At 36.5% G+C, this 71,276-nt stretch overlaps 7 protein-coding genes across 7 annotated transcripts; 2 read left to right on the top strand and 5 right to left on the bottom strand.

Annotated features, from left to right (window-relative positions):
• Positions 1-3,674: 3,674 nt before the first annotated feature.
• Positions 3,675-4,724, bottom strand: LOC122306475 (protein FAR1-RELATED SEQUENCE 4-like). Its single transcript, XM_043118904.1, has one exon. It carries the CDS (start codon positions 4,722-4,724, stop codon positions 3,675-3,677), a length of 1,050 nt encoding a protein of 349 aa, XP_042974838.1.
• Positions 4,725-5,668: 944 nt separating this feature from the next.
• On the bottom strand, positions 5,669-6,654 carry LOC122306476 (G-box-binding factor 1-like). Its single transcript, XM_043118905.1, has 5 exons — positions 6,595-6,654; positions 6,448-6,501; positions 6,004-6,198; positions 5,872-5,920; positions 5,669-5,787 (listed from the first exon to the last, which is right to left on the bottom strand). The coding sequence occupies exons 1-5, from the start codon at positions 6,652-6,654 to the stop codon at positions 5,669-5,671; spliced, it is 477 nt and encodes a 158-aa protein (XP_042974839.1).
• A 1,776-nt stretch (positions 6,655-8,430) lies between these two features.
• Positions 8,431-8,838, top strand: LOC122306477. The gene has a single exon (XM_043118906.1). It carries the CDS (start codon positions 8,431-8,433, stop codon positions 8,836-8,838), a length of 408 nt encoding a protein of 135 aa, XP_042974840.1.
• A 6,230-nt stretch (positions 8,839-15,068) lies between these two features.
• LOC122306478 lies at positions 15,069-15,935 on the bottom strand. Its single transcript, XM_043118908.1, has 2 exons — positions 15,352-15,935; positions 15,069-15,285 (listed from the first exon to the last, which is right to left on the bottom strand). Exons 1-2 carry the CDS (start codon positions 15,933-15,935, stop codon positions 15,069-15,071), a joined length of 801 nt encoding a protein of 266 aa, XP_042974842.1.
• Positions 15,936-19,920: 3,985 nt separating this feature from the next.
• LOC122306749 (anthocyanidin 3-O-glucosyltransferase 7-like) lies at positions 19,921-21,597 on the bottom strand. The gene has a single exon (XM_043119261.1). The coding sequence runs from the start codon at positions 21,512-21,514 to the stop codon at positions 20,081-20,083; it is 1,434 nt and encodes a 477-aa protein (XP_042975195.1). The 5' UTR covers positions 21,515-21,597; the 3' UTR covers positions 19,921-20,080.
• Positions 21,598-32,760: 11,163 nt separating this feature from the next.
• LOC122306479 (protein FAR1-RELATED SEQUENCE 5-like) lies at positions 32,761-33,474 on the top strand. The gene has a single exon (XM_043118909.1). It carries the CDS (start codon positions 32,761-32,763, stop codon positions 33,472-33,474), a length of 714 nt encoding a protein of 237 aa, XP_042974843.1.
• Positions 33,475-56,900: 23,426 nt separating this feature from the next.
• On the bottom strand, positions 56,901-58,340 carry LOC122306480 (anthocyanidin 3-O-glucosyltransferase 7-like). Its single transcript, XM_043118910.1, has one exon. It carries the CDS (start codon positions 58,338-58,340, stop codon positions 56,901-56,903), a length of 1,440 nt encoding a protein of 479 aa, XP_042974844.1.
• Between the last annotated feature and the right edge of the window lie 12,936 nt (positions 58,341-71,276).

Consider the following 71,276-nt stretch of genomic DNA (forward strand, 5'->3'; position numbering starts at 1 on the left):
TCTTGAGTTTGAATCATGTTTTGACTATGTTTAACCCTTTATTTATATGTGTTAAACTAGTGGAGATGAGAATGTATTTTTTTTAACACTTTTCTTCAAAATTAATAGCCTAAGTAAGCAACTAAGGATTTTATTCAAACTAGTAGGTTCAATTAGAATTTTCTGATTTGCCAAGAGCTACTCTTTCTGTTTATGCTATGCTTTCACAAAAAAATGAATTTTCTTCTCAAGTTTTCTTCAACTCTAGTATGCTTGGTTTATGTAGTTGAGATTGTGGTTAAATGAGGGATGTTTAAGAGCACAAATGTACTAAAGCTGCTAGCTGTCCATGGTAGTGCAGAAAATTCTGTTATGCACTATGTTTTGGGGCTTGAGAGATTTAAACCAATCTTGTTCCCAAATAATTAGGTTAATGTGATAGAGCTTGTGCTTGTTTGCTTGTTTCCTTGTTTCATTGGTCTGTGTATAACTTTGTTTCTTTCTTTTCTTTGCATTTTTTTATTATCTGCCTCCAAAATAAAAGATTATTTTCTTTTCTTCTTTCTATTTTGATTCATCTTTCTTTCTACCACACTGCAAATATGTTCAACACAGCTTTACATTATTTAAACTTGAACTTTTGCCATTTTCTTTTGGCTGTTTTGATATTTGTTTTGAATTATTTAGAAGGAAAATATGGGGGAGTCGAAGCGTGTTAGCAATATGTTTAAAACCCCCACACAAATAACAATCATTTGTTTAGCATGCTTAAAACCATTTGTTATTTTAATTGCAACTTAAAATGGCTTTGTCATCAAACTAAGCACATATCACATCTGCACATGGGTTCTAAGTATAGTTAAAACCCAAACTAAGCTGGGAAAAATATGCAGTTTTTTTCTTTAATATAGAAGGTTCATAACCATGCATTTTTCTCCACCATTATATGATTGTTATTCTATTGTCAAATCCAATTAGTTGACTCTTGATTGGTTTTTATTTTTATATTTTAATCATCTCAAGTATATATTATTCACCTATGTCTCGATATTTGTAGAGATTTGGCTTGATATACTTGAATCTTGTACTCCTTTGTAATCCATCATGAAACTCATCTCACTATATATATTAAGTACCTAGCTATATATATATATATATATATATCTTGGTGGTTTCTATCTGTTTCAGATAGCTAGATATAACTTTTGGTTTCAACCCATCCCCCTTAATTAATTCCTAGTTCTATTTCAAGCTTTTCAACAAAAGCATAATGCTTCTCATCTTGAAATGGTAGAATGTATGTCTCCACGTCTAATAAGACTTCAAAATGCTTTTTTGCAGCTACCCAGATCAGCTTATACATGTAACTTTCGGTAAAAGGAAGAAAATGGATTGGAATCAGTTATAGCAGTTAACGGTTAGATAAAGCACGCAGAAATTGTATTGAAATGCAGGTATGTGAATTGAACCCAATTTAATGTACGCACTTTTCCAAATCTCTAATTCATATTTTCTTTTGGCTTATTTCATGCGTGCCAAGCCAAAAGGCACTGTTTCTTTGGTGTGAATTAAACCCAATTTATTAGCTGCCATAAGGAACAGATTTAGTTAGACAAAGATAACTGCCTTACTTGATGCATTTACATGTTTGATGTCTTGACCGATGTCTTGACCCTTTTATGATAACCATAATATATAATAAAATGATTTTTTCCCATCATGAGGGCTATTTTTCACGCATTAAGTTTGATTGGGTGCTAAATTGCATTCAAGGGGAATGGTTGGTCTCTTTTGAATTTTCTTGCTTTTGATATTCTGAAGTTGGTCATCCAAATTTCTTTTTACCTCATTCCTCACCTCTCTGATGTGGTTCTCAATTCCTATAAGAAATGTATTAAACCCACTATATATATATATATATTATATATATATATATATATATTAAAATAGGAAAAGAAATTATGTACATGAACCATGATTCTTTCTAGCTAGCTAATAGTAATAAGAACATTTTGTTGGGAAATAAGCTAACTTTAATGGGGAATACTTAGTTACTTCTAGAAAACAGGATAGGTGATCTATTCCATGCTAATATATTACATAAAACTTCTCTTTGTTTGAGGAAACATTATTTCCTTTTTACTTCTTTTACTAAATAATGGTATTTTTGTTCAATCTCTATTATTATCATGTTTTGTGAAAATAGAAGGATAACTCTAGTCTTAATAAACCAATTAAGCAACTCACCAATAGTACTTATCACTGAAATCTGCTGTAAGGTTTCAAGACTTAAGTGAGCTTTAGGAAGGGTTGTTAGAAAAGACTTAGACCCATCAATCTCTTTGAGTTTGGCTCTTGCCTGTGTCAATCTTGTACACCCCTAACTCAAATGTGAATTCAAGATATCAGAGGTTGAAGTACTAGTGCCACTATATGGTAGCTAGCTAGCTAGCTTGTGTCGTGCTATATGACTCTTGATTAGCACCTGGTTTTAACTAGTGGAGATGACAGCCCGTTAGCTAGCTAGATATATAGGTTAATGTAGATAGCTATAATTAAAAAAAGAAAAAGAAAAGAGATTATTAATTAAAAGGTGATTAGCATGGGTTTGATGCACATTAATTAGGTTAACAATAAGGGTATTAAAAAGTAGATTTTGCCGGGATTCTGATCATTTAAAAAGAAGACTAAAAGGTTGTGATCTTGACTAATCAATTAATCAGTGGCCTTTATACAGGGAAAGAGTGCAAAAAAAAAAAAAAAATAGCATGCAGTAACACAAGAAGAACTATATATATATGGTCTTGAACCACCTGGAATGAATATAGATTTTAATGAATTTATAAGATATAATAGGTTGATTTAATTGTATGATAAGGATGTTGTGTGTTTTAGGCTATGACAGCCATATAGGTTCACCTGTATTATAAATTTTTTTATTTTATTTTTTAAAATACTATTTTCGGCGATTAAAAGTCGCAGGAAAAGGCTATTTTCTTGCGGGGAATAGGCTGATAAAACTGAAAAGGGTATTTAATGGCGGCGCTCATTTAATCGCTGGGAAATTCTTTGCCAACGATTTTTTGATCGCTGCCAAAGGAATTTAATAACCGAAAGTTCTTTGCGAGCGATTCAAAAATCGCTGCCATTTCCTTTGGCAGCGATTAGAAAATCGCTGGGAAATCCTTTGCCAGCAATTTTTGAATTGCTGCCAAAGGAAGTTAATAACCGAAAGTCCTTTGACAGCGATTTTCTAATTGCTGGCAAATGACTTTCTGTTTTTAAATTCTTTTGGCAGCGATTCAAAAATCGCTGCAAAATCCTTTAGTTTTAGTGGCGATTTTTAGTTTCCACCGCAGTATATCGGAAATGGCTAAATAGTACCGGCGAATATGCAGCGAGTTTGTAATCGCCAGTATATGTATTTGGCGGGGATTTTTTCACTTTTCCTGATAATTTATAATCCTATGTCTCGATAGGATTCTGACATAGGATTCTGCAATGAAAGGGCTATGGCAGATAAGATTGATGGAACTCTGACATTACCTTTTGAGTCAGAGTTCCACCAGCACTATTCTACCAATTTTTCCACTAACACTATTTGTGGCAGCATCCTAATTTATCTCGTAGACTCCTTCTCTTGGTATCGACTCTGCATTAATAGCAACAAGTTATTAATGACCATTTAGCATGCTTTATGAACAATTGCAAGATATCATCCCCACAAACTCTTGTTGGACTTCTTTGAACTTTGCAATGGTGTACATCTCTTGAAATTTTTTCTTAATAAGAGAAGGAGATATACATGAAATCATGCTATTAAAAGAATTGAAATCAGCTTTATCCTCATTATCAATCTTTCTTCTCAAAATGCTGTCAAATTGGTCAAAAAAATCCTTCACTGTGGTCTTTGAGTGCAGAAAACCATCAAAATATGTATTCACATTCTCACTCTTTCGTGTAATACTCATTCTAGCCCAAAATATATCCTTCAAATATGCCGGTACCCAATAAGTCCATTCACTATATAAACCACGTAACCATGCATTGTCATGAAGATTATAAATATCAAGTAGCATTTGCCAACTCTTCTCAAATTCATCACAAGTTTGAGAATCATATAGACAGTTTTGTATGACACTTTTTAAGCCACAAGTGTATTGTGCATGCGATCCAAGCTTTTCTGGGAGTTTTCTCATAATGCGCCATAGACAAAATCTATATCGGATTCTTGGAAAAACTATTGCAACTGCACTTTTTATAGCCTTATCTTGATCTGTCACAATTGCACTCAGAGTTTGGCCATTCATGCATTCCAAAAATATTTGAAATAACCATACAAATGTGTATGCATCCTGACTTGATATTAAGCCTGCTCCAAAAAATATTGATTGACCATGATGATTCACACCCATAAAAACAACAATTGGTATTTTGTGTCTATTAGTCAAGTATGTTATGTCAAATGTAACGACATCCCAAAAACTTTTATATGCTGCCCTACTTATCCCCAAAAAGAACAATTGGTATTTTCTCAACCTATTATCAGGATTAAAATTTATCACAGAATAAAATCCATTACTCATTCCTTGCATTCTTTGTAAAAACTTACAAAGTGCTGCACCACCTCCTTTGCCAAGCTGAAGATATCTTTCCTCATCAATAAAATTGGGGTGATCTTTCTCTGCAGATGAAAGATTCTCGACCCCCTCTCCTTCAACAAGTGGGTTAAAGCTCTTGCTCATATGTCTTTCAACTTAAGCTCAATCTTTCTTTTCATGATAGTATCTAGCTTCCTTTGGCATCTAAAAACGATTGATTCATTTTGGGTTAATGCATGATTGTGGGCAAGCTCAACAGCAGTTACAAGCCAGTAGCCAAAAACAAACATTGCATTAATCTTAGCCTTACACTCTATTTTTGTTGTTGGACATGGCTTTGAAACATTATGTGTGCTAGGTCTTGCCTTGCCAAAACGAGCACATGCAAGGGTGAGGTATTTAACTTTTCCACCTGGTTTCTTTTTAGATCTTTGATGTATCAACCCAAAACCTGTTTTCTTGGCATATTGCCTGTAATATATGCAAAGTTCTTGTTCGGAACTAAACTTCATACTGTACCTGAGTTCTTCTGTAAGAGTTTTATTTAAACTCTATGTCCCACACACCCATATCTAATGGGTTTAGATTAACTCAATCTTATCACTTAATTTATTGAGTTATAGTGGGACTAGAATACCTCTATTATATCCAATCATAGTGGGACACAAAGTCTCTAGATTTCATGATGGCCGAAAATCTATAAATAGCACTGAGGGGTTAAAGGGTTCTCACCTACAATATTATTGTGCCTCTAGCTATCGGGAGACACTTGGAGGTAAAGTTGTTAGGATGATTCTTCTCTCATAGTCAGGTCAGATTCTCTATCAAATAGATAGAGAAAGGTACGTATTTATTTATTATTGTTTTATTATTGTGGATCATAGAAAATCGAAGATCTAATTATTAATGTTCATGTTAAAATATCTAACATCTTCAACACTTTCATGTTCCTCCATGTCATTGTCTCCTTTCTCACCCAACTCTAAATCACATACAGTTTCATTTCCGTTTATATAAAAAAAGAATAAAGCAAAGTTTAATGAAAGTCATTAATCTAATGTTAAGTAAATGAAGTCTGCAAAACCTAACTAACCAACTTGAGGGACAAATGTGGGAAGAGGGCAATTAGTTTTAGGCATAGAGATGGGCTTCTCGTAAACTGAAGCTTTAGCAGTGCCACCAATAGTGGTACTCTGAGCATTGGCTCCTGCAAAAGTTGTAATGAGTACAAAATTATCAATAGTCAAAGTAACATATGAAAGAACAATTAGGTTGAGGATGAAAAATATACCATCCACAACCATCACCTGGAAATCATCCTCTCTACTTCCAGAAAAGTCCTACAGCGTTTGGCATCAATTTTATAAAATATCCAATATGGTCATGTGATACTGCAAAAAATATTAACATAGATATGGTGTACCTTTTGGTCATTATTTTCATTCCTTTCATCTGATGTACCCTCAGTACCACTTTTAGCACTGATAAGAAAATGAGACGGGGAAAAAGGGGAGGAAGCAGATTTTTTATTAGCAATTTGTTTAGTGTTGCTTGAACTTCCATGATTATATAATGTAGGGTATGGAGCTGATGTCCCATATGGTGGGATCAACGGATGCTGCAAATTTGCCACTAAAACAGATAATAAAAACCTTTACCATGTAGAAAATGTATCGCGCTACATAACCTAAAATAGGAATATATTCACCTGGCTTCCCCTTAGATAGGGGTGGGGAGTTGAAGAAGCAACAAATGGTGAAAAAAATGAAGGTGGCATAGCTTCATAATATGCCTAAATGAGAGTTCATCAATTAGCTTCTAACATTAATATCCACAATCGAAAAAAATAAGCATTGCCATCACAAACCTGCATTGAGCTTGACCAGCCTGACCAATGGGGATAAGATGTTGTTGGTATTTCCTGAGAACACATATAAGAATGTTTAAAAACAAAAAATGAAATGAATAAATAGAATAAAAATCATTAGGTGGGTAAGTAGGAAGATGAGGATACCTGAATGCAAGAAGATGGTTTAGAAGACTTAGGAGTTCTGCTTTCTTTCCCTTTCCCCATCTTATTGTTTCATGAAATCCCTTCAGGTCCTTATAGGGTCTCAACCATAAACAAAAATATCACTTCCGAACAAGTGGAGAAAACATCTTAATAGACAATGGAGACAGCAAGTCACTGGTGATAAAAATATTGAATACTTTGAGACATGGTGAAAATCTTTAACAGATATCCCAGTGAACATCGAATTAAGCAAAAGTTTAAGAAAATTTAACTATAAACTAGAGGTTCATCCAAAGGGTTCAAGCAAAATAGATCATTATCATTTTTAAACTGTATAAATCGACTCCTAACGACAACTCACTAATAATTTACTTGGATATGTAAACAATCTTTATAATGTTCACAGATATACTAGTTTCCTACAAATTTGTTGTTGCTTTGCACTTGCACCTTTGTGCCCTAAATCTTCGTAAACTTAATGAACACCAACTAACTTTGGAAGCTAAAGAGCAAAAATTGCAATTAAAAATTGAAATGAAGGAGAATGGCTCATATGGCTGAACCGACATAGTTTCGTATGGTTTACCTTTAGAGCATTTGTAACCATTCTATGCAACTTTAATGCTGAGCTAGATAACAATAGCGTTGCTCTCAAATTTTCTCAAAAATTGAAAAAATGGGAACCAAAAGGAGTTGGTGCCTTGATTCTCTATACATTTGTTGCAATATTTTTTGGCCATATAATATGGATAGCAATTTAAGTTTCAAGATTCTCACCTAGATCGCCAAAGAAATGAGTAATAGAGGCTTATATGGGGGCATTGATTGCTAAGCATCTCAAGGTAATATCTTATTAGAAAGCAAGTAGGTTTCTTTACTGTAACTGCAGATGTAATCAGTTGCTTTAAAAATATATCAAGGTGTCAATACGCAAAGTTATCATTATCATTTTGTTAGTAGAAAAAAAAGAAAAGCATCCACTAATTCATCTCAAGCTAGATGAATATTTGAATTGTAAGTCTGCATTTGCCTTCTTAAGAGTTTTCACATTATAGTTATCACAACAAATATATGGATATATGACTCCGAGAACCCGAATGATTTGTAAGTCTACATTTACTGGGTATTTTGCTTACTCCTACACAAAGATGGCTTGGAAGTCTCAAGCTTGTTTCCAGGCCAACCTACCAACAAGATTCGCAAACAAAGATCATAAAGAGAGAGAGGGGCCTTACCAAGATAGCGGAAGAACTTCGAACGACATCCGCCGTTATTGCACCTACCACCAGTCCATCACCCATAACACCGAAGATTGTCATTCCTTGAGAGGAGGAAGAGACCGGCTGGATTGGCTAGCGTAGAGATATCTCCCTACTCGACGGCCATAATAGGTGTAGAGGAGGCAGGTCCTGAGAGAGAAGCACTGAGAGGGACAATAGGCCAAGGAGAGCCGAGAGCCTGAGGCAAACGGTATCTGAGCAAAGACCCCCACGCAACCGCCCCCATCCTCTGCGACAAGAGGGACCCCCGCAGGGGGAGATCAGGACCATTGTGGAAGGGCCTCGTCGGTGGAGGTGTGACCTCGTCCAGGGGAAAGGCTCACACCCGAGAGGCTCGATACAGAGAAGTGTACTCAGCCAAGTACTGCCAGGCCAAGTATAAAAGAAGCGAGCCAACCCCCACAATCTCCTTTAGAGAAAGCGGCGAGAAAGGGGTCCTTTATCCTCATGATGACGCCCTTGTACTAACCATGTTAGTCACCAACTTTACTAGAGAAGGATCATCATCAACAACGGCAGCTTAGCGAACATCCTCTTCCAGGAAGCGTTCACCAGGATGGGGATAGACGCCGCCCGACTCCAACTGGCTCCAATGCCACTCAAGAGTTTCTCTAGAGAGACAGTTCAACTGATTGAGACCATCATGCTATCTGTCTTAACGGGCACTGCTCCCTACACAACCTCTACCATGGTATACTTCTTGGTGGTGAAGGCCCAATTGTCCTACAAAGCCATAATCGGTCTGCTAACCCTCAACAGCCTGAAGGCAATCACCTCCACCTACCACCTAAAAATGGAGTTCCCAACCTCTCAGGGGGTAAGGGAGAGCAAGGGAGAACAGGTCCTAGCACGAGAGTGCTACATGCAGGAGCTGAAGCCTAGAGCTAGCGGGGTAAACCCAGCATGCCCCCCAGCCCTTCGAGAAGGTAAAGCCTTGTACGAAGAGGGCGGCGAAGGAAGTTAGATATACACCTCACGTGAGGCCGCGGTCGATCTTAGTTGAAAACTCCCCCTGCCAGGCTGGAGGAGGAGTGGAGGGGCGCATATCACAAAGAGCAAGGAGAGCAAACCACCACGATCCCAAAAGCCTTGCAAATTTACACTTTTGTCTTGTATAAACTTTATTGATGAAAGTACGATTTTTTTTAGGAATAGAATGTGTCAAACTGATATCACCCTCAACGTATATCTCCATCAATGCAAATCTCTGTCAACAAAATCTACAATGACAAGTTACCTCCCGTAGAGCACCAAGGGGATAAATAATGCCTAAGTGCTGCTCTATCCTTCTTGTGGAGGAGTGCGAGCTAGCCCAAAGGTGGGAGTGGATCCAATCCCAAACTTCTGGTACTTACCTCCTTGTGGGGCTCCAAAGGGCTAGTTCACCCTCCCAAAGGGGCGAGCGGGTCAGGCCCTTCGGCCACATGACAACTTACTCCAACCTCCGCCACGACGAAGAGTGGGATCAGCACCAACCTATCCCTCAATTACCTTCTATGTGATGCCAACGGACAAGAGTGGGTACAGTTACAAACTGCCCCAACCGATCCCTGTGATGACCTGACCTTCTCCACGAAGGAGAGTCAGTCCAACCCCTCAGCTACACAAACTACTTACCTTGTCCCTGTCATGGCGAAATGCGAACCGGCTTCTTGGCTATCCGACATTTACCTTCCTCGTGGGATACCAAAATGATGAGTGTAATAACTAAAGCTGCTTGATCCCTCCTGCGGTGAAGTGCAGGCCTGTCCTCAACTGCCTGACAACTTACATTTCTTGTGACCATCAACAGGCGGGAGTGGGTCCAATTCCAAACTGTCCTAATAGATTACCTCCCCTCTATGGCCAGGGTCCCATCAAAGGACCTTGGCCCTGGGACATAAGTCGGCCTACGACATCGAACGCACGGGAAACCTGTCATAACGTAAAGGAAGGGGGAACATACCACCTCAGCATCCCTCTATGGAGCTTAATCCCCTGTAGCTTTGAGCAGGCCAATGGGTGCAAATCACGGGAAGCCCTTGATCCTCTGACGGATGGGGAAATTAGAGTCTGATGCTGTTCACCCACAAGATAAACGGTGCAGAGAGCCACACCGCATTAATTGCGCCACCCTAGAAGCCACGCCTTATTAAAAGAACCTGATTGAAGGAACTGTTGATGGGACACATCCCCCTAACACAGAGCATGGGCAGCCGACCCCTAAAATCAAGTATTAAAGGCAACCACCATGAACTAGGAAGTCTCTTTGAACTCTCTCTCTATTCTCTTGCATTCAACTCTAAAACGATATTGACTTTGACATTGGAGACTCCACGGTCCCCACCACAACCACCATTTCAGGGTGTTCTCTTTGTGTTTGTAGGTCCCAGACCGAATACCCGAGTCACTGAGAGCCTGGCCCAAAGGCGTGCAAAATAGAACGTTAACACCACTAATTATGCATTTAAACTTTTCATAAGTTGCAATTATGAGACAAGGTTGAAATATGGAAACGATTTATTTATGAATCATAAGAAAAAGGTAATATATGTAAATTATAAACTAAGTTTTGTATTTTTCTGTATGGCAATAACATCATATATTTAAAAGTTTTTAAATTTCGCAATTGAATACTGCATAGCTGGAGAGTTAACTCTTAGAATATCTTCTTTCTGATACCTTGAGACATAGAATGCAAAACTCTTGTATCAAAGAGTTGGGCCTCGTTGGATTTTGAGATGAAATAGAATGAGATGGGATGAGAAATCTGTAAATAATAGTGAAATGATTTAAGTTAAAATGTTTTATGAAATTTTAGGAAAAGAGAGAAAATTTTGAATTTATAAAGTTAAAATATTATTATAATATTATTTTTATTTTGTAATTTTAAAAAGTTAAAGTGTATTTTGTATTCTATTTAGAAATTTAGGAATGTTATAATAATTAGGTAATGATTAAATGAAAAAATTGAAGACTTAAAATTAAAAAATGATTATATTTTAATGATATTTAGATGTTAAGATAAGATGATGCACGTTAATTGCTCTGTGGTTACATGGAGAAGCCTCTTGGAAAGATGGAAATTGAGTAGAGCACACCAACATAAAGGAAACTAGATTCAAGGATTTTGCTTACGTCCAAATGAAGCTCTGTATTTATCTCAAATAAAAATTACTCCAACAATACCAAATCATATTGAACCGATGAATTACAAGCTCTGATTCTTGCAAAGATGTATCATCTCACCTCCAAATGCTTCAAGCTGGAAGTAAGGAACACATGCTTCATTCTCTCTCTCTCTCTCTTCTCTCTCCCTCTTCACTATGCACCCATCGGCCATCAATCACCAAACCCCTTTTAGTTTTTGCTTCCTTAATGTTTTTTTATTCCAATTTACTTTTGCTTTGAACTTTGAGTTGTTCGTGCTTCATTCCATGCGTTCGTCTCACTTTTATCATATTATATGACATGTGACCTTTTTATTATTATTTAATTATCACGTGTTTTTTTTATAAAAAAAAAATCAAAAATTGATTTACAATATCATCTCATCAACGTTAGATCAAAGTCAGATGAGAATATGCTATATAGTGACTTTTTTAACATATTATCTGCTATGGGCCTATCATATTTCCGTAATATTATGATTATCCCTATTAATAGGGAATGATACAAACATTCACATTTTTAACATAACTGTATAATAAAATATTATTATTTTTTAGTTTAAATCTATTAAACTCAATGGAAGTTTAAATAAATTTAAAAATATTAATATTTGATTAAATAGTTGAGCAAAAGTTTCATAATAATTGTAGTTATTTAAGTAATAGTTGATACCTCGTTCTTTGTCCCCCTAATAAAGGAAAGAATCCAAGGATCTTAAACTAATAAGCACAAGGTCATCGAAATTAATAGAAGGTGACACATCACATTTTAACCTAATAAAAATTTATAATTTTCATCATGTCCTAAAATTAGACTTGTAAGATTGTGTTACATCATCTATTTTTTATAATTATAATAATTAAAAAATCTATTAATCTTTACCTTTGCCTTCCGTCATTCCCCTTTCTCTCTAGTAAAATAGTAACTGTTTATTCTCACGTGTGCTCACTCATCTTACCGTTCTTAATAAAAACATACTTCTCATGTGTATCTATGGACAATGCTACTTAGCCGCTCCGCATGCACTGTTGGGTGTGTCTCTATTGTACTTTTTTTATTTCAAACATTTTTTAAATATTTAAAAAAATACATTAATTTACTAATAGTCACTTCTTAACAATTAAGAAAAACATTTATCTATTATAATAAGAGGTTATCCTGAAGCTACAGTAATGAACAATATTTTTCACATCCTTGATAAACAATACCGCTACAATAATGAACTCCTTTTTTTTTTTTTTTATTGGTTTTTGGTCCTTCACATCCTTGATTAAAAGCATCAATATTGTTTTTTCTCCTAAGGAAATGATTATAAGCACTATTTTGTCTTTGAATTATTGGCATTAATTGTTTTGCTTTTCGTGTATTAAACCAATAAATATTAATGAGTAAAACTACAAGGGTAAGTACGTGCAAAATATCCTTCAACACTACAAGTGAACATTATGGTGTTTTAAGCCAAACATCAACAAAATACAGTACATAAAAAATCATGCTCATTTTTAGTTATAATTAGTTAAATATTTTGTTATGTGAATATAAAAATTTATTAATCCATTTAACCCATGTAATTTCATTAATCCGTTTAACTCACCATCCAATTTTTTAACAAAAGTTAAATGCTTTAGAATATTAAATAGCGTAAAATAGGGAGTGGAATTAATGTAGGGGTGTAACCGATCCGGTTTGGTTTTGGATAAAATCTAAGACCGAATCGGTAGCACCGGTTTTACATTTTATAAAACCGATTACGCATCGGTTATCCCCTTAAACCAGTACTTCCAATTTTACCGATTCCGGTCTGGTTTTTCGGTTTTAATATATTAAGTATATTAATATTACTAATGTATTTATCAAAAGAAATATGTTGAAAATTTATTAGATTATAAAATGTATTTAATATATATTATATTTAAAACATATGATCAAATAAATATTCATGTTTAAGATTAAAATGTTATGTTATAAATTATAATATATTATTTCATACATAATTATATATAAAAAATTCTATATAATATAAAATATATTATCTATAATATTAAAAATTAATAAAATATATATATAATATGTGAATCGGTCCGGTCCGGTGTTGGAAAACGTAAAACTGATTTTGAGCCAGATTTGATCAGTTTTTAAAATGAAAGAACCGATTCCAAATAGAACCGGTCAAAAATTGGGCCGAATCATCCGTTCTAGTCTAGGCCGGTTTTTCAATTCTTCTATTTATTTTTACATCTCTATTAATGCTCCATTTCTCGTTTAATGCACGGGGGGGAATAAAAAAAGGTAGCACTTTTTTTTTCTCTCTCAAAACACATGCATGATCATCATCTTTATGGAGTTCAGAAAATATTTATGCATATCAGCCTTTACCTTTATTATACTGGTTACTGAGGGTCTATTATTAGTCTGTAAATTATTAAAGCATATGAAAATATGATTAAAGAACAAGTTTTACGTTTTTTTATTCTTATTTGATCTATTTTATTGAAAAACTGGTAAAATAACAAACATCACTCCGAAATTTACTCTATAATTGAAAGTGTTGCGTTGGATTCCTATATTTGATATATCATTGATCAATAAATAGTATTTCGAAATTTATACTCATAATTGAATACACTTTTTGTTTGTTATAAGTGACGATTATTTAACAAAAGTTATTGTAATCATTTGATTACTGAGTACAACTTTTTTGCATTTATATTCTTTACTTTTCTATTGATCATACATAAGCATTAAATTAATATCATGTATGAGCATTTGTCATTTTTGGAGAACATTGCAACACAAACGTCACAAAAAGAATAGGTGATTCAACTTAGTGTAGACCATGACCAACTCAAGCTACAACGTCAGAAAAAATTGATTGTGCTTTCAATTAATCCTATAGAAGAAGACACAGAATGATCAATTATCCCCCAAACAAGCCAAGCAATATTTTCATGTGCTGAAAAACATTTGTATTTTTCTTTTAATCAAAAGAACTTTGTATTCATTCATTGATAAATCATCACTACATTTCTTTTCCTTTTCTATATAATCAGAAATACAAATTGGAACATCTTCCATCCATATTATTTCAGTATCCAATTGTAACGCTTCCTTGGCTAGCCTATGTGCTACTTCATTTGCTTCTCTATGAACAAACTGAAGCTTCCACCCTTGCTGTAACTGGAGCATTTTTTTAGCATCTTGGATCACACTGCCATATAAAGGAAAATCAAAGCTCTCTTCATTGACAGCCTTTACAATTAACTAAGCATCACCCTAAAAAATGACTCTGCCAAAGCCAAGATCTCTACATAATTCCATAGCTCTCCACAATGCCAAACATTCTGTAGTAGTTGGACTTAGTACATTTGATTTCTGACCACAGCATACAATCAGAGCTTCCCCCTTCTCATCCCTTATAGCAATCCCAAAACCACATTTTTTCTGTCTCTGATCAAAACCAGCATCCCAGTTTGCCTTCACATTGCCTCTTAGAGATTTCATCCATCTTTGTTGCCTCGTGCTCTCCCTGTTATGCTTATTCTGTTTTACCATAGTTTGAGCCATCTGAAATTGTCTAAGCTGCTCACCTGCTGCTATTCTAAGCTGACTTGGAGAGATGAACTTGTTTTCAAATACCAACTGGTTCCTTATGAACCAAATACTTCTCATGATCACTGCTACCTCTTCCATTTCCACCTTAGTTAGAGCCAGTGACAATTTTTCTATCAACTCTATTAGACTTGATTCAGATGTGTTCCATTTCTGCACTTTTGAGCATGATTCTGACCACACATCAGTAGACACTGCCACAACACATGCATAACCGATTCCTTTTGAACCTTGCAAACTGGACACTATTTTTTTGGTTTTCAGATTGCTTCTTGTGGCTAGAAAGTTGTTCCCTGCTCTCCAGAAGAAAATCTTCACTTTCTTTGGAGTGTTTAGTCCCCATATCTTGCCCCAACTCTGATTAGAAGTAAGCTCAACAGAGGCCTCCTCTTTACTCCTCCTTCTCCTTTCCATCTCCAAAAATATATGCACTTCTTACTGAAAATTGGCCCTTATTGGATTGGAAGGACCCCAGACCAACTTGTCTTCACTCTCCATTTTGCTCAATGGTAGACTAAGGATTTGTTCCACCTCATTCTCTACAAATATTTCTCGAATCAGCTCTTCATTCCATTTCTTCTCTTCTTCCACAATAAGCTCTTTCACCATTGCTTCCTTGTGCAGCCTCTTTATTGGAGACTGAACTCTAAAGCTAGTTGGAACATTGAGCTATTTATCCTCCCAAATCTTAATTTTCTCCCCATTCCCAACTCTTCACCTCATTCCATCTTTAACAATCTCAGATGCCTTCCATATACTCTTCCATATGAATAAAGGGCTACTACCCAACTTGGCTTCTAAATACGAGGAATCTTTATAGTATTTCTGCTTGTGGATCTGAGCCACTAAGCTTGTGGGGTTTGAAAGGATTCTCCACCCTTGCTTGGCAAGCAAGGCCAAATTAAAATACTCTATATTTCTAAACACAATTCCTCCTTTGTGTTTCTGTTGCCCCAATCTATCCCAGCTGCCCCAATTTATCCATTTTCTATTTTTCTGATTGCCCCACCAGAACTTGGCTAAAAGGCTATTTAGTTCAGTACAAAGTCTTTTTGGAAACAAGAATACACTCATAGTGTAAGTTGGAACTGCTTGTAACACAACCTTGATGAGAATCTCTTTCCCTGCTGCAGAGAGAAAAGAATTTTTCCAGTTTGTCACCTTCCTCCAAACTCTCTCCTTTATGCCCCTAAAAGTGTAGTATTTGGATCTACCTACAACTGAAAATAGTCCCAAATATTTCTCATAAGATCCCACCATCACAGATCCTCCTGCATTTCTTATAAGGGATTGATCACTCATTTTAGTGTTGAAGCTAAAGAAAATTGCTGATTTTTCTTTGTTAAGGACCTAGCCAGAAGCTTTTTCGTATATCTGCAGCATAGCCTGTATTCTATTCTACTCATCTACTGTTGCCTTGCCAAATAACACATAACAATGATGAAGGGCCTGTATTACCCCATGCACATCTGAGTAATTAAGCAATGATGAAAGGCCTTCAGCACATAACAAGAAGAGATAAGGAGACAAAGGGTCTATGTTACTTTTGGAAAAAAAAACTAAAACTTTAATTTGTCTATGTTACTCGATTCCATAAATTGTATTAAACTACGGTCTATTTTGAACAAATCTTTTCGTTTTCTAATCTATCCAAATATGTAATTATTATACTTCATTATCCAAATATATTTTCTAAAATTTATTTTTATGTTTTTATGCATTAAATTATGCATTAATTAATTTTTTTAGTAAACAAATCATATTATTTTTATTAAAAACCATGTAATTTTTCTTAAATGCAAATGAAGTTAAATTAAGTAATTAGCTTTGAATTCACTATCCATTTTATAATTTAAGGTGATTATTGATAATTACCGTCATGATGGTTTAATAATTCATTGTGTAGGCCTGCTACTGACGTGGTGACAATTTTTAATTTTACTGGTTTGAGGATATTTAAATGTTGTGGAGCATATGACATTGAGATTCCATGCATATATGCTGGAGTGAACAGAAATTAGAACAGTTAAGTATATGAATAAATATTGCAAGTCATTCAAATGTCATCATATACAATGGCACTCTCAATGGGCCTCTCTATGTAAACAAACCACTAAAATCAGTTTAATATCTTATAGGTGGGACCACACGATATTAAATAAAGTTTTTAGGAGAACCCGCCTAGCTAGTGGCGCGTTTGGCCTGATGAGTTGAATTGATGCACGAGGTTGGCATATTCTATTAAAACCCTTATTTGCAACAATTTCTAGCAAGGGATTATTGAATTAAAGACTTATTTTTAAATTATTTGAAATGCACTTCTCAAAATTTCTTATCGAGTATCTATACACTCTCGAGATTGGCCAGAACTTTTGTTCCCGAACACCTAATAAAAGTAAAAATTTACAATTTGTGTAAATGTCATTTTCCATTTCCCCCCAATAACTAAACTTGCGACTGTTTCTTTTTCACCGATTTTTCTAGGGATTTTCTCTTCAGGTGTTGGTTGATGACTTAAAGATACAGTAAATGCACCATCTTGTATTTCCGTTGTTTTTCCCTTAGTCAAATTATAGAGTCAGATTTAATGAATTATAAACTTACGATTTTATCTAAGGAGAGTATAATTAATTAGGCTGTAACCCGAGCAACCCGTCCATGATTTTAGCTCAACCCAACCCTTATATATGATAGTATCAACCAGACCCTACCCAGATAATTTGGGACAATAACCATTTCCTACGCCAACACGGCCAAGGAAATTCAGTTCCAAATAGTGTCAAAAGCAAAATGGGCCTTAATCATAAACGAGCCGTAGCATAATGCCCATGTATATCCATTTCTTGGGCCTGTTGAGTGCGTCGAATATGCTACTATGCATCCACACCTATTTTTTAAAGCAATGGGAACGGATCGGTGCCATTGGGCCGAAGGATAGTTGCACCATGCATCCGCAACCAATGCAGAATCATAACATCTAATTATATATATAATATATTAATATGATACAAAAAAATAACTCTAGTTTTCGAGTTTTGGACATTATGCATATTTGGATATGGAGTATCTAATTTTGCGAATAATAGCGAAATTCTTTGAGTTTTGAGCATTTCGATGTTTTATTAGTTTTGAAAATTGATAGTTTATGTTTTTGTTAAGAATGTAAATGTAACTATTAATAACTATTAATGATTCATTATATTATATATATATATATAATGGTTATCATTACTGTTCAATTATTGTGTAAAAAGTCTGTGAAGATGTAATTTTGGACTATGGTAAAAAATCAGACCCCAACACCATGGTACATGCCACTCAAATAAAATGGTATATTGATCAAAATTTTGAATTCTATTTCGTAGATCACTTCAACTTGGATACTAGAATGTAATATTTCAATATCGATACGTACCAACATACCGTTTCCATATTATAAAATTTTACATATATATTTTATATTTATAAAAAAAAATAGTAATCATAAAAAAAATATAATTTTATAAGTCAAATAATATAAGTCTTCGAATCACTTTATTTCCTGAAAATTTAGAACTCAACCAACCATTCGCCACCATTAAATACAAAAGGAATAAAGCAAGCTTGCCTTTTAAGGAAGAAAAATGATATTTGCATTATAAAATATGCAAGTGTCGCATAATATTCTTAAAAATAATGAGTAAATATGAGACTTAAATAAAAAAATTAATTAAATTTTTAATAATAAATTTTATTATTTTTCAAAAGAAGTGCATAGTATTTACATAATCTATAATTATATATAGTATTACTATATAATCTTAAAGTGCATAAATTTAAAAAATAGAATATATTATTAAAAAAATATTTTTTATTATAAATATTAAGTTTATTCAATTTTTTATATCTACAAATATCTTTTTTCTTCTTTTTTTTCTTTACAAAAAGAGAGGTAAAAGCAATCAGCGTAACAACATTTTCTAAACGTGACTATAGAAGTCTCTTTCCTAATGTGGAATGCCCCTTTAAAGTACTATATATAGCTACTACCCAAAAAGGAGCCTATTACAACGCCATCCCAAAATATTCGGTTGATCCAAGACCAATCCTTTTAACTCAAATATCATGCTATACTATGATAAATAATTTCAATTTATATATGTCCAAATCCCAACTTTAAAGTCAGGATAACGTAGTTTCTAATTATTCTTTAAGCGTTGTTCAAATATCTTATTCAAATTAATGTTTGTCATCGGGACCATTTTTCGTGAGTTTATGCATTTGGAAGTTGAGATAAAATAAATAAAATATTATTTTTTAATATTATTATTATTTTAAAATTTAAAAAAATTGAATAAAAGTTATAAAAAAATTAAATTATTTATCTTATTTTTTACAAAAATTTTAAAAAATTTATAATTATAAATATTTATCTTAGCTACCAAACCTACCCGCGTCTCCGATGTCAATGTTGGTCCCAACTCGATCCGTATTAATTATGTGGTCCAGATCTTAGAGAACGCAACGGTCATGGCTACGTGGATAAATGTTAAACAATAAGAGAAACACTAGTACGCCTGGAGCGTACTGCTCCACTAAACCATTGACTTTTTTTTTCTTTTTTTTTTAATTCATTTAATAATTAAAAAAGTAATTTTAAATATATTAATATATTTTTTATTTAATAATTAAAAATAATTAAAAATTATAAAAAAAATTAAAAAAAATAACTGAACGGCACGTCCAGCAATATGCTCCACACGGCATAGTACGTAGCTGCACCCTTAACAATAATGTTAAACATAATGATTAATTGGGTGAGTATTGTGTATTTCTTCAAATTTATTATTACAAAATTAATTTTTTTAATATAAATCTTATATGTACTTGTTTTTAAAAAATAAAATATCCGATATTTACATATATACTGTATCACTGTGAATATCTTTATTTCCCTCGGACGTAGTATCATTTGGTACCACATATATGGTTGTCATGAGCTGGAGTTGTCCTCACATGCTTATTGTACTGGGCATCCTGTGTCGTCCCTTTACTTCATTATGAAGTATGTATCCATATAATTAATGGTGTGAAACAAGTCATCAACAATCTGTACGTAATTAATGCACTAAATTACGTACTAAGGAATTTAATTTAGTGAGATGAAGTTTGAGAATACTTTGAACCAATTGCCGTCAAAACGACATACGATGGACATGTAGTATATAAGAAATAATGGCACACTGCTATCTGTGAAGACTTAATTCAACCCATATAATATCCAAACTTAGATATCTAAAAATAGAAATTTTCAAACTTAGTACTGTTTCATTATAGCATTCTCTCGGAAAAGAAAGGAGCAAAACCACACAGAATAAAATGAATGCCCCAAACGTACGTACAGGGATTGAAAGAAAATGTCAAATTATTTGGAGATGGTGATCTTTCTTTCTGCAGGTACTGATAATTTATTGAGAGATTAGCTCAAGCAAAGTTTTGAAATCTTTGGAAGCAATCCCATCAGGTCCGGCAGCTTTCACAACAAGCTCTTTAAGATCTCTGATCTTCTCCCTCATCCTCCTTCCATGTTGACCATGTCCCAGAACGAGCTCCAAGCTCTTGACCATTCCCTTCTTTGTAAACACCCCTCCCTCAACCCTAACCCCTATCTCCCACACGTCCTCTACCATCCGTCCGTTCATCTTATTGTCGCCTAAGATCGGCCTGCAGATCATCGGAACCTCTCCGACAATGCTCTCAAACACAGAGTTGTATCCACAGTGTGTAACGTACACGCCTACTGCTTTATGTGACAAGACATGAGCCTGGGGTGCCCAGGGAACTATTTTTCCTTGCTTCCTTGTCCTCTCGAGGAACCCGTTCGGCAGAAATGCTTTGAAATTTTCCCTAAGAGACCAAAGAAAAGGAACGCAACTCGCTTCCAACGCCTCTGCTAAAGCTGCAAACTCGTGGGGTGGCACCGCCGCCACTGTTCCAAAGCTTATATATGCTACCGATGTTGGCTTTTGCTCGTCCAACCATGGGAGGCAGCCTGTGGCGTCTGAATGCGATGGGGGTAGGGGTGGAGTTGGGACTATTAATGTGAGAAAACCCACGTACAGAATGTCTTGGAACTTGGACTTGAGATCATCGGTGAGTATTGTTGAGTTTAGTTCTTGGAAAGAGTTCATGACAACAGCATTTGCTCGTGGCAGGACCTCCCAAATTCTGCGCAGTGTGCGTGCGAAAATTGATGAAGAATTTGAGTGATTACCTTGAAGTATTTCTTGGGGTAAGTCCCCGAAGCGCATTGCGGAGAGTCCTGGAATGGCATCTAGGGTCTTGTCAATAGGGTTTAGATCTCCCACTGCACCGCCATTACCATGAACTTCACCGCCACCGCAAGCTTTAGCATAAGTCTCGTGGATGAGAGCACTGTAAATGTGGGCAGAGAGGTCGTAGGGTGCGGGAACGTATAAAGGGGCCCACTTTACATGCATGTCCGCAGCCATATCGCAGCCAAAGACCAAGAAAGCGTCGTTCAAGATGCAGGTGATCTTTTGCTGCCCAGTCTCGGCCACCGCCATATCGATGCCTTTTCGGAAGCTCTCAGGTGCAGCCTCAAGGAACAGCTCCACTTCCTCGAGGGGATTCCCGGGAGTGAGGACATGTCCCTCCGGCACGCCATCCGCAACATCGTAGGATTTAAGGTTGTGTGGGAGGTGAACTCCTGAGGTGGCAGAGAGCTTTTGGTTGGATTTGGCAGTGTTGAGGAAGGAGAAACTCACGTCAGGGGCGGCCGATGCTAATCTGGAAGCTAGGTTGAGTAAAGGCCAGGGATGGCAGCCAAATGGAAATGCCAAAACTGCAACATGTTGATTCTTTCCTGAGCTTTGACTCATTTTTCTTGGCTTGATTTGCTGCTAGATAATAGATAATATTAGTACTGTATATAACTGGTATTGTGGGCAATGGGCATGCATGCCAGAACCGTGAGAGATTTATAAGATATATAACGGTCAAAGTCTTCGCGCTTGACTGTTAGCAACAGATATTATTGAGCACACGTACTGGAGGGTAGCTTTAAACCTAAGTCTGACGGGTAGCCAGACGTTAGGTTAGAACTCCCGCCAACTCACATTACTCCAATCTTAATTAGAAGGAAAATGATATAATAACAGCTATACTACAAATTATTTACAATTTAGTGTTAAAAAAATATATATATATTATTTTATTTACTTTAAAATGTTACAAGTACAGAAATTTGTTTTTCCATTACAATCTTAGTTACAAGTACACATAAATTAACAGTTTGTTTAGAAATACATCTAATTTTAAAATTTTCATTTTTTCTCATCTCATCCATTCTCCTTTCCAAACAATTCAAATACATAATTTTAAACTAACCGTTTTAATTTTTTCAAATTAATTATTATAACTTTCTCAAACCTTCAAACAAAAAATAAAAAACAATTCACATTTTACAAATATCAAAATAATAATAATATTATAAAACTATATTTTAACAATATTTAACTTGATATTATTTTTTATTCAATTTTTTCTCTCTCATTTTTTAAAATCTAAAAAATATTCAACTCAAACTATCTTATTATTATTCACAAACTATCCTACTGATATTCATAAAATTTCTATCTCATCTCACTCTCCAAAGGAATCCTAAAACTCAAAACATTTTAAAATAAAAAGAAAAATAATCAGCTCTATCAACAAAAATCTCAAAAATCTCTTTCATTTTCAAAGCCCAAGAACACCTACCTGTGTAGAAGCACCAGTTGATAAAAATTACATTTCCGTTTCTAACTAAACAAACACATATATTAAAACCTTACTAAAAGAAAAATAAATATTTATAATAGATTATTTATGATGAGAATGACTATTTACAATAAAAAATATACTTATTTTAGTATAAAATAATAATTTTTACAAAAAATAACTAGATATAAATAAATAATTTTCTTGTAATGCTCAAAACATTTTAAAACCAAAAGGTAACAAAACAACTCAGGAAAAAATCCCATTCGGTAAAGTATTGATTGAGGGCTGAAAAAAATACTACACGAAGTCGGTTTGGTTAATAGGAAATATCCTATTTTTTTGCCACAGGATCCAAGTCAGACCCATTAGGGGAATTTCCTTAAATTATTTATTTTGATCTAAATACTTTTTTTATAATTCTAATCAAAATATATCTATCATGTAAACCTTACTGTATAAAATATGGAAAATGCACAGTGACTTGAGAATGACGTCTCAAGAAAATGATATTTCCATGGAGATTTTGTACTGACAAAGTGATTTTTTTAATATTTTTATTTGTTTATATTTTAATATTATATATATTTTTTATTTTTTCATTGCCAGTAGTGAATTTTATCGGTGGCTCTAGAACCACCTTTTACTTAATAAGTGAATTTTAGTAAGTTCTTTAATTTTTTTTAAATTTTTAGAGATGTTTAAAAAATAATTAAAAAATAAAAAACAAGAAAAATGTATTTACACATATAGATATAATGCAGAGTGCATCTTTATCGATTTCCTAACGTTGTCCATAAAATATTGCATGTGTGGAATGTGGAATCCAAAATTATATAAATATATATATATATATATATATATATATATATATATTATCACTATTAAAAAAATGGTAGTTTGCTGCGTCCCATAAACGCCGACAATTTGACTATAAACACCGGTAATGATTTTACCGGTGATTGTTTACCGAAAAATCTCAAGCACCAACACATAAGGGTTGGGAATATTATTTTCCGACATTTATGTAAATGCCAGTACCATCCATTTTTTGTTACATGCGTTTTATGCATTATGTTGCCAACATTTTCAAATGTTGGCAACCAATCGTTTCGTCCCCAACAATTTTTTTACCGACTTCTGCAAGTGCTGTTAATATTTCTTGTGCCTGACATTTTGTGGACTGTGTCATCGGCGCTTATAAATGTCGGTAACCATTTTTTATTTTACTGACGTCTACAAGCACCGGTAAATTATTTTGGTATTGGCATTTTGGAGACTATGTTATTGGCGCTTAAAAATGCCAGTAATTGAGTAGTTATTTTGTCAACACCAAAATAGACACCTACCAATCGAGGTAGTTTATTTTACCGACATCTACAAGCGTCGGCAAATTTTTATACTCCTAGTGTTCTAGATTGTTTTATCGAAGCTTTCAAATGCCAAAAATGAAGTTGTTAGTCGGTTATTTATTTTTTTGATATCCATGAATATATGTAGTTTTATTTTATTGACATCTACATGTGCTGGTAAATTTCTTTGGTCCCAGCGTTTGGAGACTATTATTGACACTTACAAATGCCAATAATTGAGCATTATTTTACCAACTTCTACAAATGCCGATAAATTATATTCCCAACATTTTCGAGATTGTATTTTCGGCACTTACAAATATTGGCAGTTGAGCAATTTAAATTTACAATATACTATCCACAAAATTAAAAAATGCACAAAAATAGGCACACACAAATGGAAAAAATTTTATTTATTTAAACTTTTTCTAAACTAATACAAGTAAAAAAAAAAAAAAAAAATTCTTTCTAAACTAATAAAAAGTATTAGGGAAAAAAACAATTAAGAGAAAGTAAGGCCTAAACTGGTCATTCTCCAAGTAATACATAAACTATAAATTTTCTAGATACAATGAAACTATCTAATTTTCAAAATGTAATATAAAAGAATGATCCATTCTCTAGTAACCCAAATAGAATATCACAATCTCCGTCAATTCTAATTGCACTCTTGTAAGCGCAATTCTAATGAATCATCTACCGTCAATTCTAATGAAGTTTGAAAATATTGGCACTGAATTTCTTATTGCACTTTTGAAGAATATTTCATACACACTATTACAATTGTTTGTATGGAAATATATACAAGTATACAAAATCTATTCTAGGAATGAAAGCTAAAAATAAGCCTAACTGTTACAAAACTTTGACTTGTGATTTCTCTAGCTGTTACACCCAAATTTTCAACCTAATAATTAGGTTATATGATCTTATGCTTGATTTCAGTTATCCTCCTTTATACGCCCCCGCAAGATGGACTTGTCATCAACTAAGCCAATCTTGTTTTTGAGAGAATTTGTGCATTGTTGTGACAAGGGTTTTATCAATAAATCTGCAAGCTGATCTTGAGTGTTGATGAACATTGGGAATGCCATGTTGAATTGTATCACAAACAAAATGTAGATCAATCTGAATATGCTTCATTTGATAATGTTGTACTTGATTAAAACTAAGGTGAGTTGCACTCAAATTATCACATAACAGTTTCAGTGAAGATTCCATTGGTAAACTGAGTTCTTTGAATAGTGATAGTAGCCACACAGTTTCTGAAGTTGCATTTTCAAGGGATCTATATTCAGTTTCGGTCGATGATCTTGCTACAGCTCTTTGTTTTTTTAAACTCCAAGATATAGAATTTGGTCCAAGAAAGCTTATGTATGCAGAGGTGGATGTACAATCATCAAAATTTCCCGCCCAATCAACATCGGAGTATGTTATGAGATCAAAACTAGAATTTTTTTTGTGTGGATGCCATGAAAGATTATTTGCTTCAAGTAGCAGATGAGTCTCTTTGCAGCTACCCAATGAGTTACTGTGGATTTATGATATAAACTGTGAGAGTTTATTTACTAAAAAAAATGTCTAGACGAGTGAGAGACAAATATTGGGGACATCCAATGACATTTCGAAACTCAGTACTATTAAAGGATATTGTCCCATCAACCAACTTTAGAGTTATGCTTGTAGACAGCGAAGTAGAAACTTCTTTAGTACTCGTCATGTTGGTTTTAAATAGGAGGTCCCGAATATATTTATGTTGTAAGAGAAAGAGACTTGATTTAGTAGAAATGATTTCCATTCCCAAGAAAAAAATGAAGTTGGCCCATGTCCTTTAAAGAGAATTGAACTCCAAATTGTTCAATGATTTAAGACACAAAGTTCATGTCACTACCGGTGATAACTAGATTATCCACATATACTAATAAATTGCACAAAATAGAATTGTGATGATATATGAACAAAAAGGAGTTCACTTTCAAATTTTTAAAACCAAGATTCATGATTGCCACATTTAGTGCCAAGCACTAAGCTCAAGGAGCTTGTTTGAGACCATAGATGACCTTATTCAACTTGCAAACATCCTTAAGTTTTGAGGCATCTTTGAATCCCGGGGGTTGGACCATATATATTGTTTCAGTCAATTGTCCATTCAAAAATGCATTTTTAATATTAAGTTGTCTCAAATGCCATCCTTGCATCACAACAACTGTCAAAAAAGTTCTAATAGTAGCGGGCTTCACAACGGAGCTAAAAGTTTCCTTGTAGTCCAACCTAGAGTGTTGATTATAACCTTTAGCAACAAGCCTCGCTTTAAAGTGATCAATAGACACATCAGTTTTGCGTTTGATACGAAATACCTATTTGCAATCCACTGGTTTACAGTTATTTGGTAGGGGAACCAGTTCCCATGTTCCGTGGCACATGAGTGAATGAGTTCTTCTAACATTGTTATTCTCCAATGTATTTCACAGAGTGTTTGGCCCACACAACTTGGTTCAATGGTATTTGGAATGGGATGTTTGGTTGTTAAATTTAGTTCTTTGGGTTTATGGATGTTGTTCATTGACTGAGTAGTCATGTAGTGGGTTCGAGTAATTTGTTTCCAAGTAAGTCACAGAGAATCGATGTGGAATCTATGTATAAAGTTGTGTCATGTGTGATAGGAAGCACATGTGTATTTGATGAGAATCCCTCACTATCATGTGATGAAGAGAAATTAGGGCACAAATGAACAGAGTCTAGATTTCATAAATTAGAAGAAATAGAAACAAAGGCATTACCTAGAGGTGATGTAGAAGTGTTATCCTCTACCGAAGTCACTAGTGGAGGTTGCGGTGGAGACGACACATTGATGAGTGGAGCAGCTACCGAGGATGACAAAGACTCTCGGTTGTCATGAGGATCATTCTAGTTTTCATTAAGGAGGACATGCCGAAATTGATAGGCTCTTTTGGTTTTTGGATCAATGCATTTGTATGCATTTTGGGCCAACGAATAGCCCACTAATAGATAGGTAATGGCTTTGGGCTGAAGTTTGTTGGTATTGTAAGGCCGAATGACTGGAAAGCTTAGACAACCAAACTTTTTTAATTTGAGATAATTGAGTGTCTATTTAAATAATGTTTCAAATGGTGATTTGTTGTTTAGAATTGGTGTTGGCTGATGATTTAGAAGGTATGTAGCATTGGAAAAAACATGAGGCCAATATTTCAAGGATAGTGAAGCATCATGTAATAATGTGAGGCCCATTTCCACTAGGTGATGGTGACGACACTCAGAAACACCATTTTGCTAGGGTCTATGGGGGCAGTGGTGTAATTACTTATTCCATAAATAGAAAAATATTTTTTTAAAACCAAAAATTTACCACCATTATCCAAATAAATGCTTTTGATTTTTTATTGAAATATGGTTGCAATGAGATGTTTAAATTGAGGAAATATTATGCTAACATCAAATTTTATTTCCATAAGCTAGAACCAAATATATTTTATGAAATGATCAACAAAAATCAAATAATAGCGAGATCCATCAATGCCAACAAAAATGGAGGGGCCCCAAACATTAGTATAAATCAAGTCAAGTGGTGTATGACTTTGAGACTAGCGGACCAAAATGGTTGTTTGTATGCTTTATTAACTGAACAAGAAGTACAAAGTTGAGAAACTTTTGCTTTTATTATTGGAAGAGAAAAAAAGTTAGCAAGTTGATGAACAATTTTATTAGACAGGCATTCAAGACTTTTGTGCCACCTATCAACAGATGCCCGTTCACGCACGTTTGCAACCATTTTTAGAGAAGATTTCACCATTGACTCTGGTAGGGTGTAAAAACTATTTTCACATGCACATTTGAGTAGAACCGTCCCCGTGATCTTATCCTTAACAAGAAAAAAAAAGAAAGATAAAATTCAACAAAAACATGGTTTTGAGTTGTAAAATGATGGAAAAAAAATAATATTTTTTCATATATTAAGAACACAAAGAGTATTATTAAATAAAAGATGCGTATGTAAACCAATGTGTGAAATATGCAAACCTGAACCATCACCAATTACAACCTTGTCAGTGCCATCATATTTAGAATGAGCTGATAAATTAGCCAAATCACCAATGATATTATGGGATACTGCCGAGCCAATAAGCCATTTTGTGTCTTGGGCTGGTGATGTTGAAGCACAGTTTGCCATTGCTTCAGAGAACTACACACAGGGACAGTATTTAGCAATGTGCAGTGGTGGAGCCAGGAATTTACTCTAGGAAGGCCAAACAAAATTAGAACAATATACATAACATATTTTTTGTTCTACTTTTATATAATTTTTTTTTTTACGATATATAATAATCTGATATGAAGATTTACAGTACAAAATAAAATACGTTTAATACAACTTATGTATTAAAAAAGTATTTGATATGTCAAAAACAATATATCATTAAAATAATATAAAGACATTTATACAAATATATTAAAAGAAAAAAAATACATAGTGCCTAAAATTATAACTTGCGTTCTTTTAAACAGACAAAATCATCAAATATTGAATCTAAATCAAAATTCTTAACTATTTCTCTTTCAATGTAGACAACTAAATTATTTGCTAAGAATTCATCTTTAATCTTGTTACGAAGCCTTGCTTTAACAATCTTCATAACTGAAATGCTAGTTCACTGGTTGCTATAGACATTAGAAGAGTCAAAATTAGACGAATCAATCTATCAATAAGCTAGTATATCTTTGATTTCTTTGTTTCTATCAATCTTCGACATAAATCTGCAATAGATATCAAATATTGAAACTTTAGATTGTTAAGCACATCAACTTCAAAATGCTTCAATTGAAATCTTAAATTGATTTTCTCATTCTCAGAAAAATCAAGAGGATAATACTCTTCCGCAAGATAACATATATCATCAATATTAAACGATTTATATCTATCATTTGGATCCAAAGCTGAACTAAAATTTAAAAGTTTTGTCGTTCCTTCATCAAATCTATTGTCAAGCTCTTGCATTTGAAAATCTATAGTAGTATTAAATATTTTAAAATGATAATGATGTTCTATCGTAATGTGATCTTGTTGATGACAACCACGACCTTGTACATAACGAGAGCTCAATTCTAGGATGTCAATATCAAATTTCTTGGAAAAACAGACAACATTCTCAAGCAGATTTCTCTAACCTGCATAATGAGTCATTTTGTAGTAGAAACCATATTCATGGCATTCAAAATAACTTGAGATTTTCATTGCAAAACTTGACAAAAAAAATCAGTAATATCGATGATTTCCTTCATTAAATGTAAAATAAATATGAATTGGAATGAGATAATCATTTTATAAGCATCATTTGCATTTCCTCGTTGAGAGTAAGTGTATCATTCTTTTATTATGGTTTCAAGCACAGAGCAATTAGCTTCAAACATTCACAGTAGACTGCAAATAGAATAAAAATGAGAATCCAAACGAAAATCACCAGCTCGTATGACAGTGCCAATTTGTTTAGCTCGTTTTTAACTTTCAAGTTCATCTATCGCTATCATATGTGCAGTATATGTTGCTTGAGCAGCTTGCAATTCATCATGACATTTACATGAAGCGCCCACCACATTGATAATAAAATTTAAATTTGAGAAAAATCATGAACAAAAACCACATCTCTAGATGCAGCAACTAATGCTAAGTGTAATCGGTGAGCAAAACAATAAACATGTTATGCATATGGGCAATCTTTAAGAAATAATGCTTACATTCTGTTCCATTCACCACACATATCACTAGCACTATCATTTCCTTGCCCAAGAATATTTTAAATATCAAGACAATGACGAGAAAAAACTGCAGATATTTCATTCTTTAGAGTCAATGCCGATGTATCTTTAACATGTACAAGATCAAAAAATCATTCTTGTATAAAACCATCAACATCAACAAATTTCAATATTATAGTCATTTGCTCCCTTTTAGATTCATCTCGTGCCTCATCAACAATAATGCAAAATCGAGAATTTCCAACATCTTCACAAATTTTAATTCTTACTTTTTTTACAAGAACTTCCAAAATATCTTTTTGAATTTGGGGTGAAGTATACTTTGAAGATTTATGAGTATTTTCCAAAATAAGTTTTCCAACCTTGTCATTATAGGAAGCCAAGAGTTTAAGCATCTCCAAGAAATTATCTCAATTTTTTTAATCAAGGGTCTCATCATGACCTCTAAAAGCACATCTTTGAAATGCAAGCCATTGAACAACATCAATAGATGTTTTTACTCGGAGTCGATTGTTGAGAAATTGTTCAGAACTTTGTGCGTTCAATACTTTATCAATATGATGTAATTGTTTTAATAAATCCTCACAAGATTTCACAGCATTATTACGACAAAAACAACAATCCTCCCCAATATGATTAAAAAACGCACAGTATTTTCCATTATTAATCTTCTTCCAACCTCCATGACAGTAAATACATCTCATCCAGAACGTTGAGATACTTTCATTCTAAAAAGATAAGAGTGCCACTTGGAGCCGGACGGGTGAGTAAGGAGCTTTTACACTAGCCAATCCAAGTACAACACATAGGTTACTCCCCATGATTCTTTATGTACCTTAACACATGTGATAAAATGACTTTAATCACTTTTTGGTTTCCCACCCACGTGACCTGCTCTGCTCTTCCTTCTTTAATCTATCCGTCTGGACCATCTCTCTCTCTCTCTACACTTCTGGTTTCCGAAGATTTATGGGGTTTGGTGTTTCGCTTTCAAGATTTATGGGGCTCTGTGTTGGTGAAACTTTACAAAAGGTAAAACTTTTTGTTTGTTTAGTCTTTTATTCTTGTTTTATCTCACAAATCTATCAATTATTTTAGGGTTTATGAATATAATAAACTAAAATGTGCAACTTTGTTTTTTAAATCATCTGAAAGGTGAACTTGTAGGCATTTCTCTTATTTTTCTTTTTTTATAATCTTTTTTCTTTTTATTTTACAATGTTTAACTTTTTTTTTTAATCATCTGAAATGTGAACCTATATGTAGCCATATTTCCTTTTTTTTTCTTTTTTTATAATTTTTTTCTTTTGTATTTTGCAATGTGCAACTCTTTTTTTTAATCATATGAAAGGTAAACATGTATGTAGCCATTTCTCTTTCTTTCTTTTTTATCTTTTTTTATAATTTCTTTATTTTTTTTTATTTTACAATGTGCAGTTTTTTTTTTTTGTTAATTATATGAAAGCTTAAAACGATTATATTTTTAAAATCTAAAGATCATATATATTAATTTATCTAACATTATTTTTATGTATGAATTATTTGTTATGATGATAAATGTGTTGTGGCCCTTATACATGTCTGGTCTATAAAGCAAACTAAGTGGTCTCATGACCTTTCCTAGTCATTTTTTTTTTCAAATTGTGTCCTTTCCTTGTCATTTTTTGTTTCAATTTGTGTGGTGCACCACATATAGTAGCAGCACATATATATACATCATGTGATTTTCTAACGAGTTTTAAATTGAAATCTTTTTTTTGTATTCTAGAGTTTTGTATTGAGCTATATATACTACACTTAATTTTATTGTCTATTGAGCTATTCTTGCCTTATAAATCATATCAGGTTGAGTGAATGATAAGTACATCAAGAGATCATGTTGAGATTTTAGACAGTTGTAATTCTATTGCCAATGAAGTTGAGATGATTGAAGAGGACGGTGAGGTTGAACAAGATTAGAATATGCCCAAGGAAGGTCATACGATGTCATTTTCATATTTGGAGCCGTATGTGGGTCTGTAGTTTGATGATATAGAGGATGCACATAGTTGCTATAAAGCCTTTTCCAGACGAACTGGTTTTAGCATTCAAACAAATCATACTCGATTGTCAAATATAGATAGATCATTAATTTATGTAGAGTATGTGTGATCAAGAGAAGGATCCCATCGTTATAATTCTAAACTTTAAAAAAGAGCAAGACCTGAGGCTGCAGAAACAAAGTGTGGGTGTAAGGCGATGATGATAATAAAGAAGGATGGAGACAAATGGGTTGTGTCCAAGTTTGTACTTTAGCATAATCATGAGTTGTTAACACCTAAAGTACAAGTTTGCTTCGCGGGCATAGATGGGTGACATCAATACAAAAAAATTTGATAGGCACGTTAAATGAGTAAGGGATACCAACACGGAAAATAATATCCGTGTTGAGTAAGGAGTCAGGTGGTGATTATAACGTTGGTTGCATTGCTAAAGATGTTTAGAATTATTTGGGCAATCGAAGGAGGCAGCTTCTTGGAGAGGGAGACGCACAAAAATTATACGAGTACTTTTTGAAAAGTGAACGTAATCCAGGTTTCATATATTTGATCCAACTTAATGAAGATAGGTCGATGGGGAATTGCTTTTGGGCAGATGCTAGATCAAGAGCAGCATATCAGTATTTTGAGGACGTTGTTATATTTGATGCTACATACTTGACAAATCGCTACAAGATGCCCTTTGTTCCATTCATTGGGGTTAGCCATCATCATCAATCTATGATGTTTGGATGTGCTTTACTGATAAATGAGACAGCCGAGTCTTACACATGGTTATTGAAGACATGGCAAGAAGCGATACTTGGTCGTGCTCCCTTTACAATAATACCTGATGATGATAAGTCAATGGCTAAAGCCATTATCGAGATATTGCCCAATACAACTCACAAATTGTGCTTATGGCATCTCTTACAAAAAGTTCCTGAACATTTATATCATGTTTATAACAAATATCCAGAGTTTCAACATGAATTTAACCATTGTATTCATGAGACATTCACTATTGAGGAGTTAGAGTTAGAGTGGACTGATATGTTATTGAAGTACAAGTTGGAAGAAAATAGTTGATTGCAGAATCTTTATTCCAGGAGATCAAAGTGGGTGTCCGCTTACTTGAAAAGCACATTTTGCACTAGAATGTCCACAACTCAACGAAATAAGAGTATAAACAAGTTTTTTAAAGACTATGTTCGGTCAAATATGATGGTAAGTAAATTCTTCTATCAATATGATAAAGCTTTGAATACCCGTTATCTCAGTGAGAAAGAGAAAGATGTGAAGACAAAAACATTGAAACCAATTATGAGAACTTCTTACAATATTGAAGAAGAAGCGTCCAAGATCTACACAAGAAAATCCTTTTTGATCTTCCAAGATGAGTTATTTAATAGCCAACGCTTCAAGGCACACAAAACACATGAGGAAGATGGTCGAAAAATTTCCTGGATGGGCATTGCGGGGAAAGAAAAGCCGGCATATGAAGTAACACTTGGTAGGGAGAACAACACTATTTCTTGTACATGTTGTAAGTTTGAATTTATTGGCTTCTTATGCCGGCACAGCCTACATGTTTTGGCAAAGAAAAGTGTTTTGGATAGTGTAATGCAGTCATATGTTTTGGAGAGGTGGATGATGAATGCAAAAAGTCGCATCGTGAATGGGATATGCGTCGATGAGGGGCCATTGGAGACAGTCCCATCATCATTAGTGATGAAGCATCGTTTGATGAGATGGTTTTACTTGGTTGCAGAGATGGGGTCACTATCTATCAAGAAATATGAGCATGCTTCTAGGAGAATAGATAATATTCATCAAGAGCTTCAACTGATGAATGATGACGATTGTAACACGGAGGGAAATGTAGAGCCAAATAGTCTCCAATTTCTCATTGCAAGATCTGCCACATATTGTTTCTAAAGGAAGGCCTAGATCATTACGACAAAAGAATCCAAAGGGAAATATACTAATAAAGAAGCGACGATGTAGCGTTTGTAAACAATAAAGACATGTAAGAAGCAAATGCCCATTACATAGGTATTTTTTTTAACTTGGTTTTTTTTTTTTTTTTTTTTTTTACTTGGCATGTAAGGAGGGCATTTGCTAGTTGGTTGATGCTTTTTTTTTTTTGTAGGAATATGGGGGAACCAAGTTTCACTATATTCTCTCCAAACCTAATCACGATGTCAACCACATTTGATATGTATGAATACTACGTTGATCTTATTTTTTTAACTTGGCTATTTTTTTTTTTACTTGGCATGTAAGAAGGACATTTGCTAGTTGGTTGATGTTTTTTTTTTTTTTGGTAGGAATATGGGGGAACCAAGCTCCACTATATTCTCTCCAAACTTGACCACGATGTCAACCACATTTGATATGTATGGATACTACGTTGATCTTATTTATTTAACTTGACTTTTTTTGTGTCAATTATTCTAATCTTTATTTTTTCTGGTTTGTAGGAATATGCAAGACCCAGCAATGTCATAGACTCATCGTGGAATTTTCATATGCCAGATGATCATTAGACTCATTAGACATTTTCATTGTTTTGGTTGTAAAAAAATTCTCAAACTAGATGACTATAAGCCAAGTGATATGTGAGATGGATATGGTTATGTGAGACTTATGAATGCTGCACTCTATTTGTCTGAGACTTATGGATTCTACACTCTTTTTGTATGAGACTAATGGATATGCACTCTTTTTGTATGAAACTAATGGATATGCACTCTGTTTGTGTGTATGGATATGCACTCTATTTATGCCCTTTTAATCTTATCGTTTGGGTTATAGATCTATCTCTTCCTTTGTCTAATATAAGCAACATTTTTTTTAATTTAACATAGTGGTGTAATAGAGGTAGATTTGATTTGAAAGAAAATTATGGATGCCTAGACATCGTTTGAGTTAGATGATTTCCGTATTATCTCTTATTCTGACGGATACTAGACTCTAATTGGTCAGTATCACATAATTCCCACAAACCTGAGCACATGACCCTGAGCACTTTCATGCTTTTGAAGGCATATGCGTGCAGATGATTTTATGGCCATATCTTGGAATGTTCTACATATTTAGTAATTACGAATGCATTAGTGAAACTTATCCGTAAGTGCCATCCAAGTCAGGAACTATATTGCATACATGCACATTGTAAAATGGGAGGAAAGTCTTTAAATAGATTTACATTATCATTCACTTTATTTATCATTCTTTTTCCACAAGGATGCGCAAGTGATTTTCTATCTTTGCTCTCAAGTTCTTCCATATTCAGTAGCAACCTCATGTCCATATAATGGTTGTTGGATGGCAAACAAGCAGTTGATGAGGTTGATCTTTGAAGGAGTTTCAGTATTCTGCAAAAACTCATTATTAAAAGAAACTATTAATCACATAATTTTGAATGTTCAAAAGAAAGAAAAATAAAAAAATAAAATAAAAAAGTGCAACGTGGGATAATTCATAAGATAATTCATTTATGACAACACTAGTCTTTTTCCCTGCAGAACCCTCTCTACCAAAAATCCTAAATAACACTTACTACTTCTAGGGATATCTACAATTGTATAATGCAGATACACACTTGACAATATAACCACTTCCTCTCTGCTCTCTCGGATCTGTTGGGACAAAAGCTTGTGTATTAACCACCTCCCACCACTAAACACCATTATACATTTCCACTCATAAAAAACACTTACAGAACAGAGAAGCCATGCCACCAAATTTAAATAAATACAATTCATAAAGACTGGAGACAAAAACGTATCCACAAAGCTATGCTCATATACATGTACATATGTACATAGTGAATCTATCAAATATCATTCACAGGAACAAATTAGTATGCATTTTCAACTACTATTTCCCAGCCAAAATAATGAGATTGATGGCAATTTCAAGACATATTATCAATTCAATTAGTAGAAGCACATTTAAAATGATTTTAACATAAAATCAAATTTTACGCAAACATCAAGTACACTAAAATACTTTTGCAAACTTTGTTACAATGTCATGCAAATTGCTAAGCATATGCTGTCTACCATAAATTTATGACTAAATTTCTATGACTAAATTTATGACTTAACAGGGTGACAAATATATGACTAAATTTAAGTACCAATATTCAATGCTTTCGAATTTGAAGAGATAACTAAACAATCTCCATGTGAAGTATGTTTATGTGGGTGTGTGCCATTCAAAAACTAACTACGGCAGAGAATAGAGATGGAAGCTAGACAAAAAGAAAGCATTTTTCTGGATGCTTGGTCCATTAATTCTGGATGGAGCTCATCATGAAATGTAAAAATAAACCCATTAATTCTCAGAACAAAAATGGTAGAGATGAGTCGGTATTCATGCAAAAATAAACCCATAAATCAAATCCTAAATCAATCCACAAACTGGCATGTGAAATGTATAAATTGAAAACTTACCCACTCAAAGAGAAGACTGCGAGAGGGAGGGGGTGGTTAAATCGACACCGGGAGAGGGAGGGGGTGGTGTTTGTTGGTTGGGCTTTGAAATGAAGGGGAGAGAGAACTCTTCAAAAAGTGTTGCAAATGGAATGGGAGAGGACATGCTTGAAGAACTCGTGGAAAAGAGGAAGGGAGAAAATATGGAGGAGAAAGGAAGGGGGAAGATAACTCGGGAGAGAGAGGGAGGGGAAGCAGAATGGTACGAGTGAGGAGGAAGGAAGGGGGAAAATAACTCAGGGGGAGAGAGGGAGGGGAATAAGAATGGTCCGCATGCGAGTATATATGTGTCTTTCGTGCACCTCTTTTGTGGCGAATTCGTATTGGTTGGTGTAAAAGCAAATATCTCACTCGACCGGTCTTGAGTATTTCCCAAAAGATAATAAAGTAAACAATATGCAGCATCATTTGATGGAGAATACTTTAACCAAGATTCAAATTGTACAAACCATGAAACTTGAAAGCGACGATGATGCTTTTCAGAACCAGAAAATGGATATTTTGAGCGACGCATTTGATATGGACCCATTTTTAAATAAGCTATTCTTATTTCATCATACTGATTGACTGGATAATTCCACAAGAGAGGACATAATCCCGGATCTCGTTGTAGAGGAGATATATCAATCTCTTTATAATTAAGTGTTGATGATGTAAAATGAATTCTTTTAGATTCCAAAATTAGAGAGTTAAGATCAGGATTTTCTTCAGATTTAATCCTTGGAAGTTTAGAAAAATTTTCTGAAAGATCAACTTCTTTTCTTTTGAAGAATAAGTTAATAGTTTTTAATTTAGACATCATTCGTGAACCTAAATTTAAAATCAAATTGAAACATATAAAATAAAATTAGAAACTTAGATAAACTTTATAGATATTCTAATAATAAGGTCTCAAATTAAAATCAAACAATCTAAAATTGAAAATCAAACAATTTATTAATACATATAATGCTATAAAAAAAAACAACTTAAATCAGTGCATACAACCATACACAATTAATATATGTAATATATATATATATATATATAAAATATGATTAATACCAATATAAAATATTTATAAAGAAAAAAAACATACCTGCATATAGATAAAGGAGTAAGGTGTAAGGAAATGGTGCTCCGGGAGACCGTGAGATGAGAACTGGCCGGGGCTATCAAATACGTCTGCTAATCTACTAAATAATAAAATGTTAGTTTACTATATAGAAAAAAATTATTAATCTACTAAATAAATAAAAGTATTAATCTATTAAAAGTATTAATCTATTAAATAAATAAATAAATAATATTACGAAATTGTTACTTTGTGAGACATGAGTAACTACTGCAGATGATTAGAAAAGAAAAACAAATAGATTAGAAAAAAGCATGTCGAGACAAAAGGGGTCAAGTTTCATCTTTGACTATTTGACTATCTCATGATCTCATCAATCTGGAAGCTTCAAAAATAAAAAGGCCGAACCTTTTAGGGTGGAAATGCGATAGAGTGAGTCTATGAGAGCGAGAGTGATTGAGCGAGGTTGTGAACTTGCAAGAGAGAGAGAGAGAGAGAGAGAGAGAGAGAGAGAGATGCGATCATGCGTTGATGCAAGGAGGTGAGAAAACTTTTGGTCCTAGAAATTGGAAATGGTCCGTCGATAGTCGTCGTGTTGCGCCTCATAGTCGAGCAGCAGAGTAGATAAAATTTTTTGCTTCCTTTTTTCTTCATTTTGATGTTGAAAAATGAAAAAAATAAAATGTAAAGAACGAGATGTGTTTTGATGTTCGAAAATGGAGAAAACAAAATATGAGGAATGAGATGTGAAAGTATGGTGTTATGCCATGTGCGAAGGAAATGTAGTCTGTAAAAGGCAGTTTGGCAAATTGCCGTAATCCATAACTTGGAGAATAAAATTTTTTAGAAAATGGAAAGAGGTTAGAAATACTACCAGTTATAGTTAGATTTTTTTTTTTAATTTTATTTATAATAAAAATATGTATTTTATTTTATATGAGATGTGTTTTATTTATTTCATTTTTATATTAGATTAAATTTTATGGATGGGCCAAAATAATATTTAGAGGAGCCAATACATGATAAATTAATCTTATTTTATTAAATTAAAAAAATTAACATATATATTTTTTTTTTCAAATTTCTGGGCTACCCTGCCCCAACGTGGCTCTGCCACTGGCAATGTGACCCAATTGATCACAAATTTGGCATTTTGGTGTGTAACGATGTTGTCCAATGGGTTTGTTTTTTCTATTTTCTCGTGGGCCACCATTGTTTCAGTATTGGGCCAATGAGGAGTTTTGTTGTTGAGACTCATTGTTAAGGCCAAACCCATTTTGCTTTGAGAAGCCCTTAGAGTTGTGGCCTCCAGAAGAAGAGCTAGCACTAAGTCGTCGATTGGAGTAGTTGGTAGAGGTGACCAACTGCTGAGATGTGGCTTCAAGATATCATAGATAGGCATCGTGACCTACAAGAAGGTCACGTAACTCCTCGAATGTGAGTGGGAGTTCCCATGCACAAATGGGGGCTGCGATTTCGCAGAAGTCAATTCCCAGTCCATTTAGGATGTAGAGCGTGAGATCATCTTTAGAGATAGGATGATCAATATGGAAAATTTCATTTGCAAGATATTTGACAATGTGCAAGTATTCTTGAACATCTGATTGCCCTTCTTTATCAAGGTGAGTTCCTCTTTAAGCTGCATTGCACGAGTGCAGGATTTGCTCGTATACGTGGTGTGTAATTTTTTCCATGCTTCTTGGGAGGTTTTGGCATTGGAAATGAATGGTGTTATGGTGGTGGTCGTTGAAGCCAAAATGACACTGAGAATAAGCATATATTATCTTATTTAATGGGTTCTTTGAAGGATAGAAATGGAGGGATCAGTGGGGTTGGGACAAGGTTTATTACCAGTAATATAATCAAGTAGATTATACCCAATGAGGAGGGGTTCAAACTGGGCATGCCATTGAGGAAAGGTTGAGGGTGTGAGTTTTTCATTTATCTGGGCAATGATATTGAGAGAAATAAGAGGGATCTCTGTTGGAGATGCTGGGATTGTGATCGAGTTATGGGTATTTTTAGTGTTTGGGATCAAGTTCTCATGGGAGGAAGGCTTTCTTGATATCATGATGAAGTTTGAAAGTATTGACACTTAATTTCTTATTGCACTGGTGAAGAATATTTCACACACACTATTACAATTGTTTGTATGGAAATATATACAAGTATACTGAATTTCTTCTAGGAATGAAAGCTAAAAATAAGTCTAACAGTCACAAAACTTTGACTTGTGATTTGCCTAGTTGTTACAAAAAATTTCTAGCTGCTACACCTAGATTTTTAGCCTAATATATAATCAGGCTGTATGATCTTGTGCTTGATTTGAGGAGTCCTCCCTTATACGTTCTCCTGCACCACACACACCAGTAATCAATCAAGCTAGTACAGAAAAATCTCATGCAAGAGCAAACACTAAAATCTTTGAATAAGAAATATATGGAAAGCAAAAAACTTTTTGGCACTCACTAAAATCAATGTGCCTAGTTGTTACAAAAAATTTCTAGCTGCTACACCTAGATTTTTAGCCTAATATATAATCAGGTCGTATGATCTTGTGTTTGATTTGAGGAGTCCTCCCTTATACGTTCTCCTGCACCACACACACCAGTAATCAATCAAGCTAGTACAGAAAAATCTCATGCAAGAGCAAACACTAAAATCTTTGAATAAGAAATATATGGAGAGCAAAAAACTTTTTGGCACTCACTAGGAACCAAAGAAGATCGACATGATCAATGTGCTTGAAAATATAACTATTACCTCCACGATCAAGTGCCAACCTAATAATTTCAAAATAATTAGAGTTGTAATAACAAGAACAACAACAATGATACCTCTGAAACATCGCCAAAAGCCCTCTTGCAGCGACTGGCATTGCCTAGAGATCCCATCATTTTCCATGGATGGATGGTAGACCTGGCACCTAAATTCTCACAAGTAGTAGTCCCAATCTGTTGTGAAAAACGATGACAATTGAATTGAAATAACACCGAATGAGAAAAACGATCACACACGCAATCACACACGACACAAAATGTACGTGGTTTGGCAAATTGCCTACGTCCACGGGAGCTGCAGAGGATTTTATTATTGAGGAATCACACTACAAGATGGGTCACAACACTGTTCATCCACAGTGTTTTCGTAGCTGCTCTATTACAGACAAAAGAGGCAAAAATCATATTTATAGTTCAAACGGCGGAATCCCTAAAACGCATGTTCGCTCGAGCGGCGTGTCGAGCGCGCGTCGAGCGAACTTTCCTTCCGCATCCCGCTCGAGCTCACTGTCGAGCTGACGTCGAGCGTTCGACTCTGCCTGATTTCGCTCGAGCGGCCAATGCCTCCGCTCGAGCGAACTCCTCCTGCTCGAGCTCACTGTCGAGCTGACATCGAGCGTTCGACTCTGCCTGATTTCGCTCGAGCGGCCAATGACTCCGCTCGAGCGGTGTGGACCAGACTCCACAGTACTCAACAATTCTCCCACTTGGAGACTGGTACACTCGCTGTATTGCCGTCTTCCTCAAACATGATATCCTCCACCTCTGCAACTCACTACTCCTGTCTTCATTCTAGAAGACCAACTGAAGTTGCACACAACTTCAGTTTCTCAAGCGTAACACCCTTTGTCAACATATCAGCAGGGTTCTTGCTTCCACATATCTTCTCAAGTAACAACTATCCGTCATCTAACAATGACCGTATGAAGTGATACCTGATCTGAATGTGCTTGGTCCTGGAATGGAATGCTGGATTCTTGGCAAGGAATATGGCACTCTGACTGTCACTGTAGAGAGTGCCTTTTTTATTCTTCTTACCCAATTCTTCCAAGAAGCCTTGTAGCCATACCATCTCCTTTGCAGCCTCTGACACTGCAATATACTCAGCTTCTGTTGTAGACAAAGAAACTGTTTTCTGTAAATTAGAACCCCATGACACTGCAGTACCACCAAGTGTATAAACAAAGCCCGTGGTACTCTTTCTGTTGTCAATATCTCCAGCTAAATCAGCATCAACATAGCCCTGCACCTCCAAGCTCTCTCCAGAGAAACATAGACAGGTTTCTGAGGAACCCTTTAGGTACCTTAAAATCCACTTCACTGCTTCCCAATGTTGCTTTCCTGGGTTACTCATGTATCTACTCACAACTCCCACTGCATGGGCAATATCCGGTCTTGTGCAAACCATAGCATACATAAGTGAACCAATGGCTGAGGCATAAGGAACCTTACTCATGTAATCTCGTTCCTCCTCTGACTCTGGTGACTGATTCTTGCTGAGTCTGAAGTGACTTCCCAAGGGTGTGCCAACTGGTTTGGCCTTGTCCATGTTGAACCTGCTGAGTACCTTTTTCACATACTCAGCCTGTGAGAGTCTCAACGTACCTCTGACTCTGTCTCTGACAATTCTCATGCCAAGGATTTGCTTTGCAGCTCCCAAATCCTTCATTGCAAAGTGCTCTGACATCTGCTTCTTCAGATTATTGATCTCATCAATACTAGCCCCTGCAATAAGCATGTCATCCACATACAACAGCAAAATAATGTAAGAATTGTCAAAATGCCTGACATAGCAACAGTGATCTGCCTGACATCTAATATACCCTGCACTGTGCATAAAGTTGTCAAATTTCTTGTACCACTGTCTAGGAGCTTGCTTCAGGCCATACAAGCTCTTCTTCAGTCTGCAAACTGAACCTTCATTTCCCTGTACCACAAACCCCTCAGGCTGGTGCATGTAGATGTCTTCTTCAAGGTCTCCATGAAGAAAAGCTGTCTTCACATCTAACTGCTCAAGAAATAGATCTTCAGTGGCAACCATAGCCAGTACCATCCTGATAGTTGTGATCTTTACCACAGGAGAAAAGATTTCAGAGTAGTCAATACCCTGCTTTTGCTGAAAGCCTTTTACAACAAGTCTAGCCTTATACCTCTTACTGCCATCATGCTCAGTTTTCACCCGGTACACCCACTTGTTGTGTAATGCCTTCTTCCCTGATGGAAGTTCTGTCAACTCCCATGTCTGATTCCCTAGCAAGGAATCCATCTCGTCTTTCATGGCCAGCTCCCACTTGCTAGAATTCTCATCTTGCAAGGTTTCTTCATAACTCTGCGGTTCTCCACCATCTGTCAACAGAATGTAATTCAAAGTAGGTGAGAAACGCTATGGGGGACGTATAGTCCTAACTGACCTGCGAACTGCAACTGTAGGAGTAGACGGTTCTAAAACTGCCTGCGGAATAATAGGAATGGGTGTACTGGACCCACTCTCCCCGTCACTCTCATCTCTACACTGCACTGTGACCTCTGGTAGGTCATCCAATCCTACAAACTCGGACTCCTGAGGAGCTACTGCAGGAACTGTACTCGACTTATCCTTGTACATCATTTTCTCATTGAAAATCACATTCCTGCTTCTTATGATTTTCCGACCCTGATCATCCCAGAAACGATAGCCAAATGCCTCGTCTCCATAGCCAATGAAATAGCATTTCTTTGACTTAGTCTCAAGCTTACTGCGAGCATCAGAATCAACAAGCACATAAGAAAGACAACCAAAGGTTTTAAGGTGAGAAAACTTAACCTCTTTCCCGCTCCAAACCTCCTCAGGCAATCCACAATCTAGTGGAACTGATGGCCCTCTGTTTATCAAATAAACGGCAGTGCTGACTGCATCTTCCCAGAAAGTGGGTGGTAGTCCAGCGTGCAACCTCATGCTTCTAGCACGCTCATTAATGGTCCTGTTCATACGCTCAGCAACTCCATTTTGCTGTGGTGTCCCAGGAATGGTCTTCTCCATTCTGATACCCAGAGCTGCACAGTACTCCTTGAACCCGCCATCAACATACTCACCACCATTGTCAGACCTCAAACACTTCAGTTTCAAGCCTGTCTCTGTCTCAACCATGGCTTTCCAAGTTTTGAAAACATTAAATACTTCAGATTTATGTTTCAAAAAATAAATCCATACCTTTCTACTATGGTCATCAATGAACGTAACATAGTAGCGAGAACCTCCAAGAGATGCAACTGGAGAAGGACCCCACACATCTGTGTGCACAAGATCAAGTCTTCCTGTCTTTGGCATCCTGCCACTTTTCAAGAAGCTGACCTTCTTTTGTTTCCCCATAACACAACTCTCACACATACCGAGATCAACTGTCTTCAGTTCTGGTAGCTTGCCTCTAGACAGAAGTTCCGTCATACCCTTCTGACTCATATGGCCAAGCCTACAATGCCACAAATCTGCTGTGCTCTCTGCAACAGTAGTAGCAATAGTGTCAATTACACCAGTAGTCATATAAAGTGTACCAGTTTTCTTACCCCGAGCTAGTACCAATGCCCCTTTTGTGACCTTCCAGGTGCTATCTGAGAACACCACTGAATGACCACACTCATCAAGCTGCCCAACAGAAATGAGGTTCTTCTTCAACTCAGGAATGTGCCTGACCTTTTGCAAGGTCCATTTGTTCTTGCCAGGGAGTGCAATGTCAATGTCTCCCATCCCCACTACGTTCAAAGCCTCACCATCAGCCAAATATACCTTCCCAAAATCACCTGCAACATAATTCCGCATTAGTTCCCGGTGGGAAGATGTATGGAAGGAAGCCCCTGAATCCAGTATCCAGTCATCAACTGGACTATGAACTGCAAGCAATAGTGCATCCTGTACTTCTTCAGTTACCACATTAGCACTATCATTCTCCGTCTTCTTGGGGTTTTTGCAGTTTTTTCTTTATGTGGCCAGCTTTGCCACAATTCCAGCAAGTTGCCTGCTGATCAGGCCTCGACTTGCTCTTGCCCCTGTACTTTGATTTTGATCTTCCTCTGTTTGAATTCCTGTCATGTGATCTCCCTCGAGAGTCAACATTTAGGGCTGAACTCAAACCCGAGGTCTCGCCTAAATCTTTCCTGCGCACCTCCTCAGCCAAAATCAAATCACGAATATCATCATATTTCAATTTAGTTTTACCAGCAGAATTACTAACAGCCATTCTCATGGCTTCCCAGCTATTTGGCAATGAAGCCAATAGTATCAGTGCACGTATCTCATCATCAAATTCAATTTCAACAGACGACAATTGATTTGTGATAGTATTAAAATCATTCAGATGTTGTGCAACAGACGTACTATCTGCCATTTTCAAATTGAATAACTTTTTCATTAGATGTACCTTGTTATTCGCTGACGGCTTTTCATACATACCTGACAAAGCCGCCATGAGATCCGCCGTCGTCTTCTCCTTGATGACGTTGTGTGCAACGGATCTCGACAGGGTTAATCGAATAACCCCCAGAACCTGTCGATCCAACAGGTTCCAACTAGCATCATCCATCTTTTCCGGTTGCTGCCCCAATAGTGGAAGATGAAGTTTCTTCCCATAGAGGTAGTCCTCTATCTGCATCCTCCAGTATCCAAAATCCGTGCCATCAAACTTCTCGATCCCCGATACCTTCAATTCATCTCCAGCCATCGTTTCTCCTCAGACCCGAACCTTGGCTCTTGATACCAATTGTTGTGAAAAACGATGACAATTGAATTGAAATAACACCGAATGAGAAAAATGATCACACACGCAATCACACACGACACAAGATGTACGTGGTTCGGCAAATTGCCTACGTCCACGGGAGCTGCAGAGGATTTTATTATTGAGGAATCACACTACAAGATGGGTCACAACACTGTTCATCCACAGTGTTTTCGTAGCTGCTCTATTACAGACAAAAGAGGCAAAAATCATATTTATAGTTCAAACGGCGGAATCCCTAAAACGCATGTTCGCTCGAGCGGCGTGTCGAGCGCGCGTCGAGCGAACTTCCCTTCCGCATCCCGCTCGAGCTCACTGTCGAGCTGACGTCGAGCGTTCGACTCTGCCTGATTTCGCTCGAGCGGCCAATGCCTCCGCTCGAGCGAACTCCTCCTGCTCGAGCTCACTGTCGAGCTGACATCGAGCGTTCGACTCTGCCTGATTTCGCTCGAGCGGCCAATGACTCCGCTCGAGCGATGTGGACCAGACTCTACAGTACTCAACACCAATCAACCAAAGTCGGTCCCCAGTCCCCCCTTTGAACTGCCCCAAGAGACTTCCCATCTCCACCACTGCCGCATGCCCCACCTCTTAAATGCATTTAATAGAAATGCATTTGAAAATCAAATGACTATTGAGATTTTATTTGAAGCCAGTATTCGGCGCCAAGGTGAAAAGTAGCTAATGAAAATTAACTCTAGTTGCCGCCAACTTTTAAAACTAAAATATGCTTCATTTATTCTTTGTTTTTAATATATATTTCAAATATTTATCTGTAAAATATGAAAAACCTATAATATTATTATAATATTTTATTTTAATAAAAAAGAGAAATACTCTCACAAATGGATTATATAAAAGTAATTTTACAAAATTAATTTGACTTAATTGTGATTTGTTAGATTGTAAAGTATATATGATGAATTACATAAAACCACGTTAGTTCTAAAATTATTTTGTATAATCTCTTTGTGTCTAATGGACCACAAAATGTATATTTGATCAACAACAATAAAAAATGCTTATGATAAAAACTTTGCAAAACATAAAATAGAATGATGAGTTTAATTTATTTAATTTCTTTTTAACTTTTTATTGGGTCTTGGTGGGAAAAAAATAAACCAGTAAACTTGTAAACTAGACTGAACCGGTAGATTCAGTTCGATTCAAAATCGGTTTGACCCAGTATTGGTTTTATTTTTCTCAAAATTGATCCCATTCCGCTTTTCCATTTTCTAACATCGGACGGGTGCATATATATTTTTTAATTTTTCATATCATATAAAATATTTTTATATGATTTTTTATATTATGTATCATTTTGATATATAATTTATATAATTATATATAAAATAATTTTATATTATATACTAAATTGTAATTAATATAACATAAATTTTAAAATCCTAGTATTCATGAATAATAATAATCTAATAACACAAAATTAATATAATATTTAATATAACATAAAATTAATCATTTAAATCTTACAAGTAATTCTATATACAACCGTAAAGTGTATAAATGACGTGTAATCGTTTTGAAAAAGAGTATGGTCTACTATTAAAAAAATTAATTTTTTTCATATGGGTCCCATATTTTATTCATTTTTTTAAAGTGATTATACGACAGTTGCACAATTTACGGTTGTAAATATTTTTTCTCGAATCTAATATAGCATTTGATATATATTCTTAATCTTAAATTTGAACATTTGATCATATATTATTAATATAAACTATATATATTAAGGATAAATACATTTTATAGCATAATGAATTATAATATATATCATTTTTGATAAACACATTTCTATACATTTGATCATGTACACTAATATAAAAAGTGTGACCATCATATTATTACTAACGTATATCCCTAAGCGTATTATCACTAACATATATAATCAAATATATAAATAAGTTAGACACTAACATATTATCACTAGCATATCATTGCTAAGATACATAATCAAATACTATATCACTATTTGATATTATTATATGTATATACACACTAATACTAATATTAATACTATTAGTAATCCACTAAATATAAATAATTCTATAAATCACTGTAGTTTTAGTAGTTATCATAATACTATATCACTATATAATCCCATATATATCTTTCTTTCTTTTATTTAAAGAGTTGGGGTCACATGTCAAAGTGCCCCTCCTCGCATTATTAAAACCTCATTTATGGTGGAGGAAAACCGTGGTTACAAGTCCATAAACAAAAAAAAAAAAAAAAAAAACCTCATTATTCTCAAAAAAGAGACCAAAACAATAACCAATGCACCCAAAACCCAGAATGAAACTCATATCCTAAAACTTGGCAAACCCAGAGCATCCAACCGAATTAAACCACAAGCACGACGAGGCAACTCACAAGAGGTCCAATAGATACAATCGGACCCCTACTCCCCCTGTCTAGCTAAAAAATCAGCAACTCTATTACCTTCCCGAAATTGGTGTAAAACCAAGTATTCAGTACCAGTCAAAACCTGTACAACCTCCTCCCAATAATCCCACAGGTACCACACCGTGCACATCTTCTCTCTAAGCCACTTAACCACCAACATAGAATCACTTTCAATAACCAAGTTGACTAAGCCCAACTCTTTGCAAAGAGTTAGACCACCAATGAGCGCCTTTAGCTCCGCTTCATTATTGGTACCAATCCCATATTTAGAAGAAAAGGTCGCCAAAAATCTGCCCCCCTCATCCCTAATAACCCCACCTCCCCCACAACTACCTAGGTTACCCCTACAGGAACCATCTACATTTAATTTCACCCATCCATCACTTGGCATACTCCACGCTACAAGTTTCAGTATCCTCGGGACCACCTCTCTTACTGGTATGTCCAGTTCAGATAAAAGCTTACGGTCAAAGCTGGATAGAGCCTTGACTTTCAGCAACTTGGACAAGAAGACCACCAGCCAATATTTGATCGAAAACCATATCACCTCCATTGAATCATACCTCCCCTGCATCTGAGCATCACACCTCCATTTCCAGAGTCTCCAAGAAATCAACGTAGGCATGATCCCTATCAAAACACCACGCTGCATCTTCTTCTTTGCACAAGTAAACCACATTTTACATCTCTCCCACCAATCATCAAAAGCCATGCAAGGAACGCTGAGAAGATCTGTTGCACGACACCATATAGCAGACGCCACCATCCCCTTGCACAAGACATGATCCCTATCCTCCACCCCTCCACTGGGACAACAGACACATTTTGAAGCCAGAGAGATACCGACCGACTGCACCCTCTTCTCACCAGGCAAGCAATTAAATCTAGCCTTCCACATACACACTGACATTTTTTTTTTTGGAATAAGGCTGCACCAAATCTAGTCCAGGCCTTCTAACTTTGGCTGCGTAACCCGTATGACCTCCCATGCCGTTTTGGTCGTGAACTGTCCATCCACACCAGGACACCAAATTTGAGTATCACACCCCTCTCTTCTCCCAGGAACTTCTCGTATAATGTCATCACCCACATCAGATGCTATTAAAGAATCCAAAAACTCCCGATCCCATCTCCCCTCCACCCAACAGTCTTTTACCTCCAACCTTGGTTGATTGACAATGGATACCTCTGTCGCAAGCACCCCTCTTGACAACCAAAGGTCAAACAAAAAAGAAACAGCTCCCTTCTGAACTTTAACAACCATATGTTCCTTCACCATCGGCATTACACTGCAAATAGACTTCCAAAACATGGAGTCTGAGTTCCTGCTAGTTGTTTCGAAAAAATGCCCTTCCTTTAAATACTTTGCTTTAAAAAAACTAGTCCACAAATTATCAAGTGATAACAAACGCCAAGCAAATTTCATATGCAAAGCCTTTTGCACCTCCACAAAATCACGAACACCAAGCCCCCCTTTCATCGTCGGTGTGCATAATTCGGTCCACGACTTCAATTTCCTCCTATTTCTTCCATTCTCTTCTCCCGAAAAAAAGGAATTAGATAGAATTGAGTTTATTTTCGCCAAGATTAGCTTCGGCATCTGAATTACAGCAAGTAAATGAATAGATAAACTCACTATATTATCATTAGCGATAATTTTTGGTTGGTTGGTTGGCTTGAAAGGTTCTCTTCTCTCATGCATTCTGATTGAGAACAGTATGTAATTGTAAAAATGTAGAAAACTAATCAAATATAAGCAAAGCAAATTCTAATCTAGTTCATAAAAATGAGTTATTAACAAATAAGAACTAAACAATCAATGAATCAAAGTAAAAATAATTAATCTAATAAACTAATCTAAATAAAAGAATTAAAAATAAATTTTCAAGGTGCAAATTAGTCTAACAATGAATAAATTATTAATGGAGAATGAACTAAGATTTTGAAATTCACCTCATCAATTCATGGTAATATATTTATGATAATTTATTCTTGCAAAACATCTATATGATAATCTAGAAACCAATTTTTTCATCCTCAACCTTAATTGAAAATTTAGTTAGACATGTTCGTGAAAATAAGCTCTAAATTTTGAACGTAAATAAACATAAATTTTTTTGCTAAAACATGTTCATGAAGATAAACATTAAAATGTGAACATAAATAATTTAAAAGAAACTAAAGAAAAATAAAAATTATACTACTCACGTACAGGACGTAAATATATGCTAAAACTGGAGGTAGCTAGATTTATTCTCTTTGTTAAAATTTCCACTCCTAAGCCGCAGAGAACTTTTTTTAATTGTCGAATATATATGGAGTCGCCAGCTACTAAGCCTCATAGACGGAGTTATACCCATAAGGTGATTTTTTAAGATATTTTAAACCTTTTATATTTTTGGGGTTGTGATTTCTGAATGTCTTTCTGCTGGATTTATTTTTCTGAGTTATATGAATAATATGCATGAACATTTGCACGTCTATTTGCGTTATGAGCACACCCTGTTTGATTAAATGTCTCAGTTTTGCGCATCGTAATTTTTGGGCTGGCCTTTGTGATGGTTTGTGCCAATTCGTGTTTGAGAGGGCCGGGTTTGGCATTTTCGTTCAAGAATACCACTCAATTGGGCCAATTCTTTGAAGCAGTTTATTGATTTATTCATTGCGATTAGTGGTTTGAATTTGTTGTATACCGTATAGAGTTACTGATGGATTTCGATCATATCAATTCCCGTGTAGTACTATTCTCTTCTTGCTTGCTATAAAACCTGTGCGATCATCTGGGTTAGGTATTTATTTTTATCAAGGTTTTGGTCGGTTGATATTGGAGGAATAGGTTGTATTGCTCTGGTAAAGGTGCCAAGGGGGCCTAATATTTTTATGAGATAATCTGCACATGAAAATAAGAAACCTGAGATTAATTCTTGCATTACTATTTTTTTATATCTATGGTATTGAAAATTTTGATCTTGCTATCATGCTAATTTAAGGCATTCATTTGCCTCTCTTGTGGAGATTAAGGTTTGCAATTTCAATACCATCATATATATTGTTTGATTAATTTTTTGCTGCTTACAGTTTAGAAAATATTCGGTGTTTGGAGCTGATATGAACAGGCATGTCACCTATATAAAAAATAATAATGGCACACCGCTATTTGTGGAGACTTAAGTCATGCATGCGGGATAAAGAGAAGTGTTATATGCATAAAGAAAGTATACAAAATAAATCTGTAAACTGACGTGGTTCCATGTGATCTGTTAGATCTACTTTATGATAAAAATAACTTTAAAATCTGCTGTACTGCATTAATCTACATCAGTTTGTGAGTTTACTCTTATATAATCTCTTTTGTAACTAAAGTATTTCTCCAATATAAATTTTAAATTAAACCAACCTATATAATATCCAAACTTAGATCTCTAAAATTATATTTTTAAAATTCAAATTACTATTTCTAATTTAAGTAAGCATGATGATCTCATGAATTTATTATTAGAGCACTTAGGGACGTAGCACGAGAAGCCACCGAATCAGGAAAAATTTTTTATTTTTTTATTCTTAAATGTTTTTTAAAAAAATAAAAAATTCATAACATCACTAAAGGACATTTCTTTAATCACTAAGTTAAAAAAACATACATTTAGGACACAAATTTGGAACCCAAATTCGGGTCACAAAGAATTCTCTAATTATTATTATAAAAAAATCTAATTGCAAGTACAACTATATACTAATATATATATTTATTTAATGTGATTAGTCAAAAAGTAGATTTTATTGAAAATAATACTGATTTAAATTTTGAATATGAAAGAATCAGTATTGGTACGCAGATTAATACGCGATTTTACTTATATGTAACCTATCAGTTACTTCACAATGGGAGACCCAAGCTATAGTGGGCTTAGGTGGGATAATAAGAGTTAATAGTGGGCCCAGCCCATGGGTTAATTGTCTGTTGGTGGCCATTTATTTTATGTTGCAAAACTCTATTATTATTATTATTATTATTATTGTCGCTCACACTGCACACTTTATACATATTAAGGCTACTACTCTGGAAGCAGAGAGTGGCCTGGCACCAAAAGGAGGCAATGCATCGGATCTGTTATAACAGAAATACACATGTGAACAAATGGAATAATGTGGAAACGTTTGGAAGCATGTTTGTGTAACAACCTTGCTGAGTTGTACAGTGAGGATTTGATCTGAGATTTGTATGTTGTAGTGACTTGTATTATAAATACCCAAAGCAACAGAGCATAAATGTATTGAGAAAATTTACAATAGAAATGAAAGATAGTGAGTGGGAAATTCTGTCAAGCACCTAAAGTGCTTTTACTTTTCTCTTTATGGTATCACAAGCCAAATAGGATTCACGTCCTTTCGTCCCCCCCCCCCCCCCCCCCCCCCCCCCCCCCCCCCCCTCCCCTTTTTTCCTTTCTTCTTCTTATTTGTTTCTTCATTTTTACAAGCTCTTTCCTCTATCACCAACCTTGCCACCCATCATGTTAATGTTAAACTCAATATAGATAACTACCTCTTTTGGAAAGCCTAGATTCTCCAATTTCTTAAGGTCCATAATTTGTTTGGCTATACAAATGGTTCAATCCCCATGCCCCTAGCCACAGTTGATGGTAATGAAAACCTAGATCATAGACAATGGGTTCTTCAAGACCAACTCATCTTTTCCACCATCAATTCTTCCCTCACTGATACCGTTCTTGCTCAGGTACTCGAATGTACACTTCCAAAGCAACCTGGTCGACTCTTCTCACACTCTTTTCTACTCAATCATCTGCACGCATTATGCAGACAAAGTTCCAGTTGGCTACGCTAAAGAAAGGCTCGGAGTCCATTTCCGAGTACTTTAATAAAGCACAGTCACTCTCTCTCACTCTGAGTTTACCATTTATCTTTTAGCTAGTTTAGGATCTGACTACAAATCCATTGTCACCACTCTTACTACTCGACCTAAATCACTTTCTTCATCTCAAGTTTTCAGCTACTTGCTAAACCATGAATCTCAGCTTGCTCACCAAACCCATTCCCTTCTCTCTGCTAGTCCAATTATTTCCAATTCCACCACTACCCAGCCAATGCCAACTTCTACCTCACCAAATCGGGGTCGTGGTCGTGGTCGTGGTTTTAGACTTGGTCGAGGCAGGGGTTGTTTTCCCCTCTTCTCAGCCTAACCTCCTCTCTAATTCATTCTCTAAGCACCCGATTTGTCAACTCTTTCAAAAGCCTGGTCATACAGTCCTCTCTTGTTATCATTGGTTCAATCAAGCCTATCAATCGGCTCCCCCTCCTTCACTCACAGCCAACTACACTGCTCTCCCATCCTCCTCTGCTTCTTCTATTAGTAACTAGTTTTCTGATACGGCTGCAACAAATCACTTTATGGCTGATTTCTCCAATCTAAACTTCTGCTCCTTACTATGGCCCTAACCAAGTCAGTATCGGTGATGGTTCTTCTCTACCCATCCAGAACTCTGGCACGACTCAGCTCCTTACACCTTCTCGAAAATTTTTTCTTCACTATCTTTTACATGTTCCTTTGATCACTTGCAATCTATTATCTATCCGTCAATTTTGTATAGATAATTCTGTATTTTTTGAGCTTCACTCTTCTCTCTCTCTTTTTTTTTTTTTTTGTGTGAAGGATCTGCATACCAGGGAGGAGCTTATCCAAGGAATTGTTAAAGATGGCCTTTATGTTCTTCACTCTGATGCTAAGACCAACTTGACATCTAACCAGTTCTCAACTTCAAATAAATCTACCCTACCCAGGCTTTTATTGGTGAAAGAATGACATCTGAGCTTTGGCACTCTCGCTTAGGCCACCCTTATGCTTGGATCACGTCACTTATCATCAGAACCTTTAATCTTCCTGTCTTTACTACTTCGGCGTCTTTTTCCTGTTCAGCATGTTTACAAGCAAAGGCCCATGTTATTCCTCATCCTTCTTCACCATCCTGATCATAGCATCCTTTACAGTTCTTATTTTTTGATGTTTGGGGACCTGCACCTGTGCTGTTTTCCAAGAGCTTTTACTTTTATCTATCAATTGTAGATGACTTTACCAAATATATTTGGTTTTTCCTTTACATACCAAGTCTGATGTTGTTCCAATTTTTTTGGCCTTTCTTCGTTATGTTAGCAATACGTTTTTCTCAAATGTAGTTGTTATCCAATCGGATTGGGAAGGAGAATTTCGTCCTTTAAATTCATTGCTTAAGACTTTTGGAATCACACACAGAATTTCTTGTCCATATTTTCATCCTCAAAATGACAGTGTTGAAAGACGACACCATCATATTGTGGAAATGGGCCTCTCACTTCTTGCCCATTCCTTCATGCCAACTACGTATTGGGTCGAGGCCTTTCAAACAACCACTCTCTTAATTAATTGCATGCCTACACCAATTCTGAAAAATATTTCACCATTTCAAGCTTTATTTCATCACTCTCCTGATTATTCATTTTTTCATTTTTGGCTTCGAGTGTTGGCCCAATCTAAGGCCCTTTAATTGTCATAAGATTGATCTTTGCTCTCAACACTGTGTCTTTGTGGGCTATAGCCCTGATCATAAGGGTTATAACTGCCTTCACATACTATCGGGCAGGGTCTACTTATCTCAAGATGTTCGTTTTAATGAACCAGAATTTCTGTTTGCCTCCACGTCGACACAGTCCCTTTAACCAACATGCTGAGTCCATCCTATACACATCCAGTTCATTCTCCTTTCTTTAATTCATCTTCCTCTGGCCCACTATCTCAGTCTAGTACACTTTTACGTCAACCATCTTCTGCCCAACCCATTTCCTCACCTATGCAGCCTTTGCCTTCTGCCCAGCCCAGTTCTCCTACGTCCTTTAACATTCAACCCTCACACTCACCTCAGTCCTTCTCACACATGTGGCCTGCTCTCTCTACTCAGCCCAATATTCTTTCTTCTTCTTCCCCATCGTCTATATCCTTGCCGACAGAGATCCTGAATCCTACCAATCCCACCTCTTCCCCTCCTTCTTCAACGTGCCCTCTCAATCAACCCACTTCTACACATCCGATGTTCCCACTCCAAAAATTAGGTTCATAAGCAACTTCTTCGGTCTGATGGCACCATCCCATGGCCTTCGGCCAAACCCTCCACTTCTCTCACCATTTCCAACCTTTCACCAAACTAGAAGAGCCTTCTACCTACTCAGAAGCTGCTAAATACACAGAAAGGAGAGTAGCCATGGCCAATGAATTTCAAGCTTTACTCCATAACCGAACCTAGGATCTCGTCCCTCCTTCTTCCAACTTGAACATCCTTGGTTCCAAGTGGGTTCTCAAGACTAAACGGTGTGCTGATGGTACTCTTGAGAGTCGCAAGGGTAGTCTTGTGGCCAAAGGGTTTCATCAGCAAGCTGTTCTTGACTACTCAGAAACATTCAGCTTGGTGGTAAAGCCTATGGCCATTCGGCTTCTCCTATCCATAGCAGTCACATAGAATTGGCCTCTACATCAGCTTGATATACAAAACACCTTCTTGCACGGTGACTTGGAGGAGGATGTCTTCATGCATCAACCTGTCGGGTTTGTTAATCCTAACTTTCCTAATCATATATGTAAATTACGCAAGTCTATTCATGGTCTGAAACTCGCCCCACGGGCTTGGTTCTCAAAATTAACTTCTAAGTTGCTTACGTTGGGTTTTCATGGATCTATTTCTGATCCATCATTGTTCATACTCTCTACTGGTTCTGATTCAATTTATGTTCTCATTTATGTCGATGATATTATTATTATATCTTCTAAATCATTACTGATCACAGAATTTATTTCCTCTCTTCGATCTGACTTTCCTGTTAAAGATCTAGGTTTTTTGCATTATTTCTTAGGAATTAAAGTTAGACGTGATTCTACTGGTTTATTTTTGTCATAGTCTCGTTACATCTTTGACTTGTTAGTCTGAACAAAAATGCATCAGTCAAAACCTGTCTCAACTTCCTTGTCTGCCTCAATCAAGCTCTCTGCACTTGAGGGTTCCTTTTTTGAGGATCCTCAATTCTATAGAAGCATTGTTGATAGCATTCAGTATTTTGCCTTCACTAGGCTTGATTTATCTTTTGCAGTCAATAAAGTCTTTCAATTTATGCATTGTCCTCGCCTTCCTCACTGGCAGGCTGTCAAGTGTATATTACGCTATCTTCGTTTCACTACACACTTTGGCCTCTACTTCTCTTCCTCTTCTTCTTTCAAACTCACTGCCTTTTCTAATGCAGCTTGGGTAGGTTGTCCAGATGACTGGAAATCTACCGGTAGTTTTTGTGTTTATTTTGGATCTCATTTAATTTCATGGGACTAAACATGAAGCAGTCAACTATTGCAAGGTCCTCCACGGAGGCTGAATATAAAACTATAGCTAACTCTACCTGTGAAATTTTTTGGATTCAATCTTTATTGAAAGAGTTGTCAAATTTTCTTAAAAAACCACCAACCTTGTGGTGTGATAGTCTTGGTGCCACTTATTTATCGGTCAACCCAGTTTTACATTCTAGAACTAAACATGTTCAACTTGATTTCCATTTTGTGAGAGATCGTGTGGTGGCCAAAACTCTTCAAGTTTCCTTCATCTATAGCAAATATCAAATTGTTGACATTCTCACCAAGCCACTCTCTACATATCATTTCAATCTTTTACACTAAAGTCTCAAGGTTACTCTGCTGCCGCTTGAATCGAGGGGGGCTATTAAGGCTACGACTTTGGAAGTAGTGAGTGGCTCGGCACCAAAAGTAGGGGTAGCAATATGTTACACGACCTGTTGACCCAACACGAACACGACACCATAATATCCTAATAGCGGGTTAGGGTTTAGTCTTAACGGGTTCAGGTCAAAACGGGTTGACCCGTTAAGACGCGATTGCTTAACGTGTTGATAATTGGTCAACCCGTTATGACACGTTAAGAAAGTCAAAATTATAATTATACCCTTATACCTAAAAGTAAAATTGTTAGAATTTCAATATTGACATTTTTATTGTTTGGATTGTAATTTTGGACTTGTATTAGCTTTATAATTTTTATAAATATTGTGATTTTTAAATTTATATAAAATTATGTTAAATTTAATTAGGTCAAACTGGTTAATTTTGGACATTTTTAACCTATTTAAATAAATTGTTTGAAACGGATCGTATTGTATCGTGTTAACCTATTTCATAATATTTATTAATGGGTTGACACGATACGATCCGTTAAATATAACGGATCGTGTTAGGGTTTGAGATTTTGATAAGATAAACTTAACAGGTCGGGTTATGGTTGAGTTATATAATATAATATACATGCTTTAACACGATACGAATACTACCTGTTAACACAATTTGACACCCTTAACCAAAAAGTGGCAATGCACCGGATCTGTTATAAGTTCATAACAGAAATACACACGTGATCAAATGAAATAACGTGGAAACGTCTGGAAGCATATTTGTGTAACAACCTTGCTGAGTTGTACAGTGAGGATTTGATCTGAGATTTGCATTTTGTAGTGACTTGTATTATAAATACCCACAGCAACATGGTACAAATGTATTGAGAAAATTTACAATAGAAATGAAAGACAGTGGGTGGGAAATTCTGTCAAGCACCTAAAGTGCTTTTACTTTTCTCTTTAATACATGGCTGCGAACCCACTCCATCATAGCATTATCTCCGAAAAGACAGGATCAGCAAAACTACACAGGCGATAAAATGAATGCCCCAAACTACGTACAGGGATTAAAAGAAAAGAAAATAAAATGAAAATGACAAATTATTTGGAGATGGTGATCTTTCTTTCTGCAGGTACTGATAATTTATTGAGAGATTAGCTCAAGCAAAGTTTTGAAATCTTTGGAAGCAATCCCATCAGGTCCGGCAGCTTTCACTACAAGCTCTTTAAGACCTCTGATCTTCTCCCTCATACTCCTTCCATGTTGATCATGTCCCAGAACGAGCTCCAAGCTCTTGACCATTCCCTTCTCTGTAAACACCCCTCCCTCAACCCTAACCCCTATCCCCCACACGTCCTCTACCATCCGTCCGTTCATCTTATTGTCGCCTAAGATCGGCCGGCAGATCATCGGAACCTCTCCGACAATGCTCTCAAACACAGAGTTGTATCCACAGTGTGTAACGTACATGCCTACTGCTTTATGTGACAAGACATGAGCCTGGGGTGCCCAGGGAACTATTTTTCCTTGCTTCCTTGTCCTCTCGAGGAAACCATTCGGCAGAAATGCTTTGAAGTTTTCCCTAAGAGACCAAAGAAAAGGAACGCAACTCGCTTCCAGCGCCTCTGCTAAAGCTGCAAACTCGTGGGGTGGCACCGCCGCCACTGTTCCAAAGCTTATATATGCTACCGATGTTGGCTTTTGCTCGTCCAACCATGGGAGGCAGCCTGTGGCGTCTGAATGAGATGGTGGTAGGGGTGGAGTTGGGACTATTAATGTGAGAAAACCCACGTACAGAATGTCTTGGAACTTGGACTTGAGATCATCGGTGAGTATGGTTGAGTTTAGTTCTTGGAAAGAGTTCATGACAACAGCATTGGCTCGTGGCAGGACCTCCCTAATTCTGTGCAGTGTGCGTGCTAAAATTGATGAAGAATTTGAGTGATTACCTTGAAGTATTTCTTGGGGTAAGTCCCCGAAGCGCATTACGGAGAGTCCTGGAATGGCATCCAGGGTTTTGTCAATAGGGTTTAGATCTCCCCCTGCACCGCCATTACCATGAGCTTCACCGCCACCGCAAGCTTTAGCATAAGTCTCGTGGATGAGAGCACTGTAAATGTGGGCAGAGAGGTCGTAGGGTGCGGGAACGTATAAAGAGACCCACTTTACATGCATGTCCGCAGCCATATCGCAGCCAAAGACCAAGAAAGCATCGTTCAAGATGCAGGTGATCTTTTTCTGCCCCGTCTCTGCCACTGCCATTTCCATGCCTTTTCGGAAGCTCTCAGGTGCAGCCTCAAGGAACAGATCCACTTCCTCGAGGGGATTCCCGGGAGTGAGGACATGTCCCTCCGGCACGCCATCCGAAACATCGTAGGATTTAAGGTTGTGTGAGAGGTGAGCTCCTGAGGTGGCAGAGAGCTTTTGGTTGGATTTGGCAGTGTTGAGGAAGGAGAAACTCACGTCAGGGGCGGCCGATGCTAATCTGGAAGTTAGGTTGAGTAAAGGCCAGGGATGGCAGCCAAATGGAAATGCCAAAACTGCAACATGTTGATTTTTTCCTGATGAGCTTTGATCACTCATTTTTTATTTTTTTGGCTGGAATAGATTTGCTGCTAGACAAATCGGACCATCGGTATGTAAAAACTGAGAGAGATTTATAAGATATATTAATAACATCACATGACATTCCAAACTCTTCGTGACTGTTGACAACAAATATTAATTATTGAGTACTACTGAATGGTAGCTTTAAACCTAAGTCTGACTGGTGGCCAGTTAGATAATATTAATTACTACTTGGAGGGCATCGTTTTTCGTAATGGACGGTGCTAAAGACACCGCTGATTGCTCTAATTGGGAGTTACTGTAAGGTAAAAAAATTTTTACTTTTTTTTTATATTTTTTAATATTTTAAAAAATATAAAAAATTTATAATAATATTAAATAATTTTTTTAATCATTAAAAAAAATAAAATAAAAAATAGCCAGCGGTAGCGGGGGCCACCACGGTGGCATTAGTTTTTCCTTTCGTAATAAGCTTTTGAATTCCCATGCCTCGATAGAATATTATTGCTATCATTAAAGATTAGGATTCTGCAGTGGAAGGGCTGTGGCAGATAAGATTGATGGAACTCTGATATTGCCTTTTGCCTCTTTGAGTCCTTTAAACTGTTGCTAGGACAACCATTTTGAATTAAAGCCAAAAAAAAAAAAAATTTTAATATAAAATTATGGTTAAATTGTGAAATAATCGGTGATGTATCATCGTCCAATCGAAATGCTCTACACACTTCGTCCTAATTTAATGGCCGCCCTTTTTATTTTATTTGTGTAAGATGTTCGAGACCATTAACGTACAGGAATGCAAAACAGGTTCAATACAGTTACTGCCGTACGTGGAATAGAATAACAAATTCAACATACTCTTTGTATGCCTACGATAATACGCTATCAAGCAGGCTGTTTCAATTCTGATCATATACAGGCTACATATCGGGCCCTTTTCCCGTAGATAGATTCTGGCTTTTACTGAACTTTTTTTTTAATATTAGGATCGTCGAATAACTCAATTATTTAGATAATGTATATATAAGAATTCCATAACTACTAATAACCTAAATTAAATATAGCAATTAAGATTAGAAAAAGAGAAATGCTTAGGACATTGCTGATAGCTCCTGCCGGGGGTTATTGCTTAGGCCCTTTTTCTTTTTCTATTTTTGACTTTTGTTTAATAATTAAATAAGTATTTTTTTAATAATGTTATAATTTTTTTTGAAAAAATAAATTTAAAACTATTAAAAAAATACATATAAAAATAAAAGTTTAAAAATAAAAACGTACATTATAACTAGTTGTAGCTGGAGTGCTACCCTTAGAAAAAAAAATAGTAAAGGATGACTTATGTCTAATGAAAGTTGAAAGGAAACAGAAACTATTCAGCCTGTGATGTCTGGGCAAAAAAAAAAAAAAAAAAAACATAATCCAAAAATGGAGTTGCAGTGATGTGGATTTCAGCCTACTTTAGCAGAAGATGAAGCAACAGTTTCCAACAGAAAAGCTTGAAGAATTAGGAGTCATTGTTAAAGCGGTGTGGACCAGTCGAAATAAATTCATCTTTGAGTATCGCTTTTATAGTCCTAATTATGTCATTACTTCTACTTTGGTGAGTCTCTCTGGTTATAGAGATGTTCAGAGGTTGAAAGGTGAAGCAGATGAGGAAACAAGTGGTACTATTTGTATTCAAACCAGATGGACAAAACCAGAAGAAAGAATGACAAAAGTAAACTTTGATGCTGCTTTATATATGGATAATAAGAAACTGGGTATTGGATTGATAGCAAGGAACTGTAGGGGTCGGGGGAGATACTATTCTCATTATGTTCCGGTCAATTTTCTACTGGAATACCATATCTTGAAGAGTGCAATGCAGTACGATAGAGGGCAATTAAACTTTGTCGAGAACTTAATATTAAAGATGTGATCTTTGAAGGTGATGCAAAAAAAGGGATTAAGGTTGTTAAAATTTTAAATTAAACCAAAATTATAAACACAATTAAATTAAAAAAAAAAACTTAATTAATCGTTTTCCAAATAACAAAATGTAATTATATTAAAAATTTAAACGAATAAAAATACACCCAGTACTTCCTAAATCTTTTAAAATTTGCAATAATATCTTACCTTATAAAAAAAATGTTAAAAATTCTAGAGTGATCCAAACAAAAGTCTACACATGATGTGAAAGTAGAATGTGATCTACCTCAATAAAATAGGAAAAATACTTTAAGAAATCGAAACTATTTTCAAAATAACAAAAAACCTATTTAAAAAACTAGAAAATATAAAAAAAAAAATCAATTAAATTTATTTATTGAATATAATAAATTCTATATTCTCATTGTCATCCAGCTTAGACAATGATAATACTCTCTCAAAGACGGTAACGGGCAACAAGCCCTTTTCATTGTCATCCAATCCGATGTCATCAAGAGTTTACATCAAATTACAAAACACACACACATTAGACATACTCTTTAATGAAATTTCCTCACCCCATCCAACTTCAAAAACCATCAACAAAAGAATTGGAGCAGTAAGCACTACGAAAATAACACAACGTGAACAAACAAGGATTATAATTCAAGAACAAAAGTTTACCACAAAACAGAAAGCTCACTACAGAGCAGAACGCTTTCTATAACTCCAGAATAGAAACAAAAAGCTTAAACTGGGTACATGACTCTAGAAACAGATCCATAAATATCACTAAGTACACGACCCATCCAAATGGATACTGTAGATTGTCCAACTGGGCTCATTGTTTTAAAAGAAGTTATGGGTACTTAATATCACCAGCAGCCTCAATCACTTAGTCAAAGAGGCAGAACCCATATCCTGTGACAAACAAATTCATAATTCAGCTAAGTAAACATGCATATCTTCATTATAAAAACAGTGAGGAAAAGGAAGCTTCACTTGGCAATTTGTATACCTGAGAAATTACCCATCTTCACTTCTAATTATATCACCATGCCAAGTACCAGTTATCTTAAGCCACAATATTTTTTCTTTAACATTTCTAATAGGTGCATTAAAGCCTTGTAACAATCCTCATTTGATATTGCAATCATTGCTAATTCACTACATTTTTCCATTAGAACTTTAAATCTTTTTACTCTCAGATCATCATAAATATTGATAGAAGTATATATTTGATACAAATCCTTCCACCATCGGACAAGAATATATTTTGATGGCAATGATGTAATGTGTCTCATGCAGAACACAGTAAGAGCATGTCTACATAAAATTCCCCTAATTTCAAAAAATCCACAAATACATTTCATTTCACATTCATCTTCATTGAAGTAAACCCAAAACATTACTTGTTCAATGTTGTCATCAACATTTAACATATCTGACACTTGATAGGTTGAAACTGCACCTTCAATTTTGATAAGAGAACAATTGCAAGATATCATCCCCATAAACTCTTGTTGGACTTCTTTGAACTTTGCAATGGTGTACATCTCTTGAAATTTTTTCTCAATAAGAGAATGAGATATACATGGAATCATGCAATTAAAAGAATTGAAATCAGCTTTATCCTTATTATCAATCTTTTTTCTCAAAATGCTGTCAAATTGGTCAAAAAAAATCCTTCAATGTGGTCTTTGAGTGCATAAAACCATCAAAATATGTATTCAAATTTTCACTCCTTCGTGTAATCCTCATTCCAACCCAAAATACTTTTTTCAAATATGCCAGTACCCAATAAATCCATTCACTATATAACCCACGTAACCATGCATTGTCATGAAGATTATAAATATCAAGTAGCATTTACCAAATCTTCTCAAATTCATCACAAGTTTGAGAATCTTATAGACAGCTTTGTACGACACCTTTTAAGCCACAAGTGTATTGTGCATGCGATCCAAGCTTTTCAGGGAGTTTTCTCATAATGTGCCATAGACAAAATCTACGTCGGATTCTTGGAAAAACTATTGCAACTACACTTTTTATAGCCTTATCTTGATCTGTCACAATTGCACTCAGAGTTTGACCATTCATGCATTCCAAAAATGTTTGAAATAACCATACAAATGTGTATGCATCCTGACTTGATATTAAACCTGCTCCAAAAAATATTGATTGACCATGATGATTCACACCCATAAAAAGAACGATTGGTATTTTGTGTCTATTATTCAAGTATGTTATGTCAAATGTAGCGACATCCCCAAAACTTTTATATGCTGCCCTACATCGCAGATCAATCCAAAACACATTTATCAACCTATTATCATTAAAATTCATCACAGAATAAAAGCCATTACTCCTTCCTTGCATTCTCTAGAAAAACTTACAAAGTGCTGCACCACCTCCTTTGCCAAGCTGGAGATATCTTTCATCATCAATAAAATTGGGGTGATCTTTCTCTGCAGACGAAAGATTCTCGACCTCCTCTCCTTCAACAAGTGGGTTAAAGCCTTACCATGTAGAAAATATCACATTACATAACCTACAATAGGAATATATTCACCTGGCTACCACATGGATAGGGGTGGGGAGTTGAAAAAGCAATGAATGGTGGAAAAAATGAAGGTGGCATAGCTCCATAATACGCCTAAATGAGAGCTCATCAATAAGCTTCTAACATGAATATCCACAATCAAAAAAAGAAGCGTTGCCATCTCACAAACCTGCATTGTGCTTGACCAGCTTGACCAATGGGGATAAGATGTTGTTGGTATTTCCTATGAACACATATAAGAATGTTTAAAAACAAAAAATAAAATGAATAAATAGAATAAAAATCATTAAGTGGGTAAGCAGGAAGATGAGGATACCTGAATGCAAGAAGATGGTTTAGAAGACTTGAGAGTTCTGCTTTCTTTCCCTTTCCCCATCTTATTGTTTCATGAAATATGTGATACTCCACGTTTACGTATATTTTTATTAAATGATTATTTAAATTATTATAATTAGCGGTTCTTTTATTTTAAATTAAACATGTTTCTTGTTATATTGTTTTATGATTTTTTTAAGTTGTGAGATTTAAATAATATGTTTTTTTTATATTAATAATTATTTCGCATTTAAATTACTCTCTTGAATTGTTTTATTGTTGGGCTTTTAACTATTTTAGTTTATTAATATTGAGTTCTAGTGTTTTTATTTGGCTTTTATTTATTTTATTGTTTTCTTTGTTTTAAATTAGTTTATTGTTGGATTTTATTATTTTATTTTACTAAGTCATTGTGTTTAAATTATTTTATTCCAGTTTGCCGTTTTAAAATCTTTTTTTGTGGATCAGTTTTGAGACCCGATTTGAAAAAACTGGATCTCATTTTCTTTCCTTTCTTTTTTCTTTTCCTCTTTTTCCTTTTTCTTTTTCTTCTTTCTTTTTCTTCTTTTCTTTCATATTCTTCATTCCCTGCCTTCCAGTCGTGCGACCCCACCCCTATTTTCTCTCCTTCCAACCTGCCGCTGTTCGCCGGAGTCTAGCATCACAGCTGACCTCGCCGGCTTCCCCTCACGTCGGCAACCAGTTCCCTCCAATCCCAGCTCCTGCCTCACCGCCACTTTCCCCCACAACCCTCTCCAAGTCGCAGCCTCCTATTACTCCAGCGCCACTATCTACGATTTTCAGGCCACCACACCATTGCCAATCACCTTTTCCCTCACCAGCAACGTCCCCATAGCCTCCTTATGCCACCCTGAAGCCCTTACCCATCGCACCTCCTTCCTCTCTCTCTCTCTCTCTCTTGCATGGCTAACATCTGCTGCTAGGCCACCGTGGGCCGTCCTCTCAAGCTGCCACCGAGCTCCACAAACCCCCAGCCACTGGACCAACCCCTTACAGTAGCCCCTTTTCCCTCGTACGAGCCCAACCCGAAATGGGTTCCCTTTTCTCTCACGGCGAGGTCTACCATCGCGCCACCACCCATGGCTCCAAACCACTACCACCTGCCTCCCAGCACCTTCCTTAGCTCCTCCATAGCTTGACAAGCTTCCTCTTCAAAATTCCCTGTTTTGGACCCACAGCAATTGCTTGGACAAGCACTGTCCGTCACTATTCCGTCACTTTCGGCATCACTCGTGATCTTGTGCACCTTTGATCTTTTAGATTTATTACCTTTAAAGTGTTGTAAGTATTTTTCAAACTTTTTTTAAGATTTAAATATATTTTTTCTTTAATAATAATTTATGATTGGTTGGTTGTACCAGACTGACTCTGAGGACTTGGGGGTCAGATGGATTTGAGAATGAAGTTATTTATGTTTGGATGTTTGGGATTGTTGGGTATTTTGTGTCATGTCATTTGCATTATATGGTGCATGCATGTACATGTGTTGGAAATTGAAAACTAGATTTTTAAGTGTTAATGGATTTTTGGGTGCTTGTGTAGCACGACCCCAAGTCGAGATGAGACATTATCTCGGTGGAGCTCCTCTAGTTACTAAGTGACATCTCCTGGGTCGTTGCTGGGCGACAATAGGCTTGGACGATATGGTAACGCTATTGTGTCGACTCTGTGGTCCCTCGGCTAGCGGGGACTAGAGGATGCATGGTCATGGTATGCGCTGGGCGTGGAGCTGAGTATCATTCCTATAGATGTCACATGTGTAGTTGATACCTGTTGTGTGACATAGGAGTCAGAGTATGTCGATGATCCCTAGGGGAAATCATGGTGCATACAATAAAATTGGAAACGAGTTTTGATATTAGATATGGGTCCTTTTCTAGAAAAATAGCGAGTTTTGGTTAAAGGATATTTGTGGGTCATTTTCTGAAAAAAAATGGCAGGAATTTATAAGAGGATTTTCGTGGACAATTTTCTAGGAAAATAGTAGATTTCTTCTTTTGCGCCATTATCTGGGATAATGGTGATGAAATGTTTTTAATGGAAATGTTTGGGCCAAAAATTTCAATTTTTGGCGTGCATTGAAAAAAGGTTTATTTTTTGAAATAGATTATTTTCAGATCTCATGCATATGGCATCCTGCTCATGCATATTGTTAAGCTTTTAATGTACTTCTATCTTGTGAGTTGCTTGGATTATTACTTACCTGCGGTACCGTCTTTGATATTGCAGATTTTGATGTAGAGGACGAGGAGGTTGGGCCCAAAGAGGCGGCTCTGCCAGAGGATTGACTGGTGCTCTTAGCTATTATTTGGAAATTATTTTCCCTGTCTTTAAATTATGTATGTTGATTTTATGATGTTATTGAAATTTGTAATACTTTTGGCATGCTTGTGTTAAGCGAGATTGATTTTAAATCTGTATTTAAAATTTTGATATTTAGTTGAATGACTTTTATTAACTGATGCGTTATTTTTGTTGTACGTGTGTTGCATGTACACAAACTTAGTACTTAGCGATGGGATCTGTTATCCATGTTGTCATCATCTTGGCGTCTCGATCTTTACGTGTCCGTACATGGGAGTTGGGGGCGTCACAAGATCCCTTCAGGTCCCTATAGGATCTCAACCATAAAAAAATATCACTTTCGAACAAGTGGAGAAAACATATTGATAGACAATGAAGACATGGATACAGCAAGTCAGTGGTGGCAAAAATATTGAATACTTTGAGGCATGGTGAAGAACTCTCACATATATCTCAATGAACATTGAATTAAGCAAAAGTTTAAGAAAATTTAACTATAAACTAGAGGTTCATCCAAAGGGTTCAAGCAAAATAGATCATTATCATTTTTAAACTGTATAAATCGACTCCTAGTGACAACTCACTAATAATTTACTTAGATACGTAAACAATCTTTATAATGCTCACAGATATACTAGTTTCCTACAAATTTGTTGTTGCTTTGCACTCACACCTTTGTGCCCTGAATCGTCGTCAACTTAATGAACATCAACTAACTTTTGAAGCACAAGAGCAAAAATTGCAATTAAAAATTAAAATGGAGGAGAATGGCTCGTATGGCTGAACCCACATAGTTGCGTATGGTTTAACTTTAGAGCATTTGTAACCATTCTATGCAACTTTAATGCTGAGCGAGATAACAATAGGGTTGCTCTCCTCAAATTTTCTCAAAAATTGAAAAAATGGGGGCCAAAATGGGTTGGTGCCTTGATTCTCTATACATTTGTTGCAATATGTTTTGGCCATGTAATATGGATAGCAATTTAAGTTTCAAGATTCTCATATAGATCACCAAAGAAAGGAGTTACAGAGGCTTATATGGGGGCATTGATTGCTAAGCATCTCAAGGTAATATCTTATTAGAAGGCAAGTAGGTTTCTTTACTGTTACTGCAGATGCAATCAGTTGCTTTAACGATATATCAAGGTGTCAATACGCAAAGTTATCATTATCAAATCCACTAATTCATCTCGCTTGAGATGAATATTTGAATTGTAAGTCTACATTTTCCTTCTTAAGAGTTTTCACATTATAGTTATCACAACAAATATATGGATATATGACTTCGGGAACCCGAATGATTTGTAAGTTTGCATTTATTGGGTATTTTGCTTACTCCTACACAAAGATGGCTTGGAAATCTTAAGCTTGTTTCCCGGCCAACCCACCAACAAGATTCGCAAACAAAGATCATAAAGAGAGAGAGGGGCCTTACCAAGATAGCGGAAGAACTTCGAACGACATCCATTGTTATTGCACCTACCACCAGTCCATCACCCATAACATTCGAAGATTGTCATTCTTTGAGAGGAGGAAGAGACCAGGTGGATTGGCTAGCACAGAGATATCCCCCCGCTCACCGGCCATAGTAGGTGTCGAGGAGGGAGGTCCTGAGAGAGAAGCACCGAGAGGGACAATAGGCCAAGGAGAGCCGAGAGCCCGAGGCAAAGGGAATCTGAGCAAAGAGCCCCACGTGACCGCCACAGGGGGAGATCAAGACCATTGTTGGAGGGCCTCATCGATGGAGGTGTGACCTTGTCCAGGCGAAAGGCGCACGCCTGAGAGGCTCAATACAGAGAAGTGTACTCAGTCGAATACTGCCAGGCCAAGTATAAAAGAAAAGAGCCGACCCGCACAATCTCCTTTAGAGAAAGCAATGAGAAAGGGGTCCTTTATCTGCATGACGACGCCCTTGTGGTAACCATGTTAGTCACCAACTTCACTACAAGAAGGAACCTCATCGACAATAGTAGCTCAGCGAACATCCTCTACCAAGAAGAGTTCACCCGGATGGGGATAGATGCCGCCCTACTCCAACTGGTTCCAATGCCACTCAAGGGTTTCTCCAGAGAGACAGTTCAACCAAGTGAGACCATCACGCTATCCTTCTTGACGGGCACTGCTCCCTAAACGACCTTTACCATGGTCAACTTCTTGGTGGTGAAGGCCCAATCATCCTACAAAGCCATAATCGGTCTGCCAACCCTCAACAGCTTGAAGGCAATCACCTACTACCTGAAGATAGAGTTCCCAACCTCTCAGGGGGTAAGGGAGAGCCAGGGAGAACAGGTCCTACCACAAAAGTGCTACATGCAGGAGCTAATACCTAGAGCTAGTGGGATAAACCTGGCACGCCCCCCAGCCCATTGAGAAGGTAAAGCCTCGTGCGAAGAGGGCGGTGAAGGAAGTTAGATATACACCTCACGTGAAGCCGCTGTTGATATTCATTGACAACTCCCCCTGTCAGGCTGGAGGAGGAGTGGAGGGGCGCATATCACGAAGAGCAGAGAGAGCAAACCGCCACTTTCCCAGAATTCTTGCAAATTTACATTTTTGTCTTGTATAAACTTTATTAATGAAAGTATGACTTTTTTCAGGAATAGAATGTGTCAAATCGATATCTCCCTCAATGTATATCTCCACCAATGTAAATCTCTATCAACAAAATCTACAATGACAAGTTACCTCCCACAGAGCACCAAGGGGATAAATAATGCCTAAGTGCTGCTTTATCCTTCCTGCGGAGGAGTGCAAGCGAGCTTTCGGCAACTTGACAACCTCAAAGTTTCCACGAAGAGAGGATAGTGCCTCATCACGGGCAGTAAGCTCAGATTTCAAGCGAGAGCTCTCAACCTCAAAGTTTTGCTAAGCCTCCGAAAGTTGCAGCCTGGCTGAGTCCCTCTCAGAGCTGAGAATGGACAAGGCGAGGCCGTCTTTAACTTTGACCACATTTGCTAGACAGTTAGCCTCGCGCAGTTCCAGGACTTCAGCCTCGTGTATCTCGAGGTCGCCTTGCAAAGAATGAGAATAACCCTCAGATTACTTTAACAAGATCCTCAACTCCTCTCTCTCCTTGGGTAAGGCTGCCAGTTCAGCCCTGTCAACTCACCATTTCTCAGAAAGGCATTTGGCTATGTAGCATAGCTGACGATGCTCTTTAACCTCCTCCTCAAGATGGGAATGGTCAGTAACTATCCATACAGCCAAATCATTAATGCCCTGCAAGAAGAAGGATAAGCAACCAATATGAAGGGAGGCTGAGATAAAAAAAGGAGTATATGCAAAAGGGGACGGAAGGCATAATACCTCAAAGAGCCAACTTCTCAAACGGGTAGCCATCTGGGCAATGGCCTCAACCTGGGAATTAACAGCCGTTGAGGAATCACCACCACTAGCGTCCCCCCTCACAATATTGCCAAGGTATGAAAGGGGTGCCTCCCCAGGCTTCACAGACGAAGCCATCGTCCTCCCCGATGAATCACACGAGCACAGGGGGTAGAGGAGGCGGCGGGTAGGCCAGGTCAACCTCACGAAGACGAGTGTCTTCCCTTAAGAAATTCACCCACTCCTCCTCAAGGAAGGAGTCGGTATCCCCACCAAAGGAGGAGGCGTGGAAAGAAAGAAGAGAGAGTCCAACACCGCTACCAATTGGTGAAGAGGTATTTCCCCCAGAGATGGTGTCTAGCAAGCTTTCTAAGGAAGTTTGGCGTGAACCAACCTTGCCGCCCACTTCAACCAGGCATGGAGGGACACTCCTTGTTGCACCTTCCGCCCCATCTAGAGGTGAGGCGTTCAGTGTTTCCATGTGGCCACTTATGGGCAAAACAGTGGCCGCCCCAACATGGGCAATCATGGAAGGAGGAGGTGAGCAGGCTCCCACCATGGTGACCGAGTCAAGATTAAGGGCCACGACCACTTCTGCGCCCAACTCGACCTGACTCACCCGCCCCTCCAACACAGGAAACTCAAACGTAGAGGCAGAAGCCGTGACATGCTTTTGCGTCCTAGGCACAACCTGGAGAGAGGCGGCCAGGTCAAAAAGGTCGAGGTCAGCTAAACCCTCCGCATCCCTCAGGCTACAAGAACGTGGCGGCGATGGGGAGGGAAAAGGCGAACAACGTTTAGTGGTATTAGGTGGGGTAAAACTTTGGCTATGACCTCCCCCTGAGGATGCGGCAATGACCTCTGGTTGTAGCGACAAGGGCTCAAGGGTGGCCAACTGCGTGGACGTCCGAGAAGGGGTGTCCTCCCGCAACACCAGGGCCTGGATGCCCCCTGAGGCTGCCAGGGTCTCCTTTTGAAGAGAAGGAATGGGAGGGCGATCTCCTGAGCGAGCTTTCTTTCGACGATTGGCAACCTTGTTCTTTTTCTTGCTCATCTTTTCCCTTTTTTAAGCAGCCTCCTCCCCCTCCCCCTCCTCTGAACATGGCTTCTTCTTAGAAGGCTCATGCCGTGAAGTTTTCTCAAAAGATTTCAGCATGGGAGGAGGAATGATGGTTGAAATCATGAAGTCGTGTCCTTGAAAATAAGACCGGTTGGGAGACATCAAGAACCGATCAATATGGGAGGAGGTCAGCAAGAGTTCAGTATAAAGCGCCTCAGGATTAGCTTTGGCCCAAGAACAAACTGTCTCGATTCGAGCCAATTCACAGCGTGACAAAGGCTCCATTCTAAGTCACAGCTTCTTTTCATCAAGAATAGGGCGCTAGATTGATTTGACTGGAAAGTCATAGAAAACATCTTCTGTGGCAGGGTATTCCCAACCTTGACCGGAGATATAAAAGAATTTGGAGGTCCATGCCTTAGCATTGGAGTGGTGTGTCTCGAATGAGGCCAACGCTTGCCCATTGTCTATCTTGCGGAAGCTAACAACATTGCCCTTGCTAGCTTCCTTCATGTTATAGAATGTCAAAAATTCCCGATCAGTCAGGTCAGGATAAGGGTCGCCAAGAGGCTCCAAAATCATGTGAAATACGATACAGGCATAGAGGTACGCCCTCAGTGTAAAAGGGTGTAATTGAGCGGGAGCTATGTTGAGAAGATCCAAGAGGTCAAGGAGAGGGCAGCAGAAGGGGAGCCTCAACCCATTTTGCAGATGGGGAATAGTGATAGCCACTTTAGTGGCAAAACGCTCGTCGTCGCAACACTCAGATTCAGGAACTCCCGAGACAACGGTTTTAGGAATACGAAAATCTTCTCGAATCTTGGCAAAATGTTTCTCTCGGATGCCTGAGCGCCATCAGTATCCAGCAAAAACTGTGCCCTCAGAGACCTCGATGGGGTTTTCAAAAACCTCGCCTTCACTATGGGGAGCCTTAAAGTCGGTGGGAAGAAGATAACGATGAAGATCAGGGTAAGTGAAGGACAAAAATGGGAATGGAAGGGCAGAGAGTGTAACAGGGGAATGAACAAAAGAAAATGGAAAAGTGAGGTGTTTGAAGGATAACAAAATGCGAAGTGCCAACGGGTAGGAAAAAAAAAAGGTAACCCTGCACTGAAGAAGAAGATTAACCGACGCAAGAAAGCTTTCTCTCTTCTTTGTCACAGCAGTGGGAAATGATAGGGAGTCCTCGATTTTTTAAAAAATATATATAACAAAAAATTTTTTGGGGAAATGAAATAGTATAAAGTGGCAAGGAAGGAGGGCGTGATGGGCCTGAAGGCACCGAAAATCCATGGGTGGTTCGGGCCTGTGTCCGTGTCTACGTGTTTTCCAAGCACCCAGGCCCATATGATCATACCTAGCATTTCTGCAACAATAAGTTTGATCAATGTGAATTTCATCCACCAGAAGGTGAATGAAATTGATGGGGTAACTGGGGAGACCATCCCAACCG

This window comes from Carya illinoinensis, chromosome 4, assembly GCF_018687715.1.
Source record: "Carya illinoinensis cultivar Pawnee chromosome 4, C.illinoinensisPawnee_v1, whole genome shotgun sequence".
Classification (NCBI taxonomy): domain Eukaryota; kingdom Viridiplantae; phylum Streptophyta; class Magnoliopsida; order Fagales; family Juglandaceae; genus Carya; species Carya illinoinensis.

Coding starts and splice junctions, on each gene's coding strand:
- LOC122306475 (XM_043118904.1), bottom strand. CDS start 4,724: ATGAGCAAGAGCTTTAACCCACTTGTTGAAGGAGAGGGGGTCGAGAAT.
- LOC122306476 (XM_043118905.1), bottom strand. CDS start 6,654: ATGGGGAAAGGGAAAGAAAGCAGAACTCCTAAGTCTTCTAAACCATCT. Junction 6,502..6,594: donor AACCATCTTCTTGCATTCAG/GTATCCTCATCT, acceptor ATGTGTTCTCAG/GAAATACCAACAACATCTTA. Junction 6,199..6,447: donor GCTGGTCAAGCTCAATGCAG/GTTTGTGATGGC, acceptor GCAAATTTGCAG/CATCCGTTGATCCCACCATA.
- LOC122306477 (XM_043118906.1), top strand. CDS start 8,431: ATGGGGATAGACGCCGCCCGACTCCAACTGGCTCCAATGCCACTCAAG.
- LOC122306478 (XM_043118908.1), bottom strand. CDS start 15,935: ATGAGTGATCAATCCCTTATAAGAAATGCAGGAGGATCTGTGATGGTG. Junction 15,286..15,351: donor ATTGTTAAAGATGGAATGAG/GTGAAGAGTTGG, acceptor TGTTCCAACTAG/CTTTAGAGTTCAGTCTCCAA.
- LOC122306749 (XM_043119261.1), bottom strand. CDS start 21,514: ATGAGTCAAAGCTCAGGAAAGAATCAACATGTTGCAGTTTTGGCATTT.
- LOC122306479 (XM_043118909.1), top strand. CDS start 32,761: ATGGTAAGTAAATTCTTCTATCAATATGATAAAGCTTTGAATACCCGT.
- LOC122306480 (XM_043118910.1), bottom strand. CDS start 58,340: ATGAGTGATCAAAGCTCATCAGGAAAAAATCAACATGTTGCAGTTTTG.